Source organism: Coregonus lavaretus (genome assembly GCF_964263955.1).
Source record: "Coregonus lavaretus genome assembly, chromosome: 26".
Classification (NCBI taxonomy): Eukaryota; Metazoa; Chordata; class Actinopteri; order Salmoniformes; family Salmonidae; genus Coregonus; species Coregonus lavaretus.
Genome location: NC_140013.1, coordinates 34,425,956 through 34,497,393, shown reverse-complemented (window position 1 = coordinate 34,497,393; position 71,438 = coordinate 34,425,956). Strand labels below are relative to the sequence as shown.

The 71,438-nt window shown below is 44.5% G+C and overlaps 3 protein-coding genes across 5 annotated transcripts; 1 reads left to right on the top strand and 2 right to left on the bottom strand.

The window, feature by feature from the left end:
* Positions 1–6,887: 6,887 nt before the first annotated feature.
* Positions 6,888–15,881, bottom strand: LOC311102216 (amyloid beta precursor protein binding family B member 1-like). 2 transcript variants are annotated; one of them, XM_084143474.1, is made up of 14 exons: positions 15,767–15,881; positions 14,369–15,019; positions 14,018–14,226; positions 13,828–13,887; positions 13,239–13,315; positions 13,041–13,101; positions 12,702–12,848; positions 12,170–12,297; positions 10,781–10,895; positions 9,962–10,046; positions 9,785–9,880; positions 9,481–9,596; positions 9,199–9,375; positions 6,888–9,007 (listed from the first exon to the last, which is right to left on the bottom strand). In XM_084143474.1, the coding sequence occupies exons 2-14, from the start codon at positions 15,000–15,002 to the stop codon at positions 8,852–8,854; spliced, it is 2,061 nt and encodes a 686-aa protein (XP_083999600.1). In that variant the 5' UTR covers positions 15,003–15,019; positions 15,767–15,881; the 3' UTR covers positions 6,888–8,851. The 2 variants fall into 2 exon arrangements, with proteins under 2 accessions (XP_083999600.1, XP_083999601.1); XM_084143475.1 differs by having other exon boundaries at positions 9,800–9,880.
* Positions 15,882–17,520: 1,639 nt separating this feature from the next.
* On the bottom strand, positions 17,521–52,121 carry LOC311102170 (scaffold protein ILK). Of its 2 annotated transcripts, none has more exons than XM_084143415.1 (13): positions 51,873–52,121; positions 34,561–34,855; positions 22,894–23,059; positions 22,032–22,127; positions 21,833–21,929; positions 21,628–21,711; positions 21,274–21,359; positions 20,983–21,092; positions 20,642–20,769; positions 20,279–20,400; positions 20,030–20,129; positions 19,703–19,833; positions 17,521–19,605 (listed from the first exon to the last, which is right to left on the bottom strand). In XM_084143415.1, exons 2-13 carry the CDS (start codon positions 34,647–34,649, stop codon positions 19,456–19,458), a joined length of 1,359 nt encoding a protein of 452 aa, XP_083999541.1. In that variant the 5' UTR covers positions 34,650–34,855; positions 51,873–52,121; the 3' UTR covers positions 17,521–19,455. The 2 variants fall into 2 exon arrangements, with proteins under 2 accessions (XP_083999541.1, XP_083999540.1); XM_084143414.1 differs by lacking the exon at positions 51,873–52,121 and adding an exon at positions 36,467–36,557.
* Positions 52,122–52,154: 33 nt separating this feature from the next.
* akt2 (v-akt murine thymoma viral oncogene homolog 2) lies at positions 52,155–70,000 on the top strand. The gene is made up of 12 exons (XM_084143413.1): positions 52,155–52,238; positions 60,464–60,640; positions 62,370–62,501; positions 62,791–62,902; positions 63,178–63,328; positions 64,809–64,940; positions 65,244–65,309; positions 65,463–65,654; positions 66,276–66,404; positions 67,093–67,307; positions 69,328–69,518; positions 69,672–70,000. The coding sequence occupies exons 2-12, from the start codon at positions 60,595–60,597 to the stop codon at positions 69,749–69,751; spliced, it is 1,446 nt and encodes a 481-aa protein (XP_083999539.1). The 5' UTR covers positions 52,155–52,238; positions 60,464–60,594; the 3' UTR covers positions 69,752–70,000.
* The last annotated feature ends 1,438 nt before the right edge of the window (positions 70,001–71,438 follow it).

Sequence of the window (71,438 nt, the reverse complement as noted above, 5' to 3'; positions counted from 1 at the left end):
ATCAACAGCCTGGGCCCCCTCCTCTCCAACCTCCCATCAGGTCATTTCATCTCCTCCTGCTACGCCTCCATGGCAACATGTGAAAAGAAACTGATAAATACAAAGCAACTGGAGAGCCGCCTTCCTGCCTGCCTCTGGCTCTGAGACATTCCTCAGATCAATTTAATGTATTTGGTCCAAACTCAAATAGACCTGGGCTAATGCAGTTACATGGAAAGACTTTATTAGTGGCTCTTTAGAATAGTCCTCGCAACACTCCATCCACAGCCACTTTAAGGGGCACTCGTCATCAGTTCTAATCCATAGCTACTCTCTTGACTCAGACTTTGCATAGGCCTATTCCTCATCCTCAAACATCACATACTTTCCTTTCTGCCAATGGCAGGTCTTTACTTGAACCATACTGCCACTATTTTCAGTCCCCAACCCCAAAAAGATGACATGCAAGACTGCTTTACTAACACAAAAACCCTATCACTGGTAGGTGTCATAAGGGTGGTAGTTATGGTGTGCTGAGACATTGGGATGGAGCAGCATTGGGCCTTGGCTGAGGACGGATGGAGAAAATAGGGTAAGGTAGAAATAATAATAATAATAATAATAATAATAATAATAATAATGATGACAATAGTAATAATAATTATAATAATTATAATATTAATAACAATTATAATATTAATACCAATAATAATATTTTTTAAATAAAAAATAAAATAATAATAACAATAATTATTATAATTATTATAATTATTATAAAAATAATAATAATAATAAACAATTTCAAGCCTCATTGTCATTCTTCTCTCATTCCTCTCCCCGTAGACAGCCAATGAGCCACCCAGGATCATAATCATGCCTGTTGTCAGATTGGTGCCCCAAGTGAGATTGAGTTGATTGCTTGAACAAATTTACAAAGTAACGATGCAATTTGTTGCTGTGTGCCACGGGAGGATTGGGGTCTATGATACTGGGAGGATCTCTGGAGCAAGAATGGGATGGAGAAGTCATCTCTTTCTCAAAGGGCCTCATGTTTTCACTAGATTATTCTCACTCTTAATGAGTACACCTGTAAACCAATCAACAAGTTAATTTAGGCATGGGCAATCACTTTCACTAGGACTGGAAAGAGTTGTGAGGAATCATGATTTAAATGAAGTATGTGATCTACAGTATGTCAGTTCTTTGAGCTCACAGACAACAAGGGGTGTTCCCAGGATTATTCTGTATTTAGAAACATCTCAGACACAGTTTTGAGAGTGTGTTTCCTTCAAACTAATAAGATGTGTCATTTCTATTAACTATAATCACTGACCATAACAGACTGACAGTGCTCTCTGAACAGGTTTGATATGGGAATAGGAATTGGTCTGTCATCTTAGGCTAACGATGAAACATTCCAGGGACACAGTGGAGTGCTAAAGAAAAATGGCCCGCCATCCACTCATGAACATGACAGTTCCTATTCTCCGAAGTAATTACTCTGTAATATACTTTGACCAGTTTTAATACAGAAGAGGTGAAGGAGGGGAGGACCAAAGTGAGGGAGAGAAGAATATATTCGTCTTGAAACAAAAGGGCAATGTCTCTTGTGAAAGACTTGCGACAGGTTCAGAGGCTGTGTGTGCATACTGGTAGTGGAAACTAAATGACTATTCATGCATTCTACAGTCGCTGTGTTTCACAACTCAGGTGCATATATACACTATGTTTGAGGCAATACAAGCTGGGATTTAAGATAAGTGGCAGAGAAATCAAAATCAGAGGGCACATAAATGACAATTTGCAGTGTTTTTCCAAAAATGCACTTTGATTTTCTTCCCCGTCTCCACCCTTTTCCTCTCACAAAGGATTCAAGGATACATTCAATAAGGAGAATTACAGTGTATGCTGTGGAGATATTTTACGTGTCCAGAAAGCATATGCTGTCATTTTGATTAATCCATGTCTAAAATGAACACTCTCTGATTGAAGAAAACATTCACCCTCCCTACCAGCGACAACAAATTAAAGTCAGTTTCCTGCAAAGCAGGAGAAAACCAAGGGGGATGTTGATAGCAGGGAAATTCAGCTCCTAATACCTCTACTTAATGTTATGTCATGCCCACTAAAGTGACTACCAGAAGAGAGAGGGTTAAGGAATATGCCCTTTGAACCTTTCACTCAATGCACATGAGACGAGAAACAAAAGACTAAAACCACCAGCGGAACCTTCCACTAATAGGACCAGACACATATATTTGCATATATTGCCCATGAACACCCCCAAAATCAAACTGAATCAATCAACCATTTTCAGTCACATTACATTTCATGTGCTCTGAATATTTGTGCCAAATATTTAACCAAAGTGTTATAGAAGACATGACAAAGGAAACATTGACATAAACCCATCAGCCCCGAAGAGAAAATGGAATAGAAAAACTCTGGCATTATTTGTAGCCTACATTTATCTTGATTGTTAGATATTACTGCACTGTTGGAGCTAGAAACACAAGCATTTCGCTACACCCGCAAAAACATCTGCTAAACGTGTATGTGACCAATAAAATGTGATTTGATTATGTACAGTGCCTTGCAAAGGTATTCATTCCCCTTGGCGTTTTTCCTATTTTGTTGCATTACAACCTGTAATTTAAATGGATTTTTATTTGGATTTCATGTAATGGACATACACAAAATAGTCCAAATTGGTGAAGTGAAATAAAAAAAATTACTTGTTTCAAAAAATTCTAAAGAATAAATAGCGGAAAAGTGGTGCGTGCATAGGTATTCACTCCCTTTGGTATGAAGCCCCTAAATAAGATCTGGTGCAACCAATTACCTTCAGAAGTCACATAATGAGTTAAATAAAGTCCACCTGTGTGCAATCTAAGTGTCACATGATCTGTCACATGATCTCAGTATATATACACCTGTTCTGAAAGGCCCCAGAGTCTGCAACACCACTAAGCAAGGGGCACCACCAAGCAAGCGGCACCATGAAGACCAAGGAACTCTCCAAATAGGTCAGGGACAAAGTTGTGGAGAAGTACAGATCAGGGTTGGGTTGTAAAAAAAAATCATAAACTTTGAACATCCCACGGAGCACCATTAAATCCATTATTAAAAAATGGAAAGAATATGGCACCAAGACAAACCTGCCAAGAGAGGGCCGCCCACCAAAACTCACAGACCAGGCAAGGAGGGCATTAATCGGAGAGGCAACAAAGAGACCAAATATAACCCTGAAGGAGCTGCAAAGCTCCACAGCGGAGATTGGAGTATCTGTCCATAGGACCACTTTAAGCCGTACACTCCACAGAGCTGGGCTTTGTGGAAGAGTGGCCAGAAAAAAGCCATTGCTTAAAGAAAAAAATAAGCAAACACGTTTGGTGTTCGCCAAAAGGCATGTGGAATACTCCCCAAACAAGGTACTCTGGTCAGATTAGACTAAAATTGAGCTTTTTGGCCATCAAGGAAAATGTCTGGCGCAAACCCAACACCTCTCATCACCCTGAGAACACCATGGTGATGGCAGCATCATGCTGTGGGGATGTTTTTCATCGGCAGGGACTGGGAAACTGGTCAGAATTGAAGGAATGATGGATGGCGCTAAATACAGGGAAATTCTTGAGGGAAACCTGTTTCAGTCTTCCAGAGATTTGAGACTGGGATGGAGGTTCACCTTCCAGCAGGACAATGACCCTAAGCATACTGCTAAAGCAACACTCGAGTGGTTTAAGGGGAAATATTTAAGTATCTTGGAATGGCCTAGTCAAATAAAATAAAATACAATTTTATTGGCCACATGCGCCGAATACAACAGGTGTAGACATTACAGTGAAATGCTTACTTACAGCCCTTAACCAACAATGCATTTATTTTTTTTATAAAAAAAGTAAAATAAAACAACAACAAAAAAGTGTTGAGAGCAGAAGTAAAATAAAATAACAGTAGGGAGGCTATATATACAGGGGGGTACCGGTGCAGAGTCAATGTGCGGGGGCACCGGCTAGTTGAGGTAGTTGAAGTAATATGTACATGTGGGTAGAGTTAAAGTGACTATGCATAAATAATTAACAGAGTAGCATCAGCGTAAAAAGATGGGGTGGGGGTGGGGGTGCAGTGCAACTAGTTCGGGTAGCCATGATTAGCTGTTCAGGAGTCTTATGGCTTGGGGGTAGAAGCTGTTGAGAAGTCTTTTGGACCTAGACTCAATCCAATTGAGAATCTGTGGTATGACTTAAAGATTGCTGTACACCAACGGAACCCATCCAACTTGAAGGAGCTGGAGCAGTTGTGCCTTGAAGAATGGGCAAAGATCCCAGTGGCTAGATGTGCCAAGCTTATAGAGACATACCCAAGAGACTTGCAGCTGTAATTGCTGCAAAAGTTGGCTCTACAAAGTAAAATGCCAAGGGGGGTGAATACTTTCGCAAGCCACTGTATAGTACTACCTCAAAATACTAAAAAGCTTTTGACACATAGAGGTTGTCTAAAGATAGAAGTTACATTTTCATTTTGCCATGAAAGGGAAAGCCAACATTAACACGCCCACATGATTAATTCATTCAAAGAATCAGCTTCATATCCCTTTTTCCATCTCTCCAGTACATTGTAGTTTTCTAGCTCAGCAGGAGAGAGGCTGCCTGGCGCAGTCCTTCCTTTGTTTCCTTCCCTCTCTTTCTCTCTCTCCCTCCTGATTTGTGTGAAGTTGATCCACCTCTGTGCTGTGCACACTCATCTCCTGCGGATGTGATTGATTCGCTGTGACCTGACTGACACTCAGAGCCCAACAGTGTCTTTCCTGATTACCAGAAACGACAGATCTCCAAGACGACGAAAAACAAAAGTATTCTTAATAAATGCACATTTCCACCAGAAAGCCTCTAAGGGATCTGAGAATCCTCATTCAGTGAAGAGGATATATTCACACCATGAGAACCTCCAGGGATTTCTATCATCTCTCCCAGACCTTGATACCAGGTTTAAGATGAAGCTGCTGTTCATTTCCTTTATCCAGGCTGTTCTACTGTAGATGTGTGATTAGATTAAAGTGCCCAGCAGTGAAGATATGAGCCCACTCCACGGCTCTGAGAGGAGAAGCAATGTTCCACAAGACTACACATTCATTACTCAAAATAAATCTCCATTACACAAATGCCGTATGCATAATTATAGAAATAATTATAATTGTGATTATTTTCTCCGTGAGCCGAATTCCTTTAAATTGGGATTGACACATAGTGGGTGTGAAAGATTATCGCAGGCACATGTGAATAAACACATCTAGTCACATACACTCACACATGTTGAATATCCTTTAGAAATGTGTTTCAGCATGATAGGAAAGAGTAGAATAAAGAGACACAAGGATGAGATTTAAGCATGGATGGCTAAAAACATACCACCGCACAGTCAGAATCATATGGAACAATATGAATACATTTGAGGATAGAGGAAAATCAGAGACAGAAATAATTATATTTCCTTACATTTTCATGTAAGGACTTATGTCAAATAAAAATACTTTTCTACAGTACTTAATAATAACCAAGATCAAATCTATAGCATGTTGTTTGAGCATTCTGAAGTATACGCTAAAATAACCCCAGTTCTGGGTGGAGGTAGCGGAGGGTAACAGGACTTTGATATGGGTCACCTCCATCAACAACACACTGAACTCGGACACCCTCCCACTGTGAGCCAGCACACCTCAAATTAATCAAACTACAGTACATTGTAAAAGTTAGGGACGAGGGAACACAAGCAATACCCCAAACACACAACCAACCCAGTGTGAATGTGGCAGGAAGCTGGCCGATCCCTTAAAAAGGACCCGATAACCGCCAAGCCCTTGAAGAGTCCCACAGCACAGCAGTGCAGTCCCACTGTCAGGGAATAGGAGAGGTATCCTCGTACAGACGGAGAGTCCATTACACGTCTGGGCCTGGACCACTTGATGTGCACCTTTCATCTCCAAAGCTATCTCCCATGGAAACAATAACCAGCCTATATACAGCATCCCTCCCTAGGCCTTTTGAATACACCAGGAGGAGGCAGCATACAGTCATGAATGAACAGGTGACATGGGGTGACCTCTGCATATTATTCATGCATGGGCCTTGTACCAACAGAGAATGATAGAGGCCTTTAGTGGCCAAAAGGCCTTATTAGCATGGGCAGCGCCATTGAGGGCTTCCACCATTTTAATGTAGTCAACTTGGTGGGACTTCCAACTTCATTGGCTGATCCCTCCTGGTGACCCTGTTGGGAGTCATATCCAACCGGGTCATCATGAGTAATCAGCCAATCGTGAAGAAGAAAATGGACTACTTAAAAATGGAGATCGGCTCAATGGCGCTGCCCATGCTGTCACAGATGCTAGAATGGCACAGATACAAAGATGAGTCCTCTGTCTATCTCTATGCTTGCACCTCTCACAATACATTTGACATTTTAGTCATTTAGCAGACGCGCTTATCCAGAGCAACTTACAGTTAGTGAGTGCATACATTTTTTTTTTCATACTCGTCCTCCGTGGGAAACGAACCCACAACCCTGGCGTTGCAAACACCATGCTCTACCAACTGAGCTACACGGGACTATACATATGGTAAAACCAATGTCAGCAAGTTTCATACATATGCAAAGGACTAGACAGCCTGCCTGGTCTGGCTTTGCTTCCATTTTAATGGGATTCCCAGGAATGTCAGATAAAAACCATTGATTGAAAATGGAGGATTTCTGTGGTTCTACCACCGGTTACGAAAGGAGACAATTTACAGACGGAGCTAATCCACAACTGCCTTTTGGAATACAATCTCTCCAATCCACATGGCTTCACTCAGCCACCTCATACCAAAACCATGCAAATTCTTCCACTAAGAAAACGCCCCAACAAAAAATAAGATATGTTCACATTTATTTCTTGTGCAGGGACTTTTATATACAGATACATTTTATACACCTAATTTACATAAATTGTTAAATAAATGTATCAGCTAGTGTTCCAGTATTCATCTTGTTTTTAATGTTGACCTTGGAAGTACTAACATAACAGAATTAGAAAAAGGAGCACAATGATAAGTGAACAGGAGTTACAGTATAGTATTAAACAATCCAGTCTAATTCCAGATAGTGTTTCTATATTTGACATGTTTCATTTAGTTATAGGTCAACTAACTATTGCACTAAATACTTCTGACAAACACTGTTAATTTTTTATTTATTTTTTACATAAAAACCACAACTAGTCTGACTTGTGTTCTCTAATACAATCAATCAATCAATAATGAGCAAATGTGCAACTGCTCCTCAGTAGTATCCATTATAGTGTATGAAAGCAATACAAAATACGTTACTTAGAGGGACCAGGGTCCAAACAGAGCAAAAAGTGGTAAAAAATTAAAATAAACAAAAAATATAAATAAAATCATAAATGCAAACCATTGGAGTCACTCTCTCAATGTTATCCCTGTCCCAGGGCAGTGACTAAGGGAGACAGATACTGACCTGCTCTCAGCTACTCAGTGGAAAGGACCTGACAGTGACAACTAATCTACTACTAGCTAGCTTATATATTGATAGACACGGATACAGGCTAGTGACATGCCTTACAAACACTTAACAGGTACAGAATACAGCCCCCCCTTTACCATACAGTAGCACACATCTAGTATGTTACAATAACAAAGAGTTCAGCACTAAACCGCTGCAGGCAGATATTACCCTTGTTATTCCTCTAAGCTATTAAAACATGCAGTGTGGTCCTACAGTACTATTTAGTGGTGGTGGGTACCAGCTGTGGTTGACTGACTCAGATAGAAAACTCAGGCCTTGAGCTGTTGTATTTTCTAGGTCACTTTTCCATGACCAGAAATCTATTTTCAACATTGCCTCTTTTTGTTGGCCAAGCCCTAGTCAGATAGCCTAGCCAGGCCCCCACATGAAAGAAACCACAGCACAGTGTGTGCTGCTATATAAGCCTATGGAAGCCTGGCAAGCCATTCTACCACCACCACATACAGGAAAGTCTGATTATTGCACAGAAGCACTGAACTTGCAAATGTTCATGCAAATGTATGGGAAACGCAACTACAGTACACTCCGAAATCAGTGGTTGTTCACTACGACGTGACACATAATTACTCACTTCTTTAAATGGAAGACTAAAACACACTGTTTGCAGTGGGGAACATAAAGCTCTCTAGGTGACACTGTACCTGGGCTCTTAGAACCTCAGTTGGGCAGGAGGAGAGAGGCTGAGGAGTGTACAGGGTAAAACAAACATCAGGAGACTCTACTATACTAGGCTCAACAGTGATTGCATGACCTTCTTTAGACACCAGTAGAAAAAAAGAGGTGCTGTTACTTTTTGGGGAGGAGTTTGGGGGAGGAGCATGGCCCCATGACTCAACCATAATTGCACTGAGGAAGAAATGAGATGTATTTCTGTGTGGAATCGTCCTAACTTCCTACTGTGAAGAAACATGTAGTTACATCCCATCATACAAATACTTCCTGCCAGACATGGTTTCTGCTAAAACACTAAAATAGTGACAAACAGATTAAATTCCAGCAACAGGACAAACAATGGGCCGTTGTCAGGGCTCATTCAGTTTGAGTACAAAGCAAAAAGAGAGTTATGCAGTAGATGTATAGAAAAACACTTCGCAATCACTAGTAAGTAAGCATTTCCTCAGTTACATATAACTCCATGCACTAATGACAGGACTATCTCTACGGAAGGCCAAAAGGAGTGTAAGGCCGAAGGAAAGAGGGGGAGGGGGAGGGAGAGAGAGAGAGAGAGAGAGAGAGAAGCTGCTGGGATGGGTTAGTGTTGGTGGGGAGTAGATCTTCTCTCTTCTACTCAGGGGGACTGGGACCCTGACCTGTACTGCTTGAAGCTTCCCAGCAGACTCTGGACCCCCATCCTGACCCGGCGGGCCATGGAGTCAGCAGGGGGAGTGGTCAGGCAGGAGCCCAGGCTGGGAGGCCTCGCGTCCAGACACTTCTGGTAGCGCAGCTGTGGACAGGACACAGACATACAGCAGGACTACATCAGTAGAGATACTAAAATGCATCAATACCATTCAAGGAAACAGGCATTTATTAATGAAATGTTCCATATTATAGACAACATATCATCCTCTTGCCCGTCTCTCTAGACCACTGATTAATCAATAATGGAGTCCACTGTCCAGTCTGGTGACTCACCATGCAGGCGGCCTGCACCGCCTCACTCAGGCTGGCAGCGTTGGGCTCACACCAGAACATGTGACAGATGAAGTCCCCAGGGCCCTCTGCCATGATGAAGGCAAAGGTGTGGACGTCCTTTCCCACGCCCATGAAGGACAGGAACCTCACCCGGCACTCTGACAACACCTCCTCGGTCTGGGGACACACAGCACAGTCAGGAGAGAGACATACTGACATGACTCCTACTAACTGTCTGTGTGTAACAGAGATGATGTTGTGGATGGGTTCATTAGTAACTACCTCTCTGGTGAGGATGGTGAGAGTGGCAGGGGCCACGTTGACAGAGACGGGGGTCCAATCCTGCTTCCTTGTGCTGTTCGTTGCAGCCTCCAAAGCATCATTGATTGTGTCCACACCTAGGAGATGAGAAAGTTATACTGTTAACAGTATCCATAAGGCAAGGTAAACTGCATGGGAGTAGCTAGCTAGTCATGTATGCAGTGAAGCAAAGCACAGCACAGTCCCACACAAAGCACAGCCAGATGTTTTACTGCACAGCTAGATATATTTACCTAACTACCAAGTAAATAAAATATTTCCTTACCCATGCGTCCCTTACCTACAGGCTTGGTCACAGGTACGTTACCAAGGTAATACACAAGGAAATGTAGGAAATTCTCATTTTTTGGAACGGGAAACTCTGCAGAGGAAGAAGATGGAGTTAGTGTCTGGTGTCTTGCTTCTGTTATAAAATGAACTCTAGAACTATCACAGGGGTTACCTTGAGCAGGAATCTCCATGGGTTTGCACTGGTCATAATTGTACCTGCTCAGAAATGGCTTGGATAGCTTCCTCTCTGTCATTATCTGAATGTAGGGAGAGACATGTTCAGGTCATCGTGAAATGAGTAATTCCAGAGGAAATAGTATATTACATGGGAAACATGGGAGCCTCACCCTGGAGCACATCTCATGGGAAACATGGGATTACATGGGAAACATGGGAGCCTCACCCTGGAGCACATCTCATGGGAAACATGGGATTACATGGGAAACATGGTAGCCTCACCCTGGAGCACATCTCATGGGAAACATGGGATTACATGGGAAACATGGTAGCCTCACCCTGGAGCACATCTCATGGGAAACATGGGATTACATGGGAAACATGGTAGCCTCACCCTGGAGCACATCTCATGGGAAACATGGTAGCCTCACCCTGGAGCACATCTCATGGGAAACATGGGATTACATGGGAAACATGGTAGCCTCACCCTGGAGCACATCTCATGGGAAACATGGGATTACATGGGAAACATGGGAGCCTCACCCTGGAGCACATCTCATGGGAAACATGGGATTACATGGGAGCCTCACCCTGGAGCACATCTCATGGGAAACATGGGATTACATGGGAAACATGGTAGCCTCACCCTGGAGCACATCTCATGGGAAACATGGGATTACATGGGAAACATGGTAGCCTCACCCTGGAGCACATCTCATGGGAAACATGGGATTACATGGGAAACATGGGAGCCTCACCCTGGAGCACATCTCATGGGAAACATGGGATTACATGGGAAACATGGGAGCCTCACCCTGGAGCACATCTCATGCAGACTGGTGGCGATGTTCTTGGCAGGTGAGTCACAGCGGAACACATGACACTTGAGGACCTGGGTCAGGTTGTCTCGCGCTACATAAGCAAAGTCTCTGTTGTAACAAATACAGAAAAGTACACCATTTACATACTGCTACATGAACCCATGCATTTCTCTAACTTTAATGATAACAACCCACAAGAAAAACTGGCAAAACAAAAAGTATTGCATGCAATCATGTTAGATATGAAAATACAATCAATTAAACTATATGTTGGATAAACACCATGGGACATGAGAGCATAAAGATCAAGAAGAACTGCAAATAATCATATCTGTACAATACCTTTCCCTGTATAGGGCAGCGAAATGCAGCATGAAAATAAATAATGATCAGTTAATCACAGTTATTACAAAAACACTATTATAAACTGGGTGGTTAAAACCCTGAATGCTGATTGGCTGACAGCTGTGGTATATCAGACTGTATTCCACGGGTATGACAAAACATTTATTTTTACTGCTCTAACATCATTGGTAACCAGTTTATAATAGCAATAAGGCACCTCTGGGGTTTGCGGTATATGGCAAATATACCACGGCTAAGGGCTGTATCCAGGCACTCAGCGTTGCGTCGTGCAAAAGAACAGCCCTTAGCCGTGGTATATTGGCCATATACCACACCCTCTCGTGTCTTATTGCTTAAGTAGAAAATTAAAATCAGATTTGTAGTGAATGTCAGTGCCTTGAAAGTAAATGTTATTGCAATACCATGGACAGCCCACCATAGGCCAGTGGTGTTATTGCAATACCATGGACAGCCCACCATAGGCCAGTGGTGTTATTGCAATACCATGGACAGCCCACCATAGGCCAGTGGTGTTATTGCAATACCATGGACAGCCCACCATAGGCCAGTGGTGTTATTGCAATACCATGGACAGCCCACCATAGGCCAGTGGTGTTATTGCAATACCATGGACAGCCCACCATAGGCCAGTGGTGTTATTGCAATACCATGGACAGCCCACCATAGGCCAGTGGTGTCTCAGGATTGCAGTTCTGTATTTGAGCATGCCATTGCCAAGTGGGGTTTGTAAGGAATGTAAGTCCTCTGTTAGGGCTCATAGGCTGCATTTACACAGGCAGCCCAATTCAGATCATTTTTTCATTAAATTGGTCTTTTGACTACCGTAATCAGTTCAGCTCTAAAAAGATCGGATGTCAAAAAGTCTGATGTGATTGGTCAAAAGACCAATTAGCTGAAAAAATATCAGAATTGGGCTGCCTGTGTAGCTACACCACTTAATGTGACTGCCACAGTTGTTCAGTGCTTTACAACCTCCAGATGTGGTGCCAAACGGTGACTGACTAGTGGACACTGACCTGCCGTTGTCTCGACCCACGCCCCACACGCGGATGCTGGCGATGGGCTGGGAGTGCAGCAGAGTCTGGCCCAGTGGGTCGATCAGATTCATAGTGTCATTCTCCAGGACCATCAGCATGTCCTTACCCTGATAACACAACACAAACATATCACTATCCTCCTGAAGCACCACCATGCACAGGAAATTGAATGGCTTAGCGATCAACCAAGTTACATTTGAATGTGCCCATCTGTGCTACAACTGATAATATTCTAGAAAACAGTGGTTAGACTTGATCCTGTTTTAGATTAAGAGACATTCCCAAGCAGTGGTGCATATGGATGACTATAATTACTCTGATGTTCAACACATAGCAGCTGCAGGGAATAGCAGTAACTGTGAGAGGTAATTGCTTCAGTTTCTGGGTAAAAAAAGACAAAGCAAGGTAAAAAGAGGGTCTCGGCCAGACATGAACCCCATCCCTAGGCTCTTCCCCCAGACAGGAAGAGCCCACCCCAGTCCCTTCCTGTAGTTCTGGTCCTCCGACTCACCTCTCCCCAGATGCCAGCAGTGTCGTGGAGGTTGTGTTTGTGGTAGGACAGCTGTCTGATGCAGTTGTTGACAGCCACGCTGCTCTTCCCCGGTGCCATATCATCTTCAGACATCTCCACCCAGCCCAGAGAACGCACAGCAAAATACTGGCATAGCAAATAGAGGCCAGAGAGAACACAGGATGGGCCGGAGAGAGGGAGAGGAATAAACCGACAGACGCAGTCAAATTAGGAAAGGGAAGAGTAGTTGTATGATGACAGGGAAGGGACAGACAGATGACTACAGTCTTCCTGCCTCAGTGCTTTAGTGAGAGTAAATGTAAGTTAATTTGAATGTACCTTAGCATCCAGGTCAGTGCCATGGGGATCAAGGTTCACCTCTCCCTCGGATTGGGAACAGCTACAAGAGAGTTACAAGACAGTTACCAGTCAGGTATAGTTTGAGAAAGAATAAGAGAAAGAATGGAGGGTTTAAGAGAGACTGTTTTGGCTGAGAATGAGATAGTACGTTATGTGATAAGCTACCACATGACTTACTTCAGGTTGATGGATGCATAGCGCAGGGTTGCCCCTTCAAACTCCTTCAGGCTCTGGTCAGAAGCCACCTCTCCCTCCTGCAATCACAAAAAAGACAAAGAATTTGTCAATTCATTATCACCAAGTTGATCAAGATCCAGATGTGCTGCCTTCTAAAATCCACTGTTTCTAAAACTGAAATATTGAGGGTTGAAGCTGGGAAATTTAAAGTGCTCTGTTATTGGCAGAATGTATTATTTTGGCTATTGAAGCGTAGTGCTCTGCTTCTGTCCCTTAGGAAACGCCAAGACAGTAAAAAAACGTAACCCTACTTTTTCTTCTGTTTCCATGTCAACTATTTCCCACATAATAATGATTTATCCGCAGAGTCTGTGGTGAGGGTTTATGTTGAGTGTATGTTACAAATTATGTTTTTCAATGAATAATCTGAGACATAAAAAAATATTTAAAATATATATTAAAATAATTATATTCTCTTTTTACTGTGGTGTCAGTGTTGCCCTTTTGGTAAAGGATATCCTGAATATGAGGGCTTGACCATGTCCAGATTCTCATTAGTACTTATTTTAATATTCAAGCTGTCTCTTACCTTCCACAGCTCTCCATCACTAGTCCCTTCATCTGGGTTAGAGAGGTCTCCCCATGTTTCCTAGGAGAGTCAGACAAAAACATGATGCCTCTTCTTCTCCAAATATTCTAAATTGGGAGAGCATTGATCTAAGACTTCTCAGAACAGAAACTTCACAAATCATCCCTAAGGCCTATGGGTAAGAGCTCACCTCAAGCTCTTCCTCACAGGGTGTTGTCTCCAGGGACATACTGGAGGACATCATGGAGTCTCCCACCTTGTCCAGAGGGGAGGGGGGCTCCCATTGAGTAGTGCCAGTAGGGATGTGCCAGTAGTAGGTGCCTGAGGTGTCTCGAACCCGCATCCACCCAGAGGGCAGGTCTGTGTCCGCCTCAAAGGCCTCAGAGTCCCAGAAGGACTCTGTGTGGAGAGAAGGGGAGGGTTAGAACGAGGAGTCTGCTTACGTCGCATGCAACCTGAGAAGCACTTATGTTAGACTAGACAATAATCATTATTACTCCAACAAAAGTCACACAACTGATTTCAACAAACCCGCCCTTACCTTTGTTTCCATTTGGAGGGCTTTCAACAGTGCTGTCCTGAGACAGTGCTGGCCAGTTGGTTTCTTCATCACTTGGTGTTCCATTTACATTAGAGAACAGCAGACAGGGATTTCTAGCCACCCCACCTCCCTCTCTTTCAGCCTCCACATTACTCTGCTCGGACTTCCTCTCTTCATCTATAAGACTGCAGGCCTCTTCATCTGCCTCAGATTGATCTTCCTTCTCTTTGTCGCCTTCTTCGCCCTCACCCTCTTTATCCTCTGCAGACAGTAGAGTGTCGATGAGTAGTGGCTCCTTGAGAATGGTCTTGGACTCCTCTTCCTTCAAGCCCAGGGTCTTGGTGGTCTTGGGAGCTTTGGTCTGCTCGTCGTTTCTCTGCTGCTGCTCGTCAGTGGTGTTATGAGGGGAGAAATCCTCCTGGTTCCCATTCTGGTCCTGGTCCTGATGTTTCTCAGCTACTTTCCTCAGTTGGTTCTGGCCCTCCTTGACCCACTTAGCATTGTTGCCGCCAGTGGATTCTTGGTCACTCCAAAGGCCGCTGTCATTCAATTTGTTTTTCAGCACTTCATCTTGATGTTGGTTGTTGGCTAAATGATAAGACACATCATCATCATCATCATCATGGCCACCCATGGTACTATACAGCAGCTCTGAGGGGAATAGAGGAGGGTAAGGTTAGAGAGAAAATAGATACCTTTGCCCATCTGATCACTCGAATGTTGATAATAACTATTGAGCAGTGTGAGAGATGTGTCAGTTTAGTTATGAGAGACAAGTGACCTGGCTGGCTAGCCAACTGTTTGACATTGTAACGTTAACTAACGTTAGTTAGCTAGCTAGCGAGGTAAAGGTAATGTTATCAAGCTAGCCAGGTAGCTAGCTACCCGGCCTAACTAGTTCACTACCTAACGTTGACACATTAAAGCAAACTTAGAAAATAGCTAGCTAGTAAGCTAGGTAGCTAATGTTAACTGCGCCATTAGCTAGCTACAGTACATTATCAATGAGATATGACACATATCGCTACGCTATATAGCTAGCTAACTTTACTAGCTAACATTAGTTGGCTAGGCCTCTCCAGCTATCTTGCTAGTTACTAATTTAGCAAGCAATCAATAACAATTTAAATGCCATGACAAGCGCTAGCTACTGTATTATTGCTAATTTAGCATACCAGCTATGTGGTTTAGCTAACGTTAAGTCAACTAAAAGGCAAGCTAGGTGGCTCCTTGCTAGGTTAGCCTCCTTGCTAGCTAGCTACACAGTAGCTAGGTGACCATCTGAAATAACGGGTATCATCCGCCATCATCATCCCATAATAATATGGCCAGAATTGGTACACGAACACAAAGGACGGCACTTTAAAATGTGCGCCATTAGCTACTAAATCTACTTACTTGTGCTGTCTGTGTCTTCGATAAAATATGTTATTGTTACATATTTCCACACGTATGAAGGCGTATAGAGGGGTCGTTTATCTGGATTCCTAGCAGATACTGATGCTGCGCTGTAGAGTAGTGATTTGGGGGGGGGGCGTACGTCACGAATTTGTCGCCCTCAACCCTCTTATGATCGCTGATCGGAGTCCACAGAATGCATTATCAAAAGACATTTATAGAGGTGTTTTAGTACTAAATCAGTGACATAGTACAGTGGTTCCCAAACTGTGGGGCGGGTCGGCAGGGGCGGCGCGGGGGTCCCCCCCCCAAAAAAAAAATACATCCATATATTTGTAAAGGAACTCAGTCTGGGTTTAAAATTACTCTTGAAAGTTTTAATAGTAAAATGCACAAGGTGCAATTTAGAAATTGGCTAGTGCATCGTCAGTTCCTCGTCATGTTAGTCATTGCATACCTTAGAGAGCTATTTATAACTTGTCAGAAATGTCCAGATCAACTAGCCCATGTCAGCTAATGTTTTTTTATTTAGGTTTTCTAGCCCATAAATATTTTTTTGTCACTCTAATATCACATAAATACACATTAGACATGGCAAAAGTTATAGAATTGCAAAAAAAGTAGCTTTAAAACAAAAATGTTTGCACCCCATGACAAAATGTGCAGAATTGCAGGAAATAAGTGCTTGTGCCCATAGAAATAAGAAGAGGGGGGGATGTTCCCCAATGCTGGAAGCCCCCCCCCCCCCTCCCCCGTGAAAAAGTTTGGGAACCCCTGATATATACTGAACTAAAATATAAACGCAACATGTAAAGTGTTTCATGAGCTGAAATAAAAGATCCCAGAAATTTTCCAAATGCACAAAAAGCTTATTTCTCTCAAATGTTCTGCACAAATTTGTTTACATCCCTGAGCATTTCTCCTTTGCCAAAATAATCCATCCACCTGAGATGTGGCATATCAAGAAGCTGATTAAACAGCATGATCATTACACAGGTGCACCTTGTGCTGGGGACAATATAAGACCACTCTAAAATGTTATTATTAAAATTTGCAGTTTTGCCACACAACGCAATGCCACAGATGTCTCACGTTTTGAGGGCGCGTGCAATTTGCATGCTGACTGCAGGAATGTCCACCACAGCTGTTGCCATAGAATGTAATGTTTATTGCTCTACCATAAACTACCTCCAACGTCATTTTTGGCAGTACTTCCAACCAGCCTCACAAACACAGACCACGTGTAACCACACCAGCCCAGGACCTCCACATCCGGCTTCTTCACCTGCGGGATCGTCTGAGACCATCCAATCAGACAGCTGATGAAACTGAGGGAAATACTCATTCTGATTGGCTGGGCCTGTCTTCCCAGTAGGTGGGCCTATGCCCTCCCAGGCCCACCCATGTGAAATACATAAATGAGGGCCTAATTTATTTATTTCAATTGACTGATTTCCTTATATTAACTGTAACTCAGTAAAATCATTGAAATTGTTGCATTTTGAACATAATTTTGTTCAGTATAGTAGACCTGAAAAAGTCAGCCAATTGAGGACAAGCATTTCGCGACACCCGCTAGATATGTGTATGTGACCAATAAAATGTGATGTTGGACAGAACACTTCGTAGTAAATGATGGGAATTCTGCCGTAGATACTTTGCCTGTCTGTGCCTAACTGCAAGAATTAACCTCCACTGTCATGCACCAGACTGAGAAATACACCAAAACAAGATCTTTCGGACTAGATGCCGAATTGTTTTTGTTTCTTTTTAATATACTTATAAATTACATACATTTGTATAAGACATGCTTGGTTTTGGCTTTTACCCCGGCGATTCAGCAGAAATAAGCAAGCTGGTGGAGGCACAAAAATAATGCATGTTCAAAAACAAATAAGTATTACATAGGCCAATAAAGACGGAAATAACTCATATCAGGGCAGAACAATGCAGTTAAGTCAAAAAGCAAGCGGAAACAAAGTGACAGATTGCAAAATGTTAACGTTATCCCCTTATTGTCCATTTCATCGTCACTCTCCTGTGAAATGTTGAGAATTGCCTCAGGCATAAACAGAGACACAGAATTCAACAAATATGAGAGTTGAAGAAAACAAATCCCAATGATCTGAGGGCAGCATATACTGTGAATGAAATATAACAAACTATCTATGTGGGCATGTCTGATGGAGTGAACAAGAGGTATGCTTCCCAGTCGAAAAAGTTTGCGCATATATTATGACAAAATGTTATGTAGTTTTTGTTTGGCGTTCGGCAGGTGTTTTTTCGGCTGTTAGAGCACACTTTCTTTCTTGAGGCAAACTGAAGGATGGTAACCGAAGTCTACGCCCTTTCGTCGCCGATTGGTCAACAGTAGGGATTATTCAATGACGTGTTTGTTGTCGTTCAATGAGACAAATTATCACCCAACTTTTTTTTTTTACTAGAGAAATACTGCACCAAACATCTTAGATGTAAAATTGCGCGACTAAGACCTCAGCAAAAAGGTCAACATTAATTAGATTTCTTCATTATCTTAGATTAATTCAGACAATTTTGAGGAAGTGTTATGGCTATGTTGTTGTACGGCTTCTGAAGAGGGACAAACAGTAATATTGCCGCTTTTTTCTCATTTTTCAAGCAAATGTCTTCAGGGAGTATGCGAGGCACAGTCGTTGGCGTCACCAAGCCGAGTTCTGCTAGGATCAAACCGAACCTAGTATGCGGACGCCTTTACGAAGTTAGATACTATACTTTGGACTTCCCAATCTGAGAGTCTTGTTCCCTCTTTCAACATCAGTTGGAATCAAAGATGTGTGTCCCTCCTGTAGCTCAGTTGGTAGAGCATGGCGCTTGCAACGCCAGGGTTGTGGGTTCGATTCCCACGGGGGCCAGTTTGAAAAATGTATGCACTCACTAACTGTAAGTCGCTCTGGATAAGAGCGTCTGCTAAATTACTAAAATGTAAATGTAAGATGAACGATGTAACACAAAGTAGCACGTGTGTAAAAAGTGTTTCCATTCAGTCCCCTGCACTTCCTGAAGAATACTGGACATTGAAATGCTTAGTTGGATAAATAGTCTTAACAGCAGGCGCAGCCCTATAACCCTGTTTGCATACTTGCCCTTGAAACAACAGAGGAAGAAACAAGCCATTCAGTCCACACTCAGTTCCACAAGACAAGCTTCAGGATAATAAAGCAACGTATTGTTTTCGTAAGAGCTTCATTATCAGTAATAATAGGTTGCAGGTCACTTTACAGTGTCTGGCCCCTAGTTAGTGAGACCTCCAAAGGTAAAGAAAGGAAGCAGTGCAACACAGACAGATTGTCATCCTGACCTCCACAGGTTATTCAGTCACAGATAGAAGATTGTACTCAGTCCACATGATTAGAACAACAGTCGGAACAGTCAATGCTTAGCTCCAGCATTGAGACAGTGACGTAGATGAAAGTACTGATAAAAACTTGTCTTGATAAGTCAAGAGATGGTAGCAAAAAATCATAATCAAGAATAGAACAAGTGACTGTTTTTGTTTTCAGAGGCTTAAGTTACAGTGGCATTGAGGGCAGCGGTAAGTAGTGAGAGTAAGTCTAAGGCAATACTGGTAAGCACCACATCTCTGGGTGATATCTGGGGCAAGATATCTGGGGTTTAGGAGGGTCATTCAAGGCAGAGCAAAAAAGCAGTTTTCACTTGTCCTGCATTTTCTCTAGGATGGGCACGATCATGTCAAATTTAGGCCTCTTGGCTGGATCTTCGTTCATGCAGATCTTCATGAGCTTGCAGATGTGGGGTGAGATGCCCGGAGGGATTGTGGGTCGTAGGCCTTCCAGGGCCACCTGAGGGCAGAATAGAGATAAAGAGAGAACAATGTCAGAGATGCACTGGGAAGGACAAGACTATAACTTCTAGCACCCTGAGCTCCAGTGGTCTCACCTTCATGCCGATCTCCATGTTGGAGAGGTCAGCGAAGGGCACCTCCCTGGTCACCAGCTCCCACAGCAGCACAGCGAAACTCCACATGTCTGCTGACCGCCGGTTGATCTCCTCAGGCTTCTTCTGCAGGGCTGCATGAGCACAGGATAGAGAGAGACAGAGAGAGAGACAGAGACAGAGAGAGACAGAGAGAGACAGAGAGAGAGGATCACACACATGTTCATAGTTGTAAGAGTTGTATACCTTATAGTTACATAAAGCAAACATTTACATTCTCAAAGGTGAAAAGCGGTAAGCAGAGAAAAAGTTGATGAGTGTGTAATGGACCTTCAGGGGCTACCCATGCTGGGGAGTACATCCTGCCTGGACACTGGAAGGAGAACTTGACATCTGACATGCTGATCCTGGCAGTCATGTCCTCATCGATCTGTCAAGGAATATCAGGTCATTATAACAGTGAGTTTCAAACCCAAAGGAAGTCATCCACCAAGGCATAAGAAGCATGATTGAAACACCTGACAACTACAGTATATCACTGTAGTGAATTTGTACTGTTCATTTGTGTCCATCTCTCACCATGACGCTCTTGCTGTTGAGAGAGTGCCGAGAGATCATGGGCTCCAGCGTGTGCAGGAAGGCCATCCCACAGGCAATGTCCAAAGCAAACTTCACTGCCTGTGTCTGGTCAACCACAAAGTCTGACAGACGACAAAGACAACAGATCCATGTCAGTCATTTTTCACACGTCAGCAACAGCTGTAACATTGTATTCCTTCTCCAGTAAGTAGTACAGTAACATTAATAACTATATATTTTCCAATTCGTAAGCCTACACTTCAAACAGACGTCCAGGCATATTCTATGAATCAATGACCTTATCTCAATGTACTGTCCCACATTGGAAGGCTTTAGTACAGTGCAGGTTAGTGTGGTACTCACTGGTGCCCTCGTGAAGCACGTTGTAGAGGGAGCCATAGGGCATCCAGTGTGTGATGATGATGGGGTGAGGGGCGGGAGGAGACTGACACGCTCCCAACATGGGCAGCACATTGGGGTGGGAGAATATCCTGGGATGGGCCCAGAGGAAGAGGGACAGGGGGAGGAGACAGACAAATATACATATAGGATGGGACATATCCAAACCAAAATAACTTCCATACAGATCAACATGTCAGTAAATAATAATAAATAAAAAGATACAAGAGGAAGACAGACATGATATCCACAGAACAGGAGAAAATACACCTACAATGAACAATAAGCGGGTAAAAAGTTATTACCTGAGTTTGGGATACTCCTCATTGAAGTCTCTGCTCTTTCTGGTGGACCAGTCGCGAACCTTCAACACTTTCACCACAACCTCATTCCCTTGCCAGCGGCCTTGCCACAACTAAAGAAAAAAGTAGGATTGAGACAAAGTTCCAGCATAACCTCCACAATGACAATATACAGTAGAACTCCATGCTGGTGTGTGTCAGCGTTTTAGAGATTGATCACTTTGTAACATGCGTTATTGTGGACATCAGTAACAGATAAAAAATAACAGCAGTCATGTAGAAACACCTCCATACCTCTCCAGACTGGTTCTCATTGATCTTAGCCAGGAGGGAGAGCTGTTTGAAGTCAATGCCCGCTGCTTTGTTCAAAGTGCCGTTACCTGCACGCATTGACGGACAGAGTTGAAGAGCAAAGCTAAAGCCCTAGGTCTGGCAAAAAGCCCTATTATTTCTGCACAATTTAGCACACTGAAAGACAGGGGAAATTTCATCAAGCACATTGGGGACTACCAAAGAGACCTCAGACGAACATTTACTAGCTGTTCATTCATTCCTATGAACTGTGCCTGATATTCACGTCTTGTTTTCTCAGAGCGTAGTAATGAAAACCAGGCAGCTCGTAAATGGCTTTATTGCTGTGGGACTTACGGGGTCGAGTTCTGGTGGTGCCTTTCCAGAATGTGTCCTTGAAGGGGACCTTGGTCAAACTCTGGCCCAACTTCTCTGCTTTCTCTGAGAGGGGGGGGGGGGCGAACACAAAGCACGCATTGATTAGGTAACAGGGCTAACACAGATAATAATCACAATTTTCTTGCCAACAATAGATGGTGCAGAGTAATAGGATTTTGAATACCTTGGAGGGCTTCACGCAAGTGAGGTTTGGCTTTGTCCAGAGGAGTTTCTCCATACTTATTACAGATGTTCACCAGAGCGCCGTTAGTCACCAGGTCCTGAGGAATACAGACATCAATTTAACTCCAGTGGCACATAAACTGTTGTTCACATAGAAACAGAGACAGTACCCAGAGTACGCCACCAGGGGGCATACTGACCTCAGCCACTAGGTCCTGTCCCCAGAAGCAGGCGTAATGCAGTGGTGTGTTGCCGTGCTCATTGGCAGTGTTGGTGTCTGCTTTGCACTGGATCAGCTAGGAGACAGAACCACAAAATTAGGTTACACACACACAACACAAGGCTGTCCAGATCCTGTTTGGATTATATACAGTGATGCTAGTAATCCACCTATGGCAGGCCTGGAAAATGATTTATCTTGCCTGCTCACACATTCCAGAGGTATTGTGACATGTCTAATATTAAACCAAATCATAACCGTGGTCTGCAGCGCTACAAAACCAGACAACCGGTCACAGCAGACTAACACTACTGCATTGAACGGCATACGATTTGAGAGTTAGGCAGTAACTAGAAGGACCAGAAAGAAAGAAAACATTATTTAAAATAAAATAACTGACAAATCACAGTGTGTGTGTGTGTATCAAAGTGTTACACTTTGACTTGCTTAGGCATGAGTTGAAGATGTTATGTTGCAGCTGAGTACAGTTTAAAAACAATATCCACCCAACACTATCTGAGAAATGGTGCCAGTGTTTTCTCCTTCTGTGAAATTACTGATGTCAGTCAGCACAGCGACTGATGTCAGTCAGCACAGCGACTGATGTCAGTCAGCACAGCGACTGATGTCAGTCAGCACTGCAACAAGAGCAGACAAGTCTTAACCATGCAGTGAGTTGGGGTGTTGGGCAGCCATCAACTCTGGTTTCATAAGTTCCTTCCTAGGCTTTTATAGGGAAAGCTATATCAACCTAAAGAGAAGCTATATCAACCCAATTATATAATTGACCTCAAGTGTTTGTGTAAGTAGTGTGTGTGCAGTGTGTGTCCACTCCGCCCCACCTTGCCCACGATGTCTCTGTGGCCGTGGCTGGAGGCCAGGTGCAGGGGCGTGTCATCTCCTCGGTTCATCACGTTGATGCGAGCCCCTCTCATGATGAGCATGTCCACCACGCTGGAGCGGCCTTCCCTGCAGGCCCAGTGGAGAGGACTGAAGCCATGGTCATCCCTGAGGACAGAATTCAGCACCACTTTAACATCACACCGTACTGCTTTCACACCACAGACTGTTTACTACTAGCAATGAGGAAAGGGAAATTAAATGAAAACATATTTATTTGTAAAATGACCAGAGGCTAAATATGAGACCACACAACCCTGTCACAACACGGAAATATAACAGCAGTATAGAAGTGAAACCACCTAGCAGGACTCTTTATCGCTGAGTAATTGTGTAGGCCTATCTGGCTTCTCAGTACTAAAGGACGTGAGATAGTGCTACTTACAGCATAGGCCTGTTAGTAAATGAGAGGTAAGCAAAAACTCCCTGTGCCTGCTAGGCCTAATGGGATATTGAAACATTAAGTGCCTTTAAGTAAGCCTTCAAAGTGTTGATATCTAGTGAAAACAGCAGAGTGGAGTTAGGCAGTAGGCAGGGGAATGCAGTGCAGCGATGCACATCTGTGAGTATAGAATAGAGAACTAGTGAAAACAGATGATCATGACTGAAATTCTGTCAACATCCAGCCAGGAAACAGGAACTAAATGTGAACTCAACCTGCCCTGCAACAAGTCACACACCGACAGAGGAGGATGTGCTGTCACAGTGACAACAACACATGTTAGGACAGTGGCCTGACTGGCCTCCGTGACAGGACAGGAGTGACGCCTCCTCACTACAGCATCCCAGCGATGACCTTGACAACCATAACAGTGACAGTCAACCAGACAGAGTGGCAAGAGAGAGCATGGTTACTGCGTTTAGTTTGATTGAACGTTGGGTACGTTGCGTAACACTTTGTACTGAACGACACTTTTCTCCAAAATCTACTTCACAGGAACCGTTCACTATGTTTTTTCGTACTGAACACAGCCCAGGCAGAGAATGTGTGCATGAAAAGGAAAGATAAATAAAAATGGGGACAGAGAGAGCTGTCCGGCGTATAGTAGTGAGGCAGTCAGGAAATGGCGACAGAGAGAGCTGGCCGGCGTATAGTAGTGAGGCAGTCAGGAAACGGGGACAGCGAGAGCTGTCCGGCGTATAGTAGTGAGGCAGTCAGGAAATGGGGACAGAGAGAGCTGGCCGGCGTATAGTAGTGAGGTAGTCAGGAAATGGGGACAGAGAGAGCTGTCCGGCGTATAGTAGTGAGGCAGTCAGGAAACGGGGACAGAGAGAGCTGGCCGGCGTATAGTAGTGAGGCAGTCAGGAAATGGGGACAGAGAGAGCTGGCCGGCGTATAGTAGTGAGGCAGTCAGGAAATGGGGACAGAGAGAGCTGGCCGGCGTATAGTAGTGAGGCAGTCAGGAAATGGGGACAGAGAGAGCTGGCCGGCGTATAGTAGTGAGGCAGTCAGGAAATGGGGACAGAGAGAGCTGTCCGGCGTATAGTAGTGAGGCAGTCAGGAAATGGGGACAGAGAGAGCTGTCCGGCGTATAGTAGTGAGGCAGTCAGGAAACGGGGACAGAGAGAGCTGTCCGGCGTATAGTAGTGAGGCAGTCAGGAAACGGGGACAGAGAGAGCTGTCCGGCGTATAGTAGTGAGGCAGTCAGGAAACGGGGACAGAGAGAGCTGTCCGGCGTATAGTAGTGAGGCAGTCAGGAAACGGGGACAGAGAGAGCTGGCCGGCGTATAGTAGTGAGGCAGTCAGGAAACGGGGACAGAGAGAGCTGGCCGGCGTATAGTAGTGAGGCAGTCAGGAAACGGGGACAGAGAGAGCTGGCCGGCGTATAGTAGTGAGGCAGTCAGGAAACGGGGACAGAGAGAGCTGTCCGGCGTATAGTAGTGAGGCAGTCAGGAAATGGGGACAGAGAGAGCTGTCCGGCGTATAGTAGTGAGGCAGTCAGGAAACGGGGACAGAGAGAGCTGTCCGGCGTATAGTAGTGAGGCAGTCAGGAAATGGGGACAGAGAGAGCTGTCCGGCGTATAGTAGTGAGGCAGTCAGGAAACGGGGACAGAGAGAGCTGTCCGGCGTATAGTAGTGAGGCAGTCAGGAAATGGGGACAGAGAGAGCTGTCCGGCGTATAGTAGTGAGGCAGTCAGGAAACGGGGACAGAGAGAGCTGGCCGGTGTATAGTAGTGAGGCAGTCAGGAAAGGAGGACTAAAACAACAGCAGGCCAAGCATTCTCTGCAGGCCTTATAAGGGTTGGGGAGACTTCCTTCACCAGGGGCACACACACAACTCCCCAGCTGCTATGTGTTATGTCATCCTGCATTTCTCTGGTCGCTGCTGCGTTCTCCTGTCACTGGCCTTCATCACCTCAGCCACCCCTCCAGAGATGCTTCCCTCACTCGCCAAAACTTCTCCACTACCCTCCCTTCTACCACTAGCTCCCTCCCTCTTTCCTTCTCTCTCTCTCTCAGCCAGTCAACTCGTAGAGCAACAGCTGGAGAGGAATTTGACTTTAAAAAATTCCATTCTCAACTCATTCCTGAATGTCAGAAGAATTCCATAGGGCTCTGATATGCTTGTGATTTCTGCCAAGATGTATGACGCTCTGCAAATCAATTAAATCATGCTGCACTTACTAGAAAGACGACAGTGAGAGAGAAAAGTGCTGAATGTTTAGATCTGGTGGTTGAGAAATGAGGGGTAGGATAGAACTGAGGGAGTATTGTGATGAAAGCAGCCCCCTTCCCGGAGTCCTAACCCTCCACTTCCACAACAACAAACACACAGGAGACTGTGTTCCAGGGAAAACAGCATCAATGAGGCCCACAGAGACCCTGCCTCCCCAGACAGAAATCTGGGTTGATGACCTTCTGTAGATGTGTTCAGAACAGATTTAGCCCAATGTCCTCAGACAGCAGCCCTCTCCAGCAGACAATGATCTCAAGTAGGACAGTAATTGCAATCAATGATCCCAGCAGAGTTAATTCAGGATGAGTCCATACTAGGGCTGCATGATACAGGCCCAAAAAATCTAAATTGGAATGTATTATTTATTTTTTCGATGAGAAACAGTGACATACACTCTGACTGACCTAAAACGATCATTCCCATATTGGTCCTTCAGTCAGGCCAACCCAAGCTGTACTGTGCAGTAGGATAATAGTACACCAACTATTAAAACAGATTTGTCCTATTTTTTCCCCTCAGGTCACACTTTTTTTAAATGGAAAAAACAACATTTGTAGTCTAAGTCCATAACAATGCTTAAACCACATTAGGAGACCACTTTTGAGGTCTGGGAAAAATACATTTAGATGTTTTTGTGTAGTTACCCTTTAATTCAAGTGCACAGGCACCTAGCACATTTGTTTGGTTAACAGTGTTTCAGTAGCAAATGATATGGAGTTTAAAAAAACAAATGGCCACTGGATTGATGCAAATAATCATGATGTCATTCTGCCAGGTTACTTTGCAGCTAGTTAACATTTAACGTCCAGGTTTTTGGGAAAGCCTTTCCTTCTACCAGAAGACTGTTAGGCCTATCATTAGCGTCACTACATTTTTACTGTTCCTTACAATTGTTTGAAACCTGGACGTTTTACTTCATATTATGAGGCCTGTCTTACCTTGCTTCAAAGTAGCCTATAGCTAAAATCCGAGTTTAGAGTGAGGAAAAGTAGCTAACAGCTAACTGCCCTCTAATGTGTCTTCATTGAACAGAGCAGCCCAAGCGGAGCCGTTGCTATGGATCCTCAGACTCAGAGCCTCCATGAGCAGAGTGCAGCATGCAGAGCGAGTGACATACATAGAGGAGCAGCTAATGGCTTTCCTAACAGAGGAAGTTGTTTCTGATTTCGGGCAGGGCCTTCAATTTGGCAGAAGCGATCTGGCCTGGGTAGTGTAGGGCCTGAACATCGCGGGCATGGGTAGGGCTCGGGAGGGGGGGGGGGGGGGGGCGGGGTCTCCGACCTTTCCCAGCAAGGTTGCCCAGGCCAGGGAGCTTCAGAGGGGCTTTCTCCTGCCTGCCTCCCCCTCCCATCCCCCTGGGTGGGGTTATTTCAGGCAGTTCCACCTGCCAACAGGGCTCAGATTTGCAGACTGAAGAGCCAGGGAAGAGCCCCTTGTCTACACCCTGTCTGTCTCTATGGTGAGCTCACTGTGCGATCATATGACACACATCAATGGGCTGATACGGATTGACTCTACATCTACCCAATCCACTTCATCACAATAGTCTATTTGCACACTGTAAAAACACTCACAAGAAACAAGCCATCCACACATCCACAGAAAGGAGAGTCAAGCTACCAATTAAAGAGGTAAATCTCATACTTGTTAAGTGTCTGACTGTAGCCTCCAGTAGGATTAGTTGCAGCTGGCTCCAGTGGGAGCTGGGAAGGCCCAGAGGCTACAGCTGGCTCTACAGTTCACACCCCAGCTATATGGGTTAACAACATTACCACCCTCCCCCCGGGGAAATTAAATATAAACAGCATTCTCCGTGACCATACACAATCCACCCTCCCTCCTCACCAAACAAGGAGCCTCTAACTCATTACCATGGTATATCACAGCACTGAATATAGGCCTAGTGACAGCTTTTCACCCACAGCAGAACTCTACAGAAGACTAGAGAAGAAGTTAAACTATAATTCATGTTAAGGATTCTTTCTTCTTGAATGTGCTTTTACTATAGCTACAGATACTAGGCCTACTGCCATGGTTCACACAGACTGGCGGACCAGTCCACTACAGACCACACACAGCATTATGAAGAGTCGGGGTTGGGCAGAGCCAGGGAGTAACGTTTGTAATGTTCTGGTGTCTGCTATTTTTATGCTAAGTGGACCAAATACACTGACTGTCTGAACCACCTGCAATACACAGGCAGCCCAATTCTGATCTTTTGACAAATGTATCAGCTCTTTTGCCAATAATTGATCAAAGATAAGAATTGGGCTGCCTGTGTAAACGCAGCCTATATGATCTTTAAGAGCTTCGATCTTCAGTGCAGGAATCTTCTAAAATGTATATTTACAGTTTCAGTTAAAATCGGAGATAGGTGTAAGAGATAAAAGAAAAACAAGTACGGTAGAGTAGGCCTAAATGAAAGATTAGACTGAGAAATAGCCTAATGCTGCTTTCCAGACTGCATTTTTTTTTTTATGTCACTCATTAGCGTACGTTTGTAATTAGCTGGTCCATCATGAGGAAATGTTGAGGGGAAATGAGTGGCACTATCTAATACAACTGGGAGAGGAGTACAGGAAACAGAAGAATGCATGAGAGGAAGGTGTTATGGCTCTGCCTCTGTGCATTCCTTCTGCAAAAACTCAGACACACAAACCATATTTCCATTCACAGTAAAGTCATTTTGTGTCTGTAAAATTCATAATACGAAAAATGGCGGAGGAAACAGCTTTATGCGCAAATATTGCTATATTAACCATCACATCAACTAAGTTATATGGAATTGTTTTAAGAACATCATACCAAGGATCATTTTGCTATTTGATTTGGAATTTTAAGACCCCTTGAAGTATAAAAAAAAAAAGGCAGTAAATTATTTGACAATTTTTTTTTGGGGGGGGGGCCTTACTGCCATACAAAGGCATTGAATAACAGATTCACGACATGGAACAGATATTTTGGGGGGACTATCTAAAGGAAGTTTGTTCTGAAGTGTCTGTCCTATATCTGAGCGATATAAGAAAGATCAGGAAATATTTTCTTTATTTAATTAAATGTGTATTTAACCTCTTATTTTTGGCACTAAACAGTCTCCATATATACAGTACCAGTCAAAAGTTTGGGCACACCTACTCATTCAAGGGTTTTTCTTTATTTTTACTATTTTCTACATTGTAGAATAATAGTGAAGACATCAAAACTATGAAATAACACATATGGAATCATGTAGTAAACAAAAATCAAAATATATTTTATATTTGAGATTCTTCAAAATAGCCACCCTTTGCCTTGATGACAGCTTTGCACACTCTTGGCATTCTCTCAACCAGCATCACCTGGAATGCTTTTCCAACACTTTTTAAGGAGTTCCCACATATGCTGAGCACTTGTTGGCTGCTTTTCCTTCACTCTGCCGACCGACTCATCCCAAACCATCTCAATTGGGTTGAGGTCAGAGGATTGTGGAGGCCAGGTCATCTGATGCAGCACTCCATCACTCTCCTTCTTGGTCAAATAGCCCTTACACAGCCTGGAGGTGTGTTGTGTCATTGTCCTGTTGAATAACAAATGATAGTCCCACTAAGCCCAAACTAGATGGGATGGCGTATCGCTGCAGAATGCTGTGGTAGCCATGCTGGTTAAATAAATCACAGACAGTGTCACCAGCAAAGCACCCCCACACCATAACACCTCCTCCTCCTCCTCCTCCTCCTTTACGGTGGGAAATACACATGCGGAGATCATCCGTTCACCCACACCTCGTCTCACAAAGACACGGCGTTTGGAACCAAAAATCTCAAATTTGGACTCCAGACAAAAGGACACATTTCCACTGGTCTAATGTCCATTGCTCGTGTTTCTTGGCGCAAGCAGGTCTCTTCTTCTTATTGGTGTTCTTTAGTAGTGGTTTCTTTGCAGCAATTCGACCATGAAGGCCTGATCCACACAGTCCCCTCTGAACAGTTGATGTTGAGATGTGTCTGTGCCTTGAACTGTGTGAAGCATTTAAATTGGGCTGCAATTTCTGAGGCTGGTAACTAATGAACTTATCCTCTGCAGCAGAGGTAACTCTGGGTCTTCCATTCATGTGGCGGTCCTCATGAGAGCCAGTTTCATCATAGCGCTTGATGGTTTTTGCGACTGCACTTGAAGAGACTTAAAAAAGTTATTGAAATGTTCCGTATTAACTGACCTTCATGTCTTAAAGTAATGATGGACTGTGGTTTCGCTTTGCTTATTTGAGCTGTTCTTGCCATAATATGGACTTGGTCTTTTACCAAATAGGGCTATCTTCTGTATACCTTGTCACAACACAACTGATTGGCTCAAAGGCATTAAGGAAAGTCATTCCACATTAACTTTTAAGAAGGCACACCTGTTAATTGAAATGCATTCCAGGTGACTACCTCATGAAGATGTTTGAGAGAATGCCAAGAGTGTGCAAAGCTGTCATCAAGGCAAATGGTGGCTATTTGAAGAATCTGAAATATATTTTGATTTGTTTAACACTTTTTGGGTTACTACATGATTCCATGTGTGTCATTTCATAGTTTTGATGTCTTCACTATTATTCTACAATGTAAAAATAGTAAAAATAAAGAAAAACCCTTGCATGAGTAGGTGTGTCCAAACTTTTGACTGGTAGTGTACTTCCATTCATTTTTTCAACTGGTACCGGGGATCTTCCCACAAGTCTTGTGAGGCCTGAGGGTGGATTGTTTTATTACGCTAATTCGATTTCCAAGGGGGCGCGGACATCTACAGTGAGGGAAAAAAGTATTTGATCCCCTGATGATTTTGTACGTTTGCCCACTGACAAAGAAATGATCAGTCTATAATTTTAATGGTAGGTTTATTTGAAAAGTGAGAGACAGAATAACAACAAAAAAATCCAGAAAAACGCATGTCAAAAATGTTATAAATTGAATTGCATTTTAATGAGGGAAATGAGTATTTGACCCCCTCTCAATCAGAAAGATTTCTGGCTCCCAGGTGTCTTTTATACAGGTAACGAGCTTAGATTAGGAGCACACTCTTAAAGGGAGTGCTCCTAATCTCAGCTTGTTACCTGTATAAAAGCCACCTGTCCACAAAAGCAATCAATCAATCAGATTCCAAAGAGCTCTCCAAGGATGTCAGGGACAAGATTGTAGACCTACACAAGGCTGGAATGGGCACAAGACCATCGCCAAGCAGCTTTGTGAGAAGGTGACAACAGTTGGTGCGATTATTCACAAATGGTGGAGTTGCAATGATCATGAGAACGGTGAGGAATCAGCCCAGAACTACACGGGAGGATCTTGTCAATGATCAAGGCAGCTGTGACCATAGTCACCAAGAAAACAATTGGTAACACACTACGCCATGAAGGACTGAAATCCTGCAGCGCCCGCAAGGTCCCCATGTTCAAGAAAGCACATATACAGGCCCGTCTGAAGTTTGCCAATGAACATCTGAATGATTCAGAGGAGAACTGGGTGAAAGTGTTGTGGTCAGATGAGACCGAAATGGAGCTCTTTGGCATCAACTCAACTCGCCGTGTTTGGAGGAGGAGGAATGCTGCCTATGACCCCAAGAACACCATCCCCACCGTCAAACATGGAGGTGGAAACATTATGCTTTGGGGGTGTTTTTCTGCTAAGGGGACAGGACAACTTCACCGCATCAAAGGAGCGATGGACGGGGCCATGTACCGTCAAATCTTGGGTGAGAACCTCCTTCCCTCAGCCAGGGCATTGAAAATGGGTCGTGGATGGGTATTCCAGCATAACAATGACCCAAAACACACAGCCAAGGCAACAAAGGAGTGGCTCAAGAAGAAGCACATTAAGGTCCTGGAGTGGCCTAGCCAGTCTCCAGACCTTAATCCCATAGAAAATCTGGAGGGAGCTGAAGGTTCGAGTTGCCAAACGTCAGCCTCGAAACCTTAATGACTTGGAGAAGATCTGCAAAGAGGAGTGGGACAAGATCCCTCTTGAGATGTGTGCAAACCTGGTGGCCAACTACAAGAAACGTCTGACCTCTGATTGCCAACAAGGGTTTTGCCACCAAGTACTAAGTCATGTTTTGCAGAGGGGTCAAATACTTATTTCCCTCATTAAAATGCAAATCAATTTATAACATTTTTGACATGCGTTTTTCTGGATTTTTTTGTTGTTATTCTGTCTCTCACTGTTCAAATAAACCTACCATTAAAGTTAGACTGATCATTTCTTTGTCAGTGGGCAAACGTACAAAATCAGCAGGGGATCAAATACTTTTTTCCCCTCACTGTACCTTAAGTGCTTAAGACAACATTTTAGAGGCCACATCTTGGCGGTGTAGAGAAATCTTAGCATTTTAATGCAAATTTCCAGCAATTCTACACATTTCTCCATGGAGCAGAGATCATTTTTTGCAGTTTTAAAGCAAATTTCTTGCAATTCTACATATTCTACCATGGAGCTGTGAGAAAATGTTGAAATTTTAAAGCAAAGTTACTGCAATTCCATGCATTTTGCCATGGCTAATACTGTGTTCTTTTGCTCACACATAACAAAATCAACATAAAATCAATAGTGTTAAAGTCAGGTGACTGTCTAGCTTTTATTTTTGGTGATTGTTAGTTCTCAAAGATTATTATAAAAAAATATATATAGTTCCATTATCTTTTCTACATACTGTATATCTGGTTTTAGTCCTTTACGTTTGCACAGAAAGCATTTTACCATCCCAGAAATGTATTAGAAAATATATATATATTATACTGTTTTGACTTAGGCGTCCCGAAAAACCACTTAGTTAGGCCGCCCAAGGATTTCAATGGCAGAAAACTCCTTGCACGTACTAAGGCAGCTAAGTTCTGATATTTTTTTCCACTAATTGGTCTTTTGACCAATCACATCAGATCTTCTCACATCAGATATTTTTCAAAGCTGATCTGATTGGTCAAAAGACCAATTAGTGAAAAAAAAGATCAGATTTAGGCTGCCTGTCTACATGCTGCCTAACACACACGAGAATTCTCCACCCGTTACACACATGCTCCCACACAATTGCCCCCTATGTCCAGCCCACAACAATTCCTGGCTTACACTCCTCCCCCTTTCTCTTACTCATTTTTGGCATGTTATTCCTTGTAAGGACATTCAGCATTCCACTACAGTCCTTGTCTCGCATTTACATTTGTGCACCCACACAGAGAAATGAGCTTGCAATCACTTTTACTTTCACTAGCACTATCACTTAGGAAGTGTGGAATAGGGATATATAGGGCATGGAGGGATTCAACAGGGCGGATGTGGGTGTTTGTACAGCCAGCTATAAAACCCATGTAATCACAGTTATTGCAGGGCTGAAAGGCCCAGTACGGATGCGTTTCTCCCACTGGGAAAAATATACATCAACCTAACCGATAAGGGGGACTTGACAGGCAATCGGCTAATGGATAAGGGTCACACGTGTTAGGTCGGCCAGGCAAACTCACAGAAATACAATGGATCCATGCATGTGTATCCCATAGGCTACTTACAGTGAAGTACACACAATAGTATGAATGCAAAACAAAACAAAACAAAAAAAACGATGAATGCTGGTAAAAAAAATATCTAGGCATAGTGCTCTAATGTCTAAGCAAGGTACTCAACAACAATCAAGCCTCTGCATGAAAGACTGAGAAGAAAAGCATCAGACAGCATGCCCTGGGGGCAACAATTATGTGTCTCTATAGTTATATCTGGATGCAGGGATACCAGGCCTGAATATAGGACAGATGGGGTAAAAAAAAAAGTTTTTTTTTTTTTTTTTTAAGTCACCTTACTCCAGAAATGTCTGAATTCCATCAGTTGTGACAAGTCCTGCTGAGCTTCCCTTGACCGAGTCGACTGAGGATACATACAGGAGAGGTCAGGACGCATGATGTAGCTTGCTTTCTAAGGCTGCGTTTACACAGGCAGCCCATTCTGATATTTTTCCCCCACTATTGGCCTTTTGACCAATCACATCAGATCTTTTCACATCAGATATTTTTCAGAGTTGATCTGATTGGTCAAAAGACCAATTAGTGAGAAAAAAAGATCAGAATTGGTCTGCCTGTGTAAAGGCAGCCTAATGGACCTCCAACCATTAGAGCTATGCTATAGCTTTGCAGTCTACAATAGAGTAAAAAGAAAATAGCTATAGTTAAGGCAGGAAACACCCATTCTTTTGGTTTATCTTCTCTCTGTCTTTGCCCAGTAACCTGATATAAATGACAAGTCAACAAACAGATTTTCAGGGCAGTGGTCATGTGAAAACATTTCCAAGTCATTTGCTATCCTTTTGCTTCATTTTAAGTTCACATTCCAGGCCAAGTCACGTGTACGGAAAGAAGTGGGTTCAAACAAACGACCCTCACAGTCCTCGACAACAACCACAACATCAAAAGAAAGACAATGACAGTGCAATTACCCAGCAATGTTTCCCATCAGCATTTGATGTACGAGTAAACCAAAACAGATCCATGTCCTCTCATTGTACATGGGATGATGTTGTGGGTATCTGTACATTTCTGGAAGCTTTCCCATTTCAGCTGTGTGGAACTAATTATCTGCACACAACTCAAGGCTCATATCACAGGGGATTGGCAAAGAACAGATGTAAAAGTATGAATTGCCAATATCTGAATCCCTCGAATGACTCCACCAAGCAACTGTGTCATTCGTGTATTATGCTATAGAATAATGACTGAGCAGTCCAACATTTGGGTGTGACTTCCTGATAGCTGGTCACACGCTTCTGTGATACAAGAGCTATGCCTACATACATGCATGATTCTGAGACTTGATACTGATAGCAGGTGAATTAACATCCTTGTACGTGCAATTCAACATCTGAAACAGCTTTATTGTTTTTGAGAGGCTCTGCGCACACAAAAATGTAGCTAAAAAAGTACTGATAAGTTAGACTTACCCCTGATTGAGGTCATTCTCTGTGTTGTCCAACCATAGGCGAACAGCTACTGCGTTGCCTTCCCGGCACTGGGTAAAAATATCATCCATGATGGCTCACTCTGCTTCTTCTGTTAACTTACACTCACACTCTGAGAGGCGTTGATGGGACTGGGATACACAAGGGAGGCAGCCAAAGGAATTCAGGGGTGGCCTGGAGTGCATTCGTCCCTCAGCAAGGAGAGAACTTCTACAGTCAGGGACACAACAGGAGATGTCCAGCTACAGCTACCCTGTGGAGTTCCAGTGGCACAATCCTGAAAAGACAAACATGAGAAGGATGATGCTCAATGAACAGAACTACAGGCCAAGGATTCCTCTCTGTTCTTAAATACATTCTAAACATAATAGGGAACACTGTTCCAACTTCCAACTAATGTAATCTATAGACTAAAAACTTTGATGAGGTCACAGCCGGCATTCAGGGCCCTCATTAGTTTCACAGCACTGCAGCACAAGGATTGTCTAGTTGCAGGGCAACAGGAGACCTCTCAGGAATTGGGCAATCCAGTCTGAAACTCTGAATCAACTGCATTGCTTGTGCAGTAGAGCCAAGTTGTTTGTGATTTACCTAACGCAGCATTCCCAAACTCGGGTGCACGTTTAGGTTTTTACCCTAACACTACACAGCTGATACAATTATGTAAGTCGCTTTGGATAAAAGCGTATGCTAAATGGCATATTATTATTATAAAAGTCTGATGATTAATTGAATCAGCTGTGTACTGTGCTAGGGCAAAAACCAAAATGTGCACTGAGTTTGGGAAACCCTGACCTAATGCCTGGTCATGACTCACACCTTCTGTTCTGGGACAGATGACAAACTCTGCTGTAATCCACTACTCTGAGTTGATTTAAAACACTGTTTGAAAAAATTTCTGAAGGCTCCTCAGGACTAGAAGAACACAAACTGTAGAATAATAAAAAAAAGTATGTGCATATGCCTTGTGTGGTACTACATACACTTTTTCATTTTGGTTTTACTGATTTGAACTTCATCCATTCATTTATTTGTAAAGCCAAGCAATGGTCATATTAGTGCTAAATAACTTATTTATCCTGGATATTATGTACATGCATACAGATAAATAGAACATGAGACCCATGGCATGAGCAGTGGTTGTCAGGGAGCATTCCAAATGCCATTTGACTAACTAATCGCATAAAACTAGCTAATTTACCTGACAGAGTTAGCTAGAGCAAATGTTCTAGCTAGTGTTCTTCCCTAAAATACAATTGCTAGTTAGCTATAGCCATATAGCTAGCTAGCCTAGTTAGTGATGCATGATTTATTTGGGAATAATCAAAATATAACTCGGTGCTGTGTAAATTACTGTGTTCAAGCAAAGTGCATTCTTGTGTACAAAGAATGTACAAATACTGTATCTACCATTGAGACAACAGCTATAATCAGGAATCATTGGCCAAAGGCAGCCCAACATGAATTAGTCATAGCTAGCTACTACTAACGTTATACTAAGCTAGCTGGCCCGCTACTCCTAACTGGCTTTCGAGCTAGTTTGCTAGCTAACGTTAGTACTAAGTAGCAGTTGTAAAGTTTCGAATACTGGTAACCGCGTAAGATAATAGGCTGCTGAAAACGTCCAAATCTATACTGTGACTAGTTACTGTACTAGGAACCTAACAACTTTGTTCAACAACAATTTATACTTAGTTACATTGTCAGTTGAAAACGTTTCAATCAGTTTGCTCCTAGTTGACGCTTTGGCCACTGTCCTTTTTTCCTCCCCTTTTTCTTTGACTTCAGACCGGACGCCTGAAGCTAGCAATTTCGATAGCAAACAAACCCGAGACATTTCTAAGTGTGAATACATAATTTTTTTAAAGGACAAATGAATTACACTTACCCGATGGATTCAAACAGGACAGACTAATTGAGATTGAAGCAGACTGTCTACGTCCCCAGTGTCCACACCCTCGTCGTCGTTTTACGTGGGAGAGGAGAAATATTTGCCCTCGTCCACTACCAAATTACCAATACTAGCGCCCTCTATCGGAAAACAGCCACCTCTTCTGCTGTGGATTTTGTATGACGGTTGGCAACCAACTTTAAGGTGCATTACCGCCACCAACTGGACTGGAGCGTGAACCAGAGACTGAAGGTCTAAATCCTACCCAATAATCTCGTCTCCCTAAGGAAACGAAATACATAATTAAATACTACATCCCCTGAAGATTTCCCCAGCAGTTCAGCAGTCCACTTAACACACCCTGTAACTCTTCTGATGTCAAGTCTCGCACACCCAAATACCTCTCTGAAGCTGCCACCAAAACCTCTATTTTCTGCGACTTACGTTCCATCCCTGCAGTACAGTTGATAACCATTGCTATAAATGCCAAAAATCCAATCTTACTGAAACATATATCACTTGTTGGTTTATCCCTCTGTACTGGTACAGATCTACTACTCACACCACTCCTCTCAGGATCCCTCCCCCTTGAACCATCTTCCTCTACTTTCTTCACTGCCTCAGCATGACAACTTCTGCATTACTCTAACCCTGGAAACCTCAACCTGCATCTCTCGCACGGGACATTTCTGATCCCCAGCCCCATGGCACCCCTACAATTAACACATACCACTACTTTCCCCAATGCTACACATTCCTTTGTCTCATGCCCTTCTGCACACTTCTCACACCTAGGAACCTCCCTCCTACACACTGCTGCCACATGCCCATAAGCTTGACACCTGTAACAAAGTAATGTATTCGGCACAAAAGCTCGTACAGGATAACATATATCCTAAAATCACTTTGTCGGGCAAAGACTCAACATCAAAACTCAAAAGAACAGACATTGACATTCTGTTTCTCCACTCACGCCATCCTGTCTACATCGCACCAAACGACGAGCATCACAAACACCGGGAATCTTCCCCTTCAGTTGGTCAGCTTTCACATTTACCGCTACCCCAGTAATCAATCATTTTAATGGCACCCTTTCTTGAGAGCAAAGCAATTCACATCTCTTGCCCCCATTCATTTAACACGGACCACCTGCTCCCTCTAACCAGCAAACAATTATCACAAGACCACTTCTGGTTACCCTCACCGATGCCACAGCAGCCAACTCTGTTTTCACCCACCCTGAAACCACAAATGGATCAACCAAAAGGCAAGGGTCTACTTTTCTTTCACTTCCATTTCTCCTCCTGTCTTCAACTCACTCTGCTTACACTTTCTACCGTTCTACTTTAACAAATCTCATTTTTCCCGCCATTTTTTACAGACTCAAGCTCATCCTCTTCCTCCCTCTCTCTTAGACCTCCTCTGCCTCTCTTTTTCCCTCCATTCCTTCTCTGTATTCCAAGTATGTCTCCTTATGATAATACTGCACTTCTCCTGACATACAGTTGAAGTCGGAAGTTTACATACACCTTAGCCAAATACATTTAAACTCAGTTTTTCACAATTCCTGACATTTAATCCTAGTAAAAATTCCATGGTCAGTCTTAGGTCAGTTAGGATCACCACTTAATTTTAAGAATGTGAAATGTAAGAATAATAGTAGAGAGAATGATTTATTTCAGCTTTTATATATTTGATCACATTCCCAGTGGGTCAGAAGTTTACATACACTCAATTAGTATTTGGTAGCATTGCCTTTAAATTGTTTAACTTGGGTCAAACGTTTTGGGTAGCCTTCCACAAGCTTCCCACAATAAGTTGGGTGAATTTTGGCCCATTCCACCTGACAGAGCTGGTGTAACTGACTCAGGTTTATAGGCCTCCTTGCTCGCACATGCTTTTTCAGTTCTGCCCACACATTTTATATAGGATTAAGGTCAGGGCTTTGTGATGGCCACTCCAATACCTTGACTTTGTTGTCCTTAAGCCATTTTGCCACAACTTTGGAAGTATGCTTGGGGTCATTGTCTATTTGGAAGACCCATTTGCGACCAAGCTTTACTTTACTTCCTGACTGATGTCTTGAGATGTTGCTTCAATATATCCACATAATTTTCCTTCCTCATGATGCCATCTATTTTGTGAAGTGCACCAGTCCCTCCTGCAGCAAAGCACCCCCACAGCATGATGCTGCCACCCCCGTGCTTCGCGGTTGGGAAGGTGTTCTTCGGCTTGCAAGCAACCCCCTTTTTCCTCCAAACATAACGATGGTCATTATGGCCAAACAGTTCTATTTTTGTTTCATCAGACCAGAGGACATTTCTCCAAAAAGTACGATCTTTGTCCCCATGTGCAGTTGCAAACAGTGGTCTGACGTTTTTATGGCTGTTTTGGAGCAGTGGCTCCTTCCTTGCTGAGCGGCCTTTCAGGTTATGTCGATATAGGACTTGTTTTACTGTGGATATAGATACTTTTGTACCTGTTTCCTCCAGCATATTCACAAGGTCCTTTAATGTTGTTCTGGGATTGATTTGCACTTTTCGCACCAAAGTACATTCATCTCTAGGAGACAGAACGCTTCTCCTTCCTGAGCGGTGTGACGTCTGCGTGGTCCCATGGTGTTTATACTTGCGTACTATTGTTTGTACAGATGAACATGGTTCCTTCAGGCGTTTGGAAATTGCTCCCAAGGATGAACCAGACTTGTAGAGGTCTTCAATTTATTTTCTGAGGTTTTGGCTGATTTCTTTTGATTTTCCCATGATGTCAAGCAAAGAGGCACTGAGTTTGAAGGTAGGCCTTGAAATACATCCACAGATACACCTCCAATTGACTCAAATGATGTCAATTAGCCTATCAGAAGCTTCTAAAGCCATGACATCATTTTCTGGAATTTTCCAAACTGTTTAAAGACACAGTCAACTTAGTGTATGTAAACTTCTGACCCACTGGAATTGTGATACAGTGAATTATAACTGAAATAATCTGTCTGTAAACAATTCTTAGAAAAATTACTTGTGTCATGCACAAAGTAGATGTCCTAACCGACTTGCCTAAACAATAGTTTGTTAACAAGACATTTGTGGAGTGGTTGAAAAACAAGTTTAAATGACTCCAACCTAAGCGTATGTAAACTTCCGACTTCAAGTGTGTGTGTGTGTGTGTGTGTATATATCTCTATCTCTCCTAATAAGCAACTCATTCTAAAACACTGAGAAATATTGACATTTCGTCAATCACAAATTACATGACCCTCCCCTTGACTAGATAAAATAATTACCAAACCCTCCACTTTACTGAAATTGAAAAGCATGACCCTCCCCCATTTTCCTCAAGGTAACCATTCTGTACATTTCGATCCGTCCCTAAGATGTATTTTTGGCTGCCTCCAAAACAGGCGGCGGAAGAGAGACGAGCCCCCTTAAGAGCCTTGGCCAATGCCTGTGGGCCCAAAGAGCGCTGGCAGCCCCAGGAGGGAGAGCCCAGGGGGACCCACCAGAAGACTGAGCCAGAGCGCAGATGGGTACGCCACTTCTCTCATTCTGCCATAGCCTGACCTCCTGTCACGACTTCCGCCGAAGTTGGTGCCTCTCCTTGTACGGGCGGCATTTGGCGGTCATCGTCACCGGCTTTCTAGCTGCCACCGATCTACGTTTCTTTTTCCATTTGTTTTGTCTTGATTGTACACACCTGGTTCCCATTACATCATATTATTTCCCTATTTAACCCTCTGGTTCCCACATGGTTTTGTGCATGTTTGTTCTTTGTTTTGTGTCTATGACTTATGTGAGCTGGTGTGTTTTGCCTGCGTGGAAATTAGTGTTGTTTATTTTTCAAGTAAAGTACGTTGTTTACTCAGTTCTGTGTCCTGCGCCTGACTCCGTCCTACCGCTACACATTGACACTTGACAGAAACACGCACCCCATATGGAGTCAGCAGGTGCATCCAGTCCTCCAGTACCAGTGGAGGAGCACGTCCAGCAGCACGCAACAATGCTCCAGAATCTTGGCACAGCCATGGATCGTGTGTTGCAGACCATGGAGTGATGGGAGAGAGGGGGTTTTCCCACAACCCCATCAACCCACACCGATGTCCACCCATCCGTCACCTGGACCCAGTGGGATTCGGCTCTCGCTCCCGAGGGCATATGATGGGACGGCTGCCGGGTGCCAGGGATTCCTGCTCCAGGTGGAGCTCTACCTGGAGACCATCCACCCGGCTCCCTCGGGATATTAGAGCGTGTCCGCCCTCATCTCCTGTCTGTCGGGGAGAGCGCTTGAGTGGGCCAACGCCAAATGGGAGGAATAGACGCAGCGTTGGTTCGCTATGAGGATTTCACCCGCTTGTTCCACCTCAGACAAGGGAAGAGGAGCGCACAGGACTTTGCACTGGACTTCAGGACCTTGGCTGCCAGCGCGGGATGGAATGAGAGGGCCCTGATCGACCATTACCAGTGTAGTCTACGTGAGGACGTTCGTCGGGAGCTGGCATGCAGGGACACCACCCTTACCCTCGACCAGCTGGTGGATTTATCTATACGGCTGGATAACCTGTTGGCCACCCGCGGACGTCCGGGTCATGGTCCGTCCACTCCATCCCCCAGCACCTCCGACCCTACCCCTATGGAGGTCGGTGGTGCTGCTCGAAGGGTGACTGGAGGGGGGGCCATTTCCTGCACCAACTGTGGCTGCAGAGGGCACACTGCTGGTCGGTGCTGGGGTGGTTCCCCAGGAAGTCGAGGCAGCAAGCAGGGCACTGGTGGATCATCCCAGGTGAGTAGGCACCTGACTCACCCAGAGCTCCCTGTTGCGCACATGTGTGTATGCATAGAATTTCCTGAGTTTTCCCCACATTCCCAGCATAAGGCGCTAGTAGATTCAGGTGCAGCTGAGAACTTTATTGACCGTTCATTTGCACGTAGATTAGGGATCCCTATTGTTCCTGTTGATGTGCCCTTTCCTGTATATGCCTTAGATAGTCGTCCTTTAGGGTCGGGCCTGATTAGGGAGGTCACAGCTCCACTATGTATGAAAACGCAGGAGGGTCATGAGGAGAGAATTAGCCTCTTCCTGATCGATTCTCCTGCGTTTCCTGTGGTGTTGGGGCTTCCCTGGTTGGCCTCTCATGACCCCACTATTTTGTGGCAACAGAGGGCTCTCAAGGGATGGTGCTCAGGGAGGTGTGTAGGTGTTTCCATAGGTGCAACTACGGTGGAGAGTCCAAACCAGGTCTCCACTATGCACATTCCCCCAGAATATGCCGATTTGGCTCTCGCCTTCCGTAAAAAGAAGGCGACTCAACTACCACCCCATCGACAGGGGGATTGTGCGATAAATCTCAAGGTAGGCGCAGCACTTCCCAGGAGTCCCGTGTATCCTCTGTCTCAGGAGGAGACGGCGACTATGGAAACATATGTCTCTGAATCTCTGGGACAGGGATACATTCGGCCTTCCACTTCACCTGCCTCCTCAAGTTTCTTTTTTGTGAAGAAGAAGAAGGATGGGGGTTTACGCCCGTGCATTGACTATCGAGGTCTAAACAGATCACTGTGAAGTAAAGTTACCCACTGCCTCTCATAGCCAGTGTGACAGAGTCATTGCACGGGGCGCGCTTCTTCACCAAATTGGATCTCAGGAGCGCTTACAACCTGGTGTGTATCCGGGAGGGGGATGAGTGGAGGACGGCATTTAGTACCACCTCTGGGCACTATGAGTACCTCGTCATGCCGTACGGGTTGATGAATGCTCCAGTAGTCTTCCAATCCTTTGTAGATGAGATTTTCAGGGACCTGCATGGGCAGGGTGTAGTGGTGTATATAGATGACATTCTAATATACTCTGCTACACGCGCCGAGCATGTGTCCCTGGTGCGCAAGGTGCTTGGTCGACTGTTGGAGCATGACCTGTACATCAAGGCTGAGAAATGTCTGTTCTTCCAACAGTCCATCTCCTTCCTAGGGTACCGCCTGTCCGCGTCAGGGGTGGAGATGGAGAATGACCCCATTTCAGCCGTGCGTAATTGGACTACTCCAACCACGGTAAAGGAGGTGCAGCGGTTCTTAGGGTTTGCCAACTACTACCAGAGGTTTATCCGGGGCTTTGGTCAGATAGCGGCTCCCATTACCTCCTTGCTGAAGGGTGGACCGGTGCGACTGCAGTGGTCAGCTGGGGCGGACAGGGCTTTTGGTCACCTGAAGGCTCTGTTTACATCTGCTCCCGTGCTGGCTCATCCTGATCCCTCCTTGGCATTCATAGTAGAGGTGGACGCGTCCGAGGCTGGGATAGGAGCTGTGCTGTCTTAGTGCTCGGGTACCCCACCAAAGTTCTGCCCCTGTGCATTCTTTTCGAAGAAGCTCAGCCCGGCGGAGCGAAACTATGATGTGGGGGACTGGGAGCTGTTAGCTGTTGGCTTGAGGGGGCTAAACACCCTTTCCTCATTTGGACTGACCACCGCAATCTGGAGTACATCCGGGCGGCGAGGAGACTGAACCCTCGCCAGGCAAGGTGGGCCATGTTTTTCACCCGTTTTGTTTTCACCCTATCCTACAGACCAGGTTCCCAGATCGCTAAGGAGCGGTCCACGGATCCCACTCCCATACTTCCGGCTTCCTGCCTAGTGGCACCGGTGGTATGGGAGGTTGACGCAGACATAAAGCGGGCGTTACGTACGGACCCACCCAGAGTCCAGTTGGGCGTCTGTATGTTCCGTCTGATGTCTGCGATTGATTGATCTGTTGGGCCCACACGTCACCCTCCTCTGGTCATCCTGGCATCGGTCGGTCAGTGAGCTGTCTTAGTGGGACGTACTGGTGGCCCACTTTAGCTAAGGACGTGAGGGTTTATGTTTCCTCCTGCTCGGTGTGCGCTCAGTGCAAGGCACCTAGACCTGCCCAGAGGGAAATTACAACCCCTACCGTTCCACAACGGCCGTGGTCACACCTATTGGTAAGGTAAGACCACGATCCTGGTCATTGTGGATCGGTTTCCTGCCGTCTCCTTCCTTTGCCCGGTCTCCCTACGGCCCCACAGACTGCGGAGGCCCTGTTTACCCACGTCTTCCGGCACTACGGGGTGCCTGAGGATATAGTGTCTGATCTGGGTCCCCAGTTCACATCGAGGGTCTGGAGGGCATTCATGGAACGTCTGGGGGTCTCGGTCAGCCTGACCTCAGGTTTTCACCCCGAGAGTAATGGGCAGGTGGAGAGAGTTAACCAGGATGTGGGTAGGTTTCTGCGGTCCTATTGCCAGGACCGGCCTGGGGAGTGGGCGGCTTTCATCCCCTGGGCAGAGATGGCCCAAAACTCCCTCCGCCACTCCTCCACTAACATGTCTCAGTTTCAGTGTGTACTAGGTTATCAGCCAGTCCTGGCACCGTGGCATCAGAGCCAGATCGAGGCACCTGCGGTGGATGAATGGTTTCAGCGCTCGGAGGAGACATGGGATGCTGCCCATGTACGCCTGCAACTGGCCATCAGGCGACAGAAGGCGAGCGGCGACCGCCACCGCAGTGAGACCGGGTCTGGCTCTCGACCCGAAACCTGCCCCTTCGCCTGCCCTGCCGGAAGCTGGGTGCTCGTTTTTTGGGGCCATTTAAAGTCCTTCCGCTGAAGTTGGTGCCTCTCCTTGTTCGGGCGGCGTTCGACGGTCGTCGTCACCGGCTTTCTAGCTGCCACCGATCTACGTTTCTTTTTCCATTTGTTTTGTCTTGAATGTACACACCTGGTTCCCATTACATTATATTATTTCCCTATTTAACCCTCTGGTTCCCACATGGTTTTGTGCGTGTTTGTTCTTTGTTTTGTGTCTAAGACTTATGTGAGCTGGTGTGTTTTGCCTGCGTGGAAATTAGTGTTGTTTATTTTTCAAGTAAAAGTACAGTGAGGGAAAAAAGTATTTGATCCCCTGCTGATTTTGTACATTTGCCCACTGACAAAGAAATGATCAGTCTATAATTTTAATGGTAGGTTTATTTGAACAGTGAGAGACAGAATAACAACAAAAAATCCAGAAAAACGCATGTAAAAAATGTTATAAATTGATTTGCATTTTAATGAGGGAAATAAGTATTTGACCCCCTTTCAATCAGAAAGATTTCTGGCTCCCAGGTGTCTTTTATACAGGTAACGAGCTGAGATTAGGAGCACACTCTTAAAGGGAGTGCTCCTAATCTCAGTTTGTTAACTGTATAAAAAGACATGTCCACAGAAGCAATCAATCAATCAGATTCCAAACTCTCCACCATGGCCAAGACCAAAGAGCTCTCCAAGGATGTCAGGGACAAGATTGTAGACCTACACAAGGCTGGAATGGGCTACAAGACCATCGCCAAGCAGCTTGGTGAGAAGGTGACAACAGTTGGTGCGATTATTCACAAACGGAAGAAACACAAAATAACTGTCAATCTCCCTCGGCCTGGGGCTCCATGCAAGATCTCACATTGTGGAGTTGCAATGATCATGAGAACGGTGAGGAATCAACCCAGAACTACACGGGAGGATCTTGTCAATGATCTCAAGGCAGCTGGGACCGTAGTCACCAAGAAAACAATTGGTAACACACTACGCCGTGAAGGACTGAAATCCTGCAGCGCCCGCAAGGTCCCCCTGCTCAAGAAAGCACATATACATGCCCGTCTGAAGTTTGCCAATGAACATCTGAATGATTCAGAGGAGAACTGGGTGAAAGTGTTGTGGTCAGATGAGACCAAAATCGAGCTCTTTGGCATCAACTCAACTCGCCGTGTTTGGAGGAGGAGGAATGCTGCCTATGACCCCCAAGAACACCATCCCCACCGTCAAACATGGTGGTGGAAACATTATGCTTTGGGGGTGTTTTTCTGCTAAGGGGACAGGACAACTTCACCGCATCAAAGGGACGATGGACGGGGCCATGTACTGTCAAATTTTGGGTGAGAACCTCCTTCCCTCAGCCAGGGCATTGAAAATGGGTCGTGGATGGGTATTCCAGCATGACAATGACCCAAAACACACGGCCAAGGCAACAAAGGAGTGGCTCAAGAAGAAGCACATTAAGGTCCTGGAGTGGCCTAGCCAGTCTCCAGACCTTAATCCCATAGAAAATCTGTGGAGGGAGCTGAAGGTTCGAGTTGCCAAACATCAGCCTCGAAACCTTAATGACTTGGAGAAGATCTGCAAAGAGGAGTGGGACAAAATCCCTCCTGAGATGTGTGCAAACCTGGTGGCCAACTACAAGAAACGTCTGACCTCTGTGATTGCCAACAAGGGTTTTGTCACCAAGTACTAAGTCATGTTTTGCAGAGGGATCAAATACTTATTTCCCTCATTAAAATGCAAATCAATTTCTAACATTTTTGACATGCGTTTTTCTGGATTTTGTTGTTGTTATTCTGTCTCTCACTGTTCAAATAAACCTACCATTAAAATTATAGACTGATCATTTCTTTGTCATTGGGCAAACGTACAAAATCAACAGGGGATCAAATACTTTTTTCCCTCACTGTATGTTGTTTACTCAGTTCTGTGTCCTGCGCCTGACTCCGTCCTACCGCTGCACATTGACACTTGACACCTCCCTTCTATTCCATTTCCTCTTCCCTGTGTTAACGCTCTTCCGTCTGTTCTGGAGTTGAATCATTAGTCCAAACAGTAAAATTTGAGTTTCTATTGGACAAATTTAGTGAGGTTTCGTTCAGTTTGCTTCCGTTTAACAAATGTTTTGCAACAGAATCTGCGTAATGAATAGACCCCAGCTGTGAAGGCCCACATTCAAGTGCCTATACTCATCTCTGTCTCTCACCCTGTTGAATGCTCTTTCTAGTCTTCATGCCTCAAGTACGCTTCAGATCAAATCCTTTATTGAAGTCTAAGAACAGTATGTGGAGTCTCCATTTTAATGCACTCTTAACAATGCCTTACGTATATGAATTTTCCAAACTGTTTAAAGGCACAGTCAAATTAGTGTATGTAAACTTCTGACCCACTGGAATTGTGATACAGTGAATTATAAGTGAAATAATCTGTCTGTAAACAATTGTTGGAAAAATTACTTGTGTCATGCACAAAGTAGATGTCCTAACCGACTTGCCAAAACTATAGTTTGTTAACAAGAAATGTGTGGAGTGGTTGAAAAACGAGTTTTAATGACTCCAACCTAAGTGTATGTAAACTTCCGACTTCAACAGTACATCTTGTTCTTGCCTTGTCAAGGGACGCCATTTAACCTGCTGTCACAATCTCCGTACAATCCAAGATACATTTCCGTTCCTCCAGGGCACGTTTTTCCCTCAGGTTTTAATGACACCTTTATTCTAGGCCTAGCTGTATATTTTCATTTCACCGACCCAAACATGACAACAAAAATGTCCATTAAGAAGGCTCTGCTGGGTGGGTCCAACTGTGGGGAAGATGAGAGTTTGAGGAGAGGACAGTGAAAGTACCCTCTAGACTTAATGATGAAAAGCTTTTATTGTCTGTGGCCATGCATCTTGGATGGTAATTTAAAGATAGTAAGGAGTTTTACGCTTTGAGAATATGTAATAAATAACTTGTAAATGCAATGATTCATCATTCCCACTAGGTGGCAGTATAAACCAGTTATTCTCTACAGTGTTAGGCAGATGAGCAGAAGAGCCAGAGCCCCCAAACTGCCTGCAGCCTGTTAAAGATTCACAGAAAGATTTGAAAGAGTAAAGAAGATGACATTTAATTCTGATTGTCTCCTTCTCTCCAGGGGTTTAGGGGTGTTCCACTGTGTTACATTAGAATATATTATGCCTCAGAAATCAAGGATACAGGCAGTCTTAATGAGGATGAGACAGAAAGCCACAAACTCACTCATGAATTTGCTCATTTAGACACATTTACACTTGTTCTCTCTTGCTGAAACACACACACACCAGACTGACTGCATACATTTGACCCGCTCGAATGCACCCATTCTCTTTGGTTGTAGGACTGACCAGGACAGAACCTCCACACTTGGGGGATGAAAGCCTCTCTGTAATAAACTGAGCAGAGGATGCATTCTATTCTCTCCTGATTCAAGCACATTGGAAATCAGAAGAATAACCTTTTACATTTACATTTTAGTCATTTAGCAGACGCTCTTATCCAGAGCGACTTACAGTTAGTGAGTGCATACATTTTTCATACTGGCCCCCCGTGGGAAACGAACCCATATCCCTGGCGTTGCAAGCGCCATGCTCTACCAACTGAGCTACATCCCTGCCGGCCATTCCCTCTCCTACCCTGGACGACGCTGGGCCAATTGTGCGCAGCACCATGTGTCTCCCGGTCGCGGCCGGCTACGACAGAGCCTGGATTCGAACCAGGATCTCTAGTGGCACAGCTAGCACTGCGATGCAGTGCCTTAGACCACTGCGCCACTCGGTGACCTATAATAATAGGTCACCGAGTAACCACAGAATCTGAGTAACCACAGAATCTGAGTAACCACAGAATCTGTATTTTGTATTTAGGAAACAAAAGGCTAAATACATTTCTAAAGCAACATTTATTTGTATTTTTATATTTTCTTCCTCTGTTCCCATTCCTCAAAGAAGGAACATGTCGGTCAATACAGAATGCAGCACTAGTAGAGATCCTAATTATATGGCAACTCCTCTCAGGTGCAACGGCAGTGTATACAGTCATTATGGGCGTTCTAGTGGATCACTTTTGTCAAGTCCATGACCATCACTGATCACAGCCTTTCAGTGTGTTGCATTATGGGGATAAACATGGGCTGACTTGCACCTACATGTCGACTGCGTGAACTTTACCAAAATCATGTGATCAAAGGTCATGACATTTTTACTACAGTCAACTGCAAGTTTCTGCAGTTGCTCTTCTCCAACTTCATCCTGCAGCCATCGCCTGCATTGTGGGAGGCTCTATTGTCAACCAATCATTATGGTGTTTTTGTTTGACCCACATGGCCAAAGACATGACTGAAACCGGATCCAACTTTGCCGCGATTCATGTATTCGGTGGATATACAAATTAATGTGATATTTGACGCTCTCTCTCACTAATTGATTGTGCAATCTACACACATATGATTTCAGTTTGTGAGAGTGTGATATGGGGGTTAGAGACATGTTTATTTCAACATTATAAACGTTTATGAACAATGGCAACACTACCAGGTTGATCTGAGCCTTGCCTTTGGAAAACTACATTAGTGTCCTACTTTCAGCTGTCGCAGATGCACCACCCCTAGGTGCTTTTAGTAACATGGGTGTATTTACATACACTAGCAATGTCCCCAAAAAGTTATTCATTTTTTGTCCACATAAGGCACACGTGCAGGACTTTTATTTTGACATAAGGTAAGCAGAGGGGAAGGGAAAGGGGGATACCTAGTCAGTTGTACAACTGAATGCATTCAACTGAAATGTGTCTTCCGCATTTAACCCAACCCCTCTAAATCAGAAGACCCATACTTTCATGGCTGCTTCAGGGAGACATGTGAGGGATCAATGGCGGAAGCAGAAGCACTGCTTGATTCTGTTGGCGCGAGTGAAGCTGGAGGAAATGAGTGGAATACTGTAACATCTAAGAATGGAGCTAAAAGAGCTGAAGTTGCAAATCAATATAAGCATCGGTATGATAATGCCTCATTCCTTGTTGGAGTGCATTTCATGCATGTTTTTTGGGGAAACCCGTTTGCGGTCACAAAGATGGTGAAGGATGCATTGGGAGAAGTGGAGTCAGTCAGTGACCAGGAGTGGTATGATGTTCATTTATTGTGTGTCAAAAGAACAAAAGGAGAAAGCACTGTGCATGTACAAATTATTGATGCATGAAGTGGAATGCTATGATTATCGGACTAGGGCACCGATAAAAGTTGTCATATCTGGCGTCTCAATGGATATTGAGGCTTCATGGTTTAAGATGAACATGCCAGGAATAGTTGATTCACATCGCTTAACCTGCACTGTGAATGGAAAGGAAGAAAGCCTTTCTGTATTATTGATGTTTGATTAAGAATTTCTCCCGACCCATGTAAAGCTAGGATATATGACATATGTGGTGCGAGCTTCTGTACAAAAGCCACTCCAACGTCATAAATGTTAAAAGTTTGGCCACGTGTCAAGTGTTTGCAAATGGAATATAATTGTTGAAGAGTCTGAGGATGCAAGGTGTTGCAATTGTGATGGGAATCACGTTCCCAGAGGGCCCTGTTAGGGTGAAGGAGGTCAAAGTAGGATGGATCAGGGCTGTCGAGAAGGACTTCTATGCAGAGGCAGTGAAAATGGTCAAAGCAGCGAGCAGAGATAATGAAGGTATGGCAGTGGATGCCCAACAGTCTGTGGATGTCAGTCAGTTGAGAGATCCTGAAATACTAATCGTGAAGAAAGTTGATTTTGGTGCATTTATTGAGCAGGTGATTAATTGTATAGGACAAACTAACAAAAAAATAGAAGAAACTGGAAATCATTGTGAAAGCGGCTAAAAGGTTATTGGATCTACAGAATTTCACGGCTGAAACGTTGCAGGGAATACTGTCTGAAGATGCTTCCACCTCTGACACCAACCTGTGTAGGGATCGGAGTACAGTGAAGGAGTACATTGACTTTTTTATGTATTTATTTTTTACAACATGAGTGTGTTTTTATTTATTTATTTATATATATATATATATATAAATAATACCAGTCAAAAGTTTGGACACACCTACTCATTCAAGGGTTTTTCTTTATTTTTACTATTTTCTACATTGTAGAATAATAGTGAAGACATCAAAACTATGAAATAACACATATGGAATCATGTACAGTCGTGGTCAAAAGTTTTGAGAATTATTGGGCTTCACAAAGTTCGCTGCTTCAGTGTTATGAGATATTTTTGTCAGATGTTACTATGGTATACTGAAGTATAATTACAAGCATTCCATATGTGTCAAAGGCTTTTATTGACAATTACATTAAGTTTATGCAAAGAGTCAACATTTGCAGTGTTGACCCTTCTTTTTCAAGACCTCTGCAATCTGCCCTGGCATGCTGTCAATTAACTTCTGGGCCACATCCTGACTGATGGCAGCCCATTCTTGCATAATCAATGCTTGGAGTTTGTCAGAATTTGTGGGGTTTGTCCACCCGCCTCTTGAGGATCGACTACAAGTTCTCAACGGGATTAAGGTCTGGGGAGTTTCCTGGCCATGGACCAAAAATTTCGATGTTTTGTTCCCCAAGCCACTTAGTTATCACTTTTGCCTTATGGCAAGGTGCTCCATCATGCTGGAAAAGGCATTGGTCATCACCAAACTGTTCTTGGATGGTTGGGAGAAGTTGCTCTCAGAGGATGTGTTGGTACCATTCTTTATTCATGGCTGTGTTCTTAGGCAAAATTGTGAGTAAGCCCACTCCCTTGGCTGAGAAGCAACCCCACACATGAATGATCTCAGGATGCGTTACTGTTGGCATGATACAGGACTGATGGTAGCGCTCACCTTGTCTTCTCCGGACAAGGTGTTTTCCGGATGCCCCAAACAATCGAAAGCGGATTCATCAGAGAAAATGACTTTACCCCAGTCCTCAGCAGTCCAATCCCTGTACCTTTTGCAGTATATCAGTCTGTCCCTGATGTTTTTCCTGGAGAGAAGTGGCTTCTTTGCTGCACTTCTTGACACCAGGCCATCCTTCAAAAGTCTTTGCCTCACTGTGCATGCAGATGCACTCACACCTGCCTGCAGCCATTCCTGAGCAAACTCTGCACTGGTGGTGCCCTGATCCTGCAGCTGAATCAACTTTAGGAGACGGTCCTGGCGCTTGCTGGACTTTCTTGGGTGCCCTGACGCCTTCTTCACAACAATTGAACCTCTCTCCTTGAAGTTCTTGATGATCCGAAAAATGGTTGATTTAGGTGCAATCTTACTAGCAGCAATATCCTTGCCTGTGAAGCCCTTTTTGTGCAAAGCAATGATGACGGCACGTGTTTCCTTGCAGGTAACCATGCAAAGAGGGACTTTGCAATTAATTGCAATTCATCTGATCACTCTTCATGACATTCTGGAGTATATGCAAATTGCCATCATCAAAACTGAGGCAGCAGACTTTGTGAAAATTAGTATTTGTGTCATTCTCAAAACTTTGACCACGACTGTAGTAACCAAAAAAGTATCTCAGTTTTTACCCCACCCAGTAGGTGGCGGCAATACACCTTTTGGGATGTAGTAACCTTAAAGAAGAAGAAGAGACATTTGTCTACGTTCCACGTTTGGAAAGTCTGTTTAATAATACAGTCCTTTAGATATTTTGTCTCAAATTTCCCCTTCCAAAATGACCAATCGTCCTGCCCAGTAAGTTTAAATGGAATTCTATTTAACTTCTGGCTTCCCATGGACTGTTTTTGTGAAACCTAATACAATTGAAAGCAACGCTAGTAAATGTAAATACACCCGCGTTGCTAAAAGCACCTACCCGACTTCACTCCTCGACTTTCGTCTGCAGTGGGTTGCTTGCCTTACTACTCAAACGCGTCCTTTGAGTGGCAGTGGTCACGTTCAAAACAACTGGGAACTCGGAAAAATAACGAGGTGAAATCATGACGTCAGTGATCTTCTGGTCGGAAAGTCGGAGCTCAAGAAAGATGCCCGAGTTTCCGACATGGAATTCCATATTGGATGACCGTTCAAAAGATTTTTCCCCAGTCAGAAATCGATTTCATGTAGGGAGGCCTCTCAACGTCATATCCTGTTTGTGCGCGTGTGGAGGGTTGCTGTTCTGTCTGGTTTGGACGGGGCCTGCTGATATAACTGAAGCAACAGCAATAACAGGGGACCGAAGGTAAAAGCAAATATTGTTGTAACGTAAAAGGGAGAACAATAATACCGGGAAAATGAATACATATGAACTGTAAATCCAAATCATAACGATTTGTAATTATTTAAAAGTTGACTAGTAACAACTAACGTACAATTCGCGAGTTTACCCGACCCATCCGTTTTACTGGTTTGCTAGCTAACGTTATGCTAAGTTGGCTAGCTAACCTGCAACAACACGCCGCCGTTGTGGGAAGAAAAACAAGCTCAGCGGGCATTCGTTGGTTATTTTTTGGTGGCTGTGTGATCACTGGCAGAGATCAATACACCAGCTTGGAGAATCTGCAGAGGATTTACTACTTCGTGAGTAATCCCGTTTGCTATTATTTCGGGGGAACGGTCTCTTTGGCTAAGATAGCTAAAGAAGTCAAGGTAAGGAGCTCATCATCAGTCGACGCAGAACTCGAATGATTGATAGCTAGCTGTTAGGAACAAACTAGCGATTGTTATGGCAGTAAACCGTTAACTTACTATTCAATTCAATTCAAAGGGCTTTACTGGTATGGGAAACATATGTTTACATTGCCAAAGCAAGTGAAATAGATAATAAACAAAGGTGAAATTAACAATAAAAATGAACAGTAAACATTACTCACAAAAGTTTCAAAGGAATAAAGACATTTTAAATGTCATATTACTGTGTTATAATGATGTGCAAAAAGTACAAAAGGGAAAATAAATAAACATAAATATGGGTTGTATATACAATGGTGTTTGTTCTTCACTGGTTGCCCTTTTCTTGTGCCAACAGGACACAAATATTGCTGCTGTGATGGCACACTGGTATTTCACCCAATAGATATGGGAGTTTATCAAATTTGGATTTGTTTTAGAATTATTTGTATGTCTGTGTAATCTCAGGGAAATATGTCTCTAATATGGTCATTCATTTGGAAGAAGGTTAGGAAGTGCAGATCAGTTTCCACCTCATTTTGTGGGCAGTGTGCACATAGCCTGTCTTCTCTTGAGAGCCAGGTCTGCCTATGGCGGCTTCTCTTAATAGCAAGGCTATGCTCACTGAGTCTGTACATAGTCAAAGCTTTCCTTAATTTTGGGTCAGTCACAGTGGTCAGGTATTCTGCCACTGTGTAATCTCTGTTTAGGGCCAAATAGCATTCCTGTTTGTACTGTTTTCTGGTAGATTCTTTCCAATGTGTCAAGTAATTCTCTTTTTGTTTTCTCATGATTTGGTTGGGTCTAATTGCGTTGCTGTCCTGAGGCTCTGTGAGGTCTGTTTGTGTTTGTGAACAGAGCCCCAGCACCAGCTTTCTTAGGGGACTCTTCTCTAGGTTAATCTCTCTGTAGGTGATGGCTTCATTATCGAAGGTTTGGGAATCGCTTCCTTTCAGGTGGTTGTAGAATTTAACGTCTCTTTTCTGGATTTTGATCATTCGCGGGTATCGGCCTAATTCTGCTCTGCATGCTTTATTTGGTGTTTTACGTTGTACATGGAGGATGGATGTTTTTGCAGAATTCTGCAAGCAGAGTCTCAATTTGTTGTTTGTCCCATTTTGTGAATTCTTGGTTGGTGAGTGGACCCCAGACCTCACAACCATAAAGGGCAATGGGTTCTATAAATTATTCAAGTATTTTTAGCCAGATCCTAAAGGAGCACCTTGCCTCTCAGACCACGTTGGACCACCAACAGAGCCGGCGAAAATGACTAACATTTTGACTAGGGGCAGGTGTAGATATCGACCTAGCCGATTAAACTAAACTCCACGATTTACGATGAGTTGAGTCTGCTAATATCGATTTCAGGGTCACCGCTCGACGTAACGTTACTCTGAAAAGGCCCGGGCATTTGAGGCTTGCCAGCTTCATTTGAAGTAGCCTAATTTGTTTCATTCAGTAACATTATTTAGCGAAGTTATGTAACTCACAACCTAGTTTTTCATTTAAAAGTAGCAACCCACCCACCTAGTTGATGCTGTTATTTGGTGCTGTTTGAAGTCTATCTGTATTTGAATTTATATAAATTCAAGTGGCTTACTGGTACCTAATTCCATTATCAAAATGAAGCCATTAAATAGCCCACAGATTTACACTTGATTATTTTAATAATAGATTTGGAATTGACTAAGTGGAAGGGATCCATTGGATTTTATCTCTGCAAACAATACAGTTCAAACAGACACGTCAGTCACTTCTGTGTAATTTCAGGCCCCTCCCACTGTTTATAGTTTTATTGTGTTAACAAATAAACATTGAACATTTGACTAATCATCTCTCATCTCCCAATAGAATATGGTTAGATCTATGTAGCCTAGCCTGTAGCAGAACGTGTTGTCCATTGTGTTTCATAATGCTGGTTCCCCTGTGGGGAGGCAGGTAGCCTAGCGGTTAAAGGAACATTTCACCCAAAAACGCTCTTTCGGTATTTGTTTCATTAGTCTCTATTTTGAAACGTATACATCTTGAAAACTTGATTGCTGACATGCAAAACATTTTGGGACAATATCAACAATGGACTAATAGTTTTTGGGTGGAGTTTTCCTTTTAAGAACTTTGGGCCAGTAACCAAAGGTGGCTGGTTCGAATCCCCGAGCTGACTAGCTGGAAAATCTGCCGATGTGCCCTTCAGCAAGGCACTTAACCGTAATTGCTCCTGTAAGTCGCTCTGGATCAGCGTGTCTGCTAAATTACTAAAATGTATAATGTTATGTTATTTCTGCCATCTTGCGATGATCATGGAGCTGGGAAGCAGAATGTTTAGGACCCCCACAGACATCTGAGCTATTAGTAGATGTAGGGAAAAGCTCATCCTCAAAAGCGGAACAACTTTGCTTGTGATTCTTTGAAACTCACTCGTCAATGTATTGGCCAAGAGACCAGTTGACATGATGTGCTGCAGTTTGGATTGTGCTTGATAGTTCTAATCTGAGATTTGACACTGCAGTGTTCAGGCATGTTGCCCATCTCTTGGATCAAAACAGATTGCCAGTGCCAAACCTGCAGAGAACCCATCTCATCTCTTTACCCGGCAACACCAGAGTACCAGTACTGTAGCCTACCTCCATCTGTCATTACGACTAGCATCATGCCATTTTCCTTTGTAATAATGTCAGTTGGAAGTCTGAGTAATGGGTAAACAAACCGAAAAGAGGTGACAGCTCAAGCTAGCTGCAAAAGGTCTGGATTTGTTTCACCCACTAAGGTCATGGTTCTACCATGATGGTAGCACTAATTCTGTTTGTCTTGTTCCTCTAGAGCAGGTGTTCCCAAACTGGGGGGTCTGCAGGAACTCCACTTACTCTCTAAAGTTGGAATAGTAGAATGCACAAGGTGCAATTTTGAAATTGGGTAGTGCATCATCAGTTCTTCTGGTCATGTTTTCTAGCCCATAGATATTGTTGTAATTTTTTAGTCACTCATATCACATGAATACACATTAGACATGGCAAAATGTATAGAGTTGCGCGGGATGTTCCCCAATGCTAGAATGGAGGCTCCGAGTGAATACGTTTGGTAACCCCTGCTCTAGAGGACTTCACGTGTGTATGTGTTGGGTAAATGAGATAAGAAGCAGCAGCGGAGGGGTTGTGTAGCCTAGTTGTGTAACAGCCGGGTGGGCAGTGCATCACAAGGTGGGGATTATTTGGTAGTCCAGTGCGGTGCCCATGGTAACCGGGAGTACTGCCAACCTGTGCCAGGGCAGGCTGAGACGGGTGGCCACTGGGCAGAGCTGGCTGCAGAACAGACACAGACCTAACACTGTCTGGTGATGGGGATTCACATACACACGGCCAGGATCAGAAAGAGGAGTCAGTCAACACACAGACTTTATGAAAAACATGTCATCCTTGATCATCCAATTTTTTGCTCTCCTCACTTTCCACCTGCATGCCTGTAAAGGCGTCCGCATGCTTCCCATCCAAAACAGATTGGAACAGTTAGAGCATGGTAATTATGACAACATTTTGTGACATTTTTCTTCGTTTTGATTTTCGGCAAGGGGTTTTCGGATGTTCGTGCACGCAACATTTTTTCTCAAGGCAAGCAGAAGTCTACGCCCCTTCGTCAGTGATGGGTAAACCGTAGGGATTCTTCAATTAAGTGTTTGTCATTCAACAATAGACAACTTGTTTTCATGCAAAAAAAATTCACTTGAGTAATACTCCACCAAAGATCCTAGTTAGATGTAAAATTGTGCGACTAAGATCTCTGCAAATACGTCAATTAATTACAGATTTCTTGAGCTATCTTAGATTAATTCGGACTATTTTGAGAGCCTTAAGAGGCTGCATTTCTGTTTACAATCCTCAGCAGTTCTCCAGTGGAAGTAGGGCAATTCCATGGTAACAGAATTACGTAGAGACTTCGATTTTTTACACTTTCAAATGTATACCTAACAAAACCATTGATTTCGACATTTAACAAACAATAGAACTATGCACGAGGACTACTTTTAACAATTTCCACAGAAAATGTTACAAAAACACATTTACAGTGCATTCTGAAAATATTCAGACCCCTTCCCTTTTTCCACATTTTGTTACGTTACGGCCTTGATTAAATAAATTTTTCCCTCATCAATCTACACACAATACCCCATAATGACAAAGCGAAAACAGGTTTTTAGACATTTTTGCAAATTTATGAAAAATGTAAAACCTACCTTATATACTTAAGTATTCAGACACTTTGCTATGAGACTCGAAATTGAGTTCAGGTGCATCCTGTTTCCATTGATCTTCCTTGAGATGTTTCTACAACTTAATTGGAGTCCACCTGTGGTAAATGCAATTGATTGGACATGATTTGGAAAGGCACACAGCTGTCTATACAGTTGAAGTGGGAAGTTTACATACACTTAGGTTGGAGTCATTAAAACTCGTTTTTCAACCACTCCACACATTTCTTGTTAACAAACTATAGTTTTGGCAAGACGGTTAGGACATCTACTTTGTGCATGACACAAGTAAATTTTTCCAACAATTGTTTACAGACAGATTATTTCACTTCACTTATAATTCACTGTATCACAATTCCAGTGGGTCAGAAGTGTAAGTTGCTTGGAAAATCCCAGAGAATGATGTCATGGCTTTAGAAGTTTCTGATAGGCTAATTGACATCATTTGAGTCAATTGGAGGTGTACCTGTGGATGTATTTCAAGGCCTACCTTCAAACTCAGTGCCTCTTTGCTTGACATCTTGGGAAAATCAAAAGAAATCAGCCAAGACCCCAAGAAAAAGAATTGTGGACCTCCACACGTCTGGTTCATCCTTGGGAGCAATTTCCAAATGCCTGAAGGTACCACATCTGTACAAACAATAGTACGCAAGTATAAACACCATGGGACCACGAAGCCGTCATACCACTCAGGAAGGAGATGCGTTCTGTCTCCTAGAGATGAATGTACTTTGGTGCGAAAAGTGCAAATCAATCCCATAACATCAGCAAAGGACCTTGTAAAGATGCTGGAGGAAACAGGTACAAAAGTATCTACAGTAAAATGAGTCCTATATCGACATAACCTGAAAGGCCGCTCAGCAAGGAAGAAGCCACTGCTCCAAAACCACCATAAAAAAGCCAGACTACGGTTTGCAACTGCACATTGTACTTTTTTGAGAAATATCCTCTGGTCTGATTAAACAAAAATGGAACTGTTTGTCCATAATGACCATCGTTATGTTTTGAGGAAAATGGGGTATGCTTGCAAGCCGAAGAACACCACCCCAACCGTGAAGCACGGGTGTGGCAGCATCATGCTGTGGCGGTGCTTTGCTGCAGGAGGGACTGGTGCACTTCACAAAATCGATGGCATCATGAGAAAGGAAAATGATGTGGATATATTGAAGCAATATCTCAAGACATCAGTCAGGAAGTTAAAGCTTGGTCGCAAATGGGTCTTCCAAATGGACAATGACCCCAAGCATACTTCCAAAGTTGCAAAATGGCTTAAGGACAACAAAGTCAAGGTATTGGAGTGGCCATCACAAAGCCCTGACCTCAATCCTATAGAACTGAAAAGGCGTGTGCGAGCAAGGAGGACTACAAACCTGACTCAGTTACACCAGCTCTGTCAGGAGGAATGGGACAAAATTCACCCAACTTATTGTGGGAAGCTTGTGTAAGGCTACCCAAAACGTTTGACCCAAGTTAAACAATTTAAAGGCAATGCTACCAAATACTACTTGATTGTATGTAAACTTCTGACCCACTGGGAATGTGATCAAAGAAATAAAAGCTGAAATAAATAATGATCTCTACAATTATTCTGACATTTCACATTCTTAAAATAAAGTGGTGGTCCTAACTGACCTAAGACAGGGAATTTCTTACTAGGATTAAATGTCAGGAGTTGTGAAAAACTGAGTTTAAATGTATTTGGCTAAGGTGTATGTAAATTTCCGACTTCAACTGTATAATGTCCCACAGTTGACAGTCCATGTCAGAGCAAAAACCAAGTTATGAGGTCGAAGGAATTGTCCGTAGAGCTCCGAGACAGGATTTTGTCTGGGGAAGGCCAAACTGAGCAATCAGGGGAGAAGGGCCTTGGCCAGTGAGGTGATCAAGAACCCGATGGTCACTCTGACAGAGCTCCAGAGTTCCTCTGTGAAGATGGGAGAACCTTCCAGAAGACAACCATCTCTGCAGTGGCCAGACGGAAGCTACTCCTCAGTTTGGAGTTTGCCAAAAGGCACCTAAAGGAAAAGTATTCTGGAAAAGTCTCTGAATGTCCTTGAGTGACCCAGCCAGAGCCCGGACTTGAACCCGATCGAACATCTCAGGAGAGACCTGAAAATAGCTGTGCAGCGACGCTCCCCATCCAACCTGACAGAGCTGGAGAGGATCAGCAGAGAAGAATGGGAGAAACTACAAATACAGGTGTGCCAAGCTTGTAGCGTCATACCCAAGAAGACTTGAGGCTGTAATCGTTACCAAAGGTGTTTTAACAAAGTACTGAGTAAAGGGTCTGAATACTTATGTAAATGTGATATTTCAGTTTTTTATTTTTAATACATTTGCAAAAATGTCTAAACCTGTTTTTGCTTTGTTTTTGGGGGAAAACAATTTAATCAATTTTTGAATACAAAATGTGGAGAAAGTCAAGGGGTCTGAATCCTTTCTGAATGCACTGTACAGGAAGAACTGGCAGATACAACGTTTGATAACAATATAAAACAGAGATTTTACCGTAATTCTGTTACCAATCTTTGCATCTGCACAGTTTTTCCAGTAAATGTGTTTGATTTTTTTTGATTTACTGTGTAAATTGTTCAAAGTAGTCATTGTGCATAGAGTTGTATGGTTTGTTAAACTTTCAAATCAATGTTTTTTGTTTGGCATACATTTTAAAGTGCAAAGTCTCTGCGTAATTCTGTTACCTTGAAATTGCCCAGTATTTTAAAGTGTCAGAATTGCATTAAGAGCGTATGTACCCACCCTTACTTGACCATTGTACAGGTGAGGTGATCACCAAGTAGCCTACAGGGAGTTTTCTGCAACTGTAATCCTAAGTGTTTTTTCAGGTCGCCTAAGTCTAAAAAGTCTAAAAAAAAAAAAACATGCATTATTACTTTACGGGATGGAAAAACACTTAAGTGTAAACTTAAACAACTACAACCAGATATAAAGTATGTAGTAAAGATAATGGACCTATATATTTTTTAATAGTATAATCTTTGTTAGTTCTCGATCACCAAAATAAAAGCTAGACAGTCGGGGAGAATAAATTCCAAAAACAATGAATTTAGCAGTATTCATTTTATGTTTGAGCAAAAGAAAACAGCATTATCCATGGTGACATCCATAGCATTGCAGGAAACTAGCTTTAAAATGGCAAAATGTTCTCTCAGCTTCATGTAGAATTGCAGGAAATTGGCTTAAAAATGCTACAATTTCTCTGCGGTGCCAAGATGGGGGGCCTCTATAATGTTCTCTAAAATGTAGCCCTGACAACCAACCGCACTCATTGCCACGCCCTCTGCCATGCAACAGTGTTTTTCCTATTTGACAGTGCCTCTAATTTCCAGTGTAGATTACACACATCTTGGAAAAGTGACATTTATGTAATCGTCACGCAGCAATGATTTTCCATTGTCATACGCCTACACAGTGACATGTTGTCATGATCATCATCAGTATAAAGTTTTCATTTCGTTTTTAATAATAAACAATGAAAATGGATCCTCTTTCAATTGTGGCTAATATCTTGGTATCTTTGTTGTCTTTCTGTCCCCCAGGTATTGTGACACATTTTCGTCAGAGACACATCTGACGCCTTTCGCCAACAGTCAGAGCTCCCCTTTCCCCCTGTGACCCCTGTGACCCCACCCTGTGACCCCACCCTGTGACCCCACCCTGTGACCCCAGCATGAACGACATCAGTGTGGTCAGAGAGGGCTGGCTACATAAGAGGGGTGAGCTGAGCTTCACTAGTCGCTGTCTCACTGTGTCTGTTACTCTGTTTCTAGGACTCTCTGTGTCCACTTTACTCACAATTAGTTCAACATAAACCCTAATATGTATGGCTCATGTGCCTCTAACCCCTCTCTTCTCCCCCCTCTAACTCCCTCTCTCCCCCCCTCTAACTCCCTCTCTAACTCCCTCTCTCCCCCCCTCTAACTCCCTCTCCCCCCCCCTCTAACTCCCTCTCTCCCCCCCTCTAACTCCCTCTCTCCCCCCCTCTAACTCCCTCTCTCCCCCCTCTAACTCCCTCTCTCCCCCCTCTAACCCCCCCTCTAACTCCCTCTCTCCCCCCCTCTAACTCCCTCTCTAACTCCCTCTCTCCCCCCCTCTAACTCCCTCTCCCCCCCCTCTAACTCCCTCTCTCCCCCCTCTAACTCCCTCTCTCCCCCCCTCTAACTCCCTCTCTCCCCCCTCTAACTCCCTCTCTCCCCCCTCTAACTCCCTCTCTTCCCCCTCTCTAACTCCCTCTCTTCCCCCCTCTAACTCCCTCTCTCCCCCCTCTAACTCCCTCTCTCCCCCCTCTAACTCCCTCTCTTCCCCCTCTCTAACTCCCTCTCTTCCCCCCTCTAACTCCCTCTCTCCCCCCCTCTAACTCCCTCTCTCCCCCCCTCTAACTCCCTCTCTTCCCCCTCTAACTCCCTCTCTCCCCCCCTCTAACTCCCTCTCTCCCCCCTCTAACTCCCTCTCTTCCCCCTCTCTAACTCCCTCTCTTCCCCCCTCTAACTCCCTCTCTCCCCCCCTCTAACTCCCTCTCTCCCCCTCTCTAACTCCCTCTCTCCCCCCCTCTAACTCCCTCTCTCCCCCCTCTAACTCCCTCTCTTCCCCCTCTAACTCCCTCTCTCCCCCCCTCTAACTCCCTCTCTCCCCCCTCTAACTCCCTCTCTTCCCCCCTCTAACTCCCTCTCTCCCCCCCTCTAACTCCCTCTCTCCCCCCCTCTAACTCCCTCTCTTCCCCCTCTCTAACTCCCTCTCTCCCCCCTCTAACTCCCTCTCTTCCCCCCTCTAACTCCCTCTCTCCCCCCTCTCTAACTCCCCCTCTCTAACTCCCTCTCTTCTCCCCCCCTCTAACTCCCTCTCTTCTCCCCCCCTCTAACTCCCTCTCTTCCCCCTCTCTAACTCCCTCTCTCCCCCCCTCTAACTCCCTCTCTCCCCCCCCCTCTAACTCCCTCTCTCCCCCCCCTCTAACTCCCTCTCTCCCCCCCCTCTAACTCCCTCTCTCCCCCCCTCTAACTCCCTCTCTCCCCCCCTCTAACTCCCTCTCTTCCCCCCCTCTAACTCCCTCTCTCCCCCCCTCTAACTCCCTCTCTCCCCCCCTCTAACTCCCTCTCTTCCCCCTCTCTAACTCCCTCTCTCCCCCCTCTAACTCCCTCTCTTCCCCCCCTCTAACTCCCTCTCTTCTCCCCCCCTCTAACTCCCTCTCTTCTCCCCCCCTCTAACTCCCTCTCTTCCCCCCCTCTAACTCCCTCTCTTCCCCCCTCTAACTCCCTCTCTTCCCCCTCTCTAACTCCCTCTCTCCCCCCCAACTCCTTCTCTCAAACTCCATCTCTTCCCCCCCTCTAACTCCTTTTCTTCCCCCTCTCTAACTCCCTCTCTTCCCCCTCTCTAACTCCCTCTCTCTAACTCTCTCTTCCCCCATCTCTCTTGCTCCCCACTTGCATTCTCCCCCACCCCCCCCTACAGGAGAGTACATTAAGACGTGGAGGCCGCGGTACTTCATCCTGAAGAGTGATGGCTCCTTCATCGGCTACAAGGAGAAGCCAGAGATGTCGTCTGACCACAGCCTCCCACCCCTCAACAACTTCTCTGTGGCAGGTTGGTCTCTGTCATTTCTGGGCCAACTTCTAGAGCCTGGTGGTACTTGGATGAGAGTTGCCTGGTGGTGTTCACACAGATTGGCTCTCTCAATAGTTTTTGTTTGTTTCCTTGTGTCCGTCAGCAGGAATAAGTGTTTCCTCTCCTGGAATCCTCTCCTCACTTCATATGCTGATGTTTTGAGGAGGTGGAAAGAAGACAGGAGGAGAGGAATTGAGGGAAGACTATTGAGATTCACCCGATGTCTTCAGTAGCACACTGTAACCTCTCTATTACTCCCTGTCTGCAGAGTGCCAGCTGATGAAGACAGAACGGCCCAGGTCCAACACGTTTGTCATCCGCTGCCTACAGTGGACCACAGTCATAGAGCGCACCTTCCATGTGGAGAGTAACGAGGAAAGGTGAGAACGGAAAGGTCCAGAGGCAGGGACAACATGGAAGAGTTGAATGGGTATTTGTTTCTCTGTAAACTGGGCAATGCCCTCTTTCTCCAAGTTGTATTATTTTTACTTCACCAACTTTCAGGATTAGAGGTCTGCAATTGACCCCATTAGGGACCTCAATTGACCTCACTAGTTAATCATCCCCACCGTATCCACACACACTCACAGTCAATGTAGACTTCATGTCTTTTGGGCTTGAAGTGATCTACATTTAACCCCCTCTCCCCTTCCAGGGAGGAATGGATGCGGGCGATCCAAGCGGTGGCCAACGGCCTGAAGACGCGAGAGGAAGAGGCGCCCATGGACATCACGTTTGGCTCCCCCAGCGACTGCAGCGGAATGGAGGAGATGGAGGTGGCCATGTCCAAGTCCCGCAACAAAGTGGTCAGTGTCCTCCTATCCCCCTACCAACCTAGCAGATCTGTCAGTGTCCTCCTGTCCCCTTACCAACCTAGCAGACCTGTCAGTATCCCCCTACCAACCTAGCAGATCTGTCAGTGTCCTCCTGTCTCCATACCAACCTAGCAGATCTGTCAGTGTCCTCCTGTCCCCATACCAACCTAGCAGATCTGTCGGTGTCCTTCTGTCCCCATACCAACCTAGCAGACCTGTCAGTGTCCTCCTGTCCCCATACCAACCTAGCAGATCTGTCAGTGTCCTTCTGTCCCCATACCAACCTAGCAGACCTGTCAGTATCCCCCTACCAACCTAGCAGATCTGTCAGTGTCCTCCTGTCCCCATACCAACTTAGCAGATCTGTCAGTGTCCTCCTGTCCCCATACCAACCTAGCAGACCTGTCAGTGTCCCCCTACCAATCTAGCAGATCTGTCAGTGTCCTCCTGTCCCCATACCAACCTAGCAGACCTGTCAGTGTCCCCCTACCGACCTAGCAGACCTGTCAGTGTCCCCATACTGACCTAGCAAACCTGTCAGTGTCCCCATACCGACCTAGCAGACCTGTCAGTGTCCCCCTACCGACCTAGCAGACCTGTCAGTGTCCCCCTACCGACCTAGCAGACCTGTCAGTGTCCCCCTACCGACCTAGCAGACCTGTCAGTGTCCTCCTGTCCCCCAACCGACCTAGCAGACCTGTCAGTGTCCCCATACTGACCTAGCAGACCTGTCAGTGTCCTCCTACCGACCTAGCAGACCTGTCAGTGTCCTCCTGTCCCCCAACCGACCTAGCAGACCTGTCAGTGTCCCCCAACCGACCTAGCAGACCTGTCAGTGTCCCCCTACCGACCTAGCAGACCTGTCAGTGTCCTCCTGTCTCCCTACCAACCTAGCAGACATGTCAGTGTCCTCCTGTCCCCATACCGACCTAGCAGACCTGTCAGTGTCCCCATACTGACCTAGCAGACCTGTCAGTGTCCCCCTACCGACCTAGCAGACCTGTCAGTGTCCCCCTACCGACCTAGCAGACCTGTCAGTGTCCCCCTACTGACCTAGCAGACCTGTCAGTGTCCCCCTACCGACCTAGCAGACCTGTCAGTGTCCTCCTGTCCCCCTACCGACCTAGCAGACCTGTCAGTGCTCTTTGTTTGTCCAACAGCCCTCCTCTAGATGTGGCTGCTTTTGTCCATTGGAAACTCTGTATCTTAGTTCTGAATATCTCCTCCTTAGTAACATTACCTCATCACAGCTGGTTTACCATCTCCCTATGTGACCTGGGCCATTGTGTGTGTTGGTGCGTTTTCTGCTCCATTCTCTGCCCGTTCTTCATCTAAAACCGTTGTGCAGGTCTATGTAAGCTCTTTATTACTTATACTCTGTAATCGTCATGGTCAAATAAATCCTGTCGTCCAAACTGTCTTGAATACGACTGAGATCTGAACCCTCATGGTGTTTCTCTCCCCCCAACAGACCATGAGTGACTTTGACTACCTGAAGCTGCTGGGGAAGGGGACATTTGGTAAGGTGATCCTGGTAAAGGAGAAGGCCACAGGGATGTACTACGCCATGAAGATCCTGAGGAAAGAAGTCATCATCGCTAAGGTGACCATTTGGCATAAAAGGAAATGCAGTTGCTCGGACAGAGGTGTCCAAAGTGGTTCCTTATATGGTGCACTACTTTTGACCGGGACCTATAGGGCGCTGGTCAAAAGTAGTAGTGCACCATATAGGGAAAAGGGTACCATTGTGTAGGCAGCCAGACTTCTGCACCATACCCCTGGAAGTCTGCTGGTTTTTATGACTGTTACTTCTTGGTTCTATTGCTCAGAAGTCCAAGTCCAGCTGTACAGTGCTGGGTGTATGTCTGTCCCTCATGGTGTGTTTTTGTGTGACGCGTTCCATTAGGATGAGGTAGCACACACGGTAACAGAAAGCAGAGTCCTTCAGAATACGAGGCATCCCTTCTTAACGGTGAGATCCTAACTGACATCATCTAACCTTACTGAACACCGATTACAACATTGCACCAAGCAGCCACCTGATTCAAATGTGGTCACTAATTCTGACTGTCGTCATCGTCCCCCCCCACCCCACCCCACCCCCCCCCCCACCCCACACACACAGACACTGAAATATGCATTTCAAACACATGACCGGCTATGCTTTGTGATGGAGTATGCAAACGGAGGAGAGCTGTTCTTTCACTTGTCGCGGGACCGCGTGTTCACAGAAGACCGGGCACGGTTCTACGGTGCAGAGATTGTATCTGCGCTGGAGTACCTCCACTCACAGGACGTTGTCTACAGAGACCTTAAGGTAAAGGCTGCTTCCCTGTCTGTCTACCAAATGGGACCGACAATCTGGCTGATATTTCCCTGACTCACCCATACCTTTAAACGCACCTCCTCACATTGAAAGTATATTCTCAAGACTAACATTTCGCACAATAGGAAAAATGGGTTGTTTTCCTGGACCCAGATTAAGCCCAGTCTTAGACTAAAAGTGCTTCTGAATTAGTCTAGGACTAGGCTCAATCCTACCACAGACTGCTTAATCATATTTCCTATTGTGCGAAATGTTTCCATACTGTTTTAACTATTTCGTATGTATATACTGTATTCTAGTTAAGTCCACCCTATTCAACTATTGCTGTATATATACTATTATATCCACATATTCTTCAGATATACTACATATTCTATTCACATACTATCCATAATGTCTATACATCCCATCACATATAAATATGTGTATGCGACAATACATTGTGATTTGATTTGAGCACCAGCCTCTTGGTGAAAAGCCTGTAAGTCTGTGATACATAGTACAGTTAGCTGTCATGTTAGCAGGGGTATTTTCTGCTGCTCACTATCTCCTGTGGTCACTCAGTCACCCTCTTTGTTCTCTCCTCTCTCCAACTCCATCTTTCTCTTCCAGCTGGAGAACTTAATGCTGGATAAAGATGGACACATAAAGATCACAGATTTTGGACTGTGTAAAGAGGGAATCACAGACGGGGCTACCATGAAGACCTTTTGTGGTACTCCAGAATACCTTGCACCTGAGGTAACTACAGCATAGTGAACAAAATCATACATTCTAGTTGTGCTTTGAACAGTACATGGCAATGTGTGCAGTTAACAATTTCAGATGCATTCCTTGCTGGTTTCTCATCTTGTCTTGGACTTGTTTCCAGTCAATAATTCTCTATCCAGCAAAGAACGCTTAACATACCAACTTAATAACTCTACTCTACCATTGGAAAGTAAATTATTATCAACCGGAATCGACAGCCGGACTGCAAATAGGTCATTGTTCACATTGGTAGAAAGAGACGCAGTGCCTTGGCTTCCACAGAATTGGATTTGCTATTTCTCTCTTTAAGTTCTCGCTCTCTATCTTTCTCCCCCCTCTCTCTCTCTCCCCCCTCTCTCTCTCTCCCCCCTCTCTCTCTCTCTCTCCCTCTCTCTCCCCCCTCTCTTCTCCCCCTCTCTCCCCCCTCTCTCTCTCTCTCCCCCTCTCTCTCCCCCCTCTCTCTCTCTCTCCCCCTCTCTCCCCCCTCTCTCTCTCTCCCCCCTCTCTCTCTCTCTCCCTCTCTCTCCCCCCTCTCTTCTCCCCCTCTCTCCCCCCCTCTCTCTCTCTCTCCCCCCTCTCTCTCTCTCTCCCTCTCTCTCTCTCCCCCTCTCTCTTCTCCCCCCCCCCCCCCCCTCTCTCTCTCTCTCTCTCTCTCTCTCTCTCTCCCCCTCTCCTCCAGGTATTAGAGGACAATGACTATGGCCGAGCGGTGGACTGGTGGGGTCTGGGTGTGGTCATGTACGAGATGATGTGCGGTCGACTACCCTTCTACAACCAGGACCATGAGCGGTTGTTTGAGCTCATTCTCATGGAGGAGATCCGCTTCCCCAAGAACCTGGCCCCCGAGGCCAAGGCCCTGCTTGCTGGCCTGCTCAAAAAGGACCCCAAGCAGAGGTGTGTGTGTGTTTGTATTTTTAAAATATAGTTGAAGTCAGAAGTTTACATACACCTTAGCCAAATACATTTAAACTCAGTTTTTCACAATTCCTGACATTTAATCCTAGTAAAACTTCCCTGACTTAGGTCAGTTAGGATCACCACTTTATTTTAAGAATGTGAAATGTCAGAATAATAGTAGAGAGAGTGATTTTATTTCAGATTTTTATTTCTTTCATCACATTCCCAGTGGGTCAGAAGTTTACATACACTCAATTAGTATTTGGTAGCATTGCCTTTAAATTGTTTAACTTGGGTCAAACGTTTCGGGTAGCCTTCCACAAGCTTCCCACAATAAGTTGGGTGAATTTTGGCCCATTCCTCCTGACAGAGCTGATTCAGGTTTGTAGGCCTCCTTGCTCGCACACGCTTTTTCAGTTCTGCCCACAGATTTTCTATAGGATTGAGGTCAGGGCTTTGTGATGGCCACTCCAATACCTTGACTTTGTTGTCCTTAAGCCATTTTGCCACAACTTTGGAAGTATGCTTGGGGTCATTGTCCATTTGGAAGACCCATTTGCGACCAAGCTTTAACTTCCTGACTGATGTCTTGAGATGTTGCTTCAATATATCAACATAATTTTCCTTCCTCATGATGCCATCTATTTTGTGAAGTGCACCAGTCCCTCCTGCAGCAAAGCACCCCCACAGCATGATGCTGCCACCCCCGTGCTTCACGGTTGGGATGGTGTTCTTCGGCTTGCAAGCGTTCCCCCTTTTACCTCTAAACATAACGATGGTCATTATGGCCAAACAGTTCTATTTTTGTTTCATCAGACCAGAGGACATTTCTCCAAAAAGTACGATATTTGTCCCCATGTGCAGCTGTAAACCGTAGTCTGGCTTTTTTATGGTGGTTTTGGAGCAGTGGCTTCTTCCTTGCTGAGCGGCCTTTCAGGTTATGTCGATATAGGACTTGTTTTACTGTGGAAATAGATACATTAGATACATTTGTTCCTGTTTCCTCCAGCATCTTCACAAGGTCCTTTGCTGTTGTTCTGGGATTGATTTGCACTTTTCACACCAAAGTACGTTCATCTTTAAGAGACAGAACGCGTCTCCTTCCTGAGCGGTATGGCGGCTGCGTGGTCCCATGGTGTTTATACTTGCGTACTATTGTTTGTACAGATGAACGTGGTACCTTCAGGCGTTTGGAAATTGCTCCCAAGGATGAACCAGACTTATGGACGTCTACATTTCCCCCCCCTTGGGTCTTCAAATCAAATGTTATTTGCCACATGCGCTGAATGCAACAGGTGTAGACATTACCGTGAAATGCTTACTTACATTTCTTGGCTGATTTCTTTTGATTTTCCCATGATGTCAAGCAAAGAGGCACTGAGTTTGAAGGTCGGCCTTGAAATACATCCACAGGTACACCTCCAATTGACTCAAATGATGTCAATTAGCCTATCAGAAGCTTCTAAAGCCATGACATCATTTTCTGGAATTTTCCAAGCTGTTTAAAGGCACTGTCAACTTAGTGTATGTAAACTTCTGACTCACTGGAATTGTGATAGTGAAATAATCTGTCTGTAAACAATTGTTGGAAAAATTACTTGTCATGCACAAAGTAGATGTCCTAACCGACTTGCCAAAACTATAGTTTGTTAACAAGAAATTTGTGGAGTGGTTGAAAAACGAGTTTTAATGACTCCAACCTAAGTGTATGTAAACTTCCGACTTCAAGTGTATATATTGGGTGAAGAAAATAATGACCATGATGACTGGTAATTCTGTAGGCTTGGAGGTGATGATGACCGTGATGACTGGTTATTCTGTAGGCGATGATGACCGTGATGACTGGTTATTCTGTAGGCTTGGAGGTGATGATGACCGTGATGACTGGTAATTCTGTAGGCTTGGAGGTGATGATGACCGTGATGACTGGTTATTCTGTAGGCGATGATGACCGTGATGACTGGTTATTCTGTAAGCTTGGAGGTGATAATGACCATGATGACTGGTACTTCTGTAGGCTTGGAGGTGGACAAGAAGATGCCAAAGACGTGATGACACACAAGTTCTTCACCACCATCAACTGGCAGGACGTGGTAGAGAGGAAGCTCTTGCCTCCCTTCAAGCCCCAGGTGACGTCGGAGACGGACACGCGCTACTTTGACGATGAGTTCACGGCACAGACCATCACCGTAACGCCCCCGGACAAGTGTAAGTTGAGGAGTGTGTCTCTCTGTCGGTTTGTGTTTCAACTTTTAAAAATGTCTTGTAAAACAAAGTTTTGTAAAAAACAAAAAATCCTTGTTTGTGTATGAAATCTCCTGGTTCTCTCTGTCTGTCTTTTTATGTCTGTCTTTACTCCAGACGACAGCTTAGACGCAGAAGACCAGGACCAGCGAACACACTTCCCTCAGTTCTCTTACTCCGCCAGCATACGGGAGTGACCTCTCTCTCACACACACACACTCACATGAGCAGGCAGGCTAACACACGTTCACACACACTTGCACTGCTGGGGAATTGGGATGACACAAACACACATGACACAAACACACACACACAAACTGACACACTCTCAAACAAACTGACACACTCAAACAAACTGACACACACACAAACTGACACACTCTCAAACAAACACACACACAAACTGACACACTCTCAAATAAACACACACACAAACTGACACACTCTCAAACAAACACATACACACTCTCAAACACACTCGCACAAGACCCACACACTCTCACACTGAGAAGCGGTGAAAACATGGATCCTAGAGCATGACGTGATGACTGACCTCAGCAGGCCTGTGTGGATAGATTGGGGGCCCTGTCTCTTATTCTGATGGGACCAGGTGGAACAGGACAGGGCTGCCCTTATCCATGCCTGCAGGACCCCGCCTGTCTGCCCTCCACACTACTACTACACTGGGCACCTCAAAACATCGACAGCACTTTACCATCGCGGGGTTATGCCAGCAAATCCCACCTCGCCACCAGCCGAACGCATGCTGCACCTATCCAACACACACTCTGACAAGCAACACATGAATCCTCCCACACACTGCAGTATGTGTTTTTTTATACTACTGGATGAAAAAAACATATAATAATGCAAACAACTGTAGAAACACATGAAAGAAGAATACAAATATTATTATTATAATTTTTTGGGGGGCAGGAAAATATTTTAAACGTTTATTTCGATTGTTACGGTTTTAAAAGCCATATTTCTGCAATTTTTACAAGTGCTCTTGCTGAAACTTGCTGTTACAAATCATGTGGACTGTTCCTACAGAGGGAGAGAATGAGGGGAGGGGTAAGAAGACGTGTGTGTGTGTGTGTGTGTGTGTGTACCTCGAGGAGGGTAGCCATTTCCCTGCTTGCACTGTGTATGTGTGAATGAGTGTCTGGAAGAGAATGTATGAACAACCATTTTGAATCTCAACATCTGTTTTACGTTTATGCATCTGCATGTACAGTGGGGAGAACAAGTATTTGATACACTGCCGATTTTGCAGGTTTTCCTACTTACAAAGCATGTAGAGGTCTGTAATTTTTATCATGGGTACACTTCAACTGTGAGAGACGGAATCTAAAACAAAAATCCAGAAAATCACATTGTATGATTTTTAAGTAATGAATTTGCATTTTATTGCGTGACATAAGTATTTGATACATCAGAAAAGCAGAACTTAATATTTGGTACAGAAACCTTTGTTTGCAATTACAGAGATCATACGTTTTCTGTAGGTCTTGACCAGGTTTGCACACACTGCAGCAGGGATTTTGGCCCACTCCTCCATACAGACCTTCTCCAGATCCTCCAGGTTTCGGGGCTGTCGCTGGGCAATACGGACTTTCAGCTCCCTCCAAAGATTTTCTATTGGGTTCAGGTCTGGAGACTGGCTAGGCCACTCCAGGACCTTGAGATGCTTCTTACGGAGCCACTCCTTAGTTGCCCTGGCTGTGTGTTTTGGGTCATTGTCATGCTGGAAGACCCAGCCACGTCCCATCTTCAATGCTCTTACTGAGGGAAGGAGGTTGTTGGCCAAGATCTCGCGATACATGGCCCCATCCATCCTCCCCTCAATACGGTGCAGTCGTCCTGTCCCCTTTGCAGAAAAGC

Bases quoted from the DNA above. Each gene is read 5' to 3' on its own strand.
- LOC311102216 (XM_084143474.1), bottom strand. From the start codon at position 15,002: ATGGGTGGCCATGATGATGATGATGATGATGTGTCTTATCATTTAGCC. The intron at 14,227-14,368 runs GTAAGGGCGGGT...CTCTCCACACAG, and splicing joins CCCTCCAAATGGAAACAAAG to AGTCCTTCTGGGACTCTGAG. The intron at 12,849-13,040 runs GTACATTCAAAT...TTGCTATGCCAG, and splicing joins GCACTGACCTGGATGCTAAG to TATTTTGCTGTGCGTTCTCT.
- LOC311102170 (XM_084143415.1), bottom strand. From the start codon at position 34,649: ATGGATGATATTTTTACCCAGTGCCGGGAAGGCAACGCAGTAGCTGTT. The intron at 22,128-22,893 runs GTGGGGCGGAGT...TCTGTCTCCTAG, and splicing joins ACAGAGACATCGTGGGCAAG to CTGATCCAGTGCAAAGCAGA. The intron at 19,606-19,702 runs GTGAGACCACTG...TTCTGCCCTCAG, and splicing joins ACATGGAGATCGGCATGAAG to GTGGCCCTGGAAGGCCTACG.
- akt2 (XM_084143413.1), top strand. From the start codon at position 60,595: ATGAACGACATCAGTGTGGTCAGAGAGGGCTGGCTACATAAGAGGG. The intron at 62,903-63,177 runs GTGAGAACGGAA...CTCCCCTTCCAG, and splicing joins GTGGAGAGTAACGAGGAAAG to GGAGGAATGGATGCGGGCGA. The intron at 64,941-65,243 runs GTGACCATTTGG...GCGTTCCATTAG, and splicing joins AAGAAGTCATCATCGCTAAG to GATGAGGTAGCACACACGGT.